At 55.2% G+C, this 69,816-nt stretch overlaps 2 protein-coding genes across 3 annotated transcripts; both read right to left on the bottom strand.

Moving 5' to 3' along the window:
• Positions 1 to 33,484: 33,484 nt before the first annotated feature.
• On the bottom strand, positions 33,485 to 50,484 carry CCDC61 (coiled-coil domain containing 61). 2 transcript variants are annotated; one of them, XM_073321581.1, is made up of 14 exons: positions 50,409 to 50,484; positions 45,658 to 45,846; positions 45,107 to 45,189; positions 44,566 to 44,729; positions 43,573 to 43,725; positions 42,865 to 43,081; positions 41,768 to 41,850; positions 39,357 to 39,604; positions 38,562 to 38,640; positions 37,913 to 38,037; positions 37,545 to 37,623; positions 36,827 to 36,893; positions 35,830 to 35,902; positions 33,485 to 35,014 (listed from the first exon to the last, which is right to left on the bottom strand). In XM_073321581.1, the coding sequence occupies exons 2-14, from the start codon at positions 45,803 to 45,805 to the stop codon at positions 34,917 to 34,919; spliced, it is 1,617 nt and encodes a 538-aa protein (XP_073177682.1). In that variant the 5' UTR covers positions 45,806 to 45,846; positions 50,409 to 50,484; the 3' UTR covers positions 33,485 to 34,916. The 2 variants fall into 2 exon arrangements, with proteins under 2 accessions (XP_073177682.1, XP_073177683.1); XM_073321582.1 differs by having other exon boundaries at positions 50,361 to 50,446.
• Positions 50,485 to 53,810: 3,326 nt separating this feature from the next.
• On the bottom strand, positions 53,811 to 55,528 carry NANOS2 (nanos C2HC-type zinc finger 2). The gene has a single exon (XM_073321872.1). It carries the CDS (start codon positions 54,977 to 54,979, stop codon positions 54,431 to 54,433), a length of 549 nt encoding a protein of 182 aa, XP_073177973.1. The 5' UTR covers positions 54,980 to 55,528; the 3' UTR covers positions 53,811 to 54,430.
• Between the last annotated feature and the right edge of the window lie 14,288 nt (positions 55,529 to 69,816).

Genomic DNA, 69,816 nt, shown 5'->3' with positions numbered 1-69,816 from the left:
CCCGGGGAACTACAGACTGGTCAGCCTTACTTCAGACCCCAGCAAAATAATGGAGAAGGTCCTCAAGGAATCCATTTTGAAGCATTTGGAGGAGAGGAAGGTGATCAGGAACAGTCAACATGCATTCACCCAGGGCAAGTCATGCCTCACCAACCTGATTGCCTTCTATGATGAGATAACTGGCTCTGTGGATATGGGGAAAGTGGTGGTCGTGATATATCTTGACTTTAGCAAAGCTTTTGATACGGTCTCCCACAGTATTCTTGCCAGCAAGTTAAAAAAGTATGGACTGGATGAATGGACTATAAAGTGGATAGAAAGCTGTCTAGATTGTCAGGCTCATCGGGTAGTGATCAACGACTTGATGTCTAGTTGGCAGCCGGTATCAAGCGGAGTCCCCCAGGGGTCAGTCCTGGGGCCGGTTTTGTTCAACATCTTTATCAATGATCTGGATGATGGGATTAATAGCACCTTCAGCAAATTCTCAGCTGACACTAAGCTGGGGAAAGAGGTAGATATGCTGGAGGGTAGGGATAGGGTCCAGAGTGACCTAGACAAATTGGAGGATTGGGCCAGAAGAAATCTGATGAGGTTCAACAAGGACAAGTGCAGAGTCCTGCACTTAGGACAGAAGAATCCCATGCACCGCTACAGGCTGGGGACCGACTGGCTAAGCAGCAGTTCTGCAGAAAAGTACCTGGGGATTACAGTGGACAAGAAGCTGGATTTAAGTCAGCAGTGTGCCCTCGTTGCCAAGAAGGCCAATGGCATATTGGGCTGTATTAGTAGGAGCATTGCCAGCAGCTCGAGGGAAGTGATTATTCCCCTCTATTTGGCACTGGTGAGGCCACAGCTGGAGTATTGTGTTCAGTTTCAGTCCCCCCACTACAGAAGGGTTGTGGACAAATTGGAGAGAGTCCAGCAGAGGGCAACGAAAATGATTAGGGGGCTGGGGCACAAGATTTACCAGGAGAGGCTGAGGGAAGTGGGCTTATTTAGTCTGCAGAAGAGAAGAATGAGGGGGGATTTGATAGCAGCCTTCAACTACCTGAAGTGGGATTCCAAAGAGGATGGAGCTCGGCTGTTCTCAGTGGTGGCAGATGACAGAACAAGGAGCAATGGTCTCAAGTTGCAGTGGGGAGGTCTAGGTTGGATATCAGGAAACACTATTTCACTAGGAGGGTGGTGAAGCACTGGAATGGGTTATCTAGGGAGGTGGTGGAATCTCCATCCTTAGAGGTTTTTAAGATCAGGCTTGACAAAGCCCTAGCTGGGATGACTTAGTGGGTGTTGGTGGGATTGAACTAGATGACCTCCTGAGATCTCTTCCAACCCTAATATTCATTATTCTATTCTATGATTCTATGGTAGAGGGGCATTGCTGGCACATGATGGCCTATAACACGTTAGTAGATGTGCAGGTGAATGAGCCCCTGATGGTGTGGCTGATGGGGTTCGGTCCTATGATGGTGTCGCTAGAGTAAATATGGGGACGGAGAAGGCAATGGGGTTTGTTGCAGGGATTGGTACCTGGATTAGTCTTTCTGTGGTGTGGTGTGTAGTTGCTGGTGAGTATTTGCTTCAGGTTGGGGGGCTGTCTGTAAGCAAGGATTGGCCTACCTCCTAAGGCCTTTGAGAGTGCGGGATCATTTTCCAGGATAGGTTGTAGATCGCTGATGATGTGCGGGAGAGGTTTTAGCTGGGGGCTGTACATGACAGCCAGTGGTGTTCTGTTATTTTCCTTGTTGGACCTGTCCTGTAGTAGGTGACTTCCGGATACCTGTCTCGCTCTGACAATCTCTTTTCTCACTTCTCCAAGTGGGTATTGTAGTTTTAAGAATGTTTGATAAAGATCTTATAGGTGTTTGTCTCTGTCTGAGGGATTGGAGCAAATGCAGTTGTATCTTAAGGCTTGGCTGTAGACAATGGATCGTGTGGTGTGGTCTGGATGAAAGCTGGAGGCATGTAGGTAAGTATAGCGGTCAGTAGGTTTCTGGTATAGGGTGGTGTTTATGTGACCATCACTTATTTGCACTGTAGTGTCCAGGAAGTGGATCTCTTGTGTGGACTGGTCCAGGCTGAGGTTGATGGTGGGGTGGAAATTGTTGAAATCCAGGTGGAATTCTTCAAAGGCCTCCTTCCCATGGGTCCATATGATGAAGATGTCATCAGTGTAGCACAAGTAGAGGAGGGGCGCTAGGGGATGAGAGCTGAGGAAGTGTTGCTCTAAGTCAGCGATAAAAATGTTGGCATACTGTGGGGCCATGCGGGTACCCATAGCAGTGCCGCTGACTTGAAGGTATAAGTTGTCCCCAAATCTGAAACGGTTGTGGGTGAGGACAAAGTCACAAAGCTCAGCCATCAGGTGTGCCGTGGCCTCCTCAGGGATTGGCCTACCTCCCAAGGCCTGTGAGAGTGGGGGATCGTTTTCCAGGATAGGTTCCTAACAGCTTGTAGTCCATCCTCATGTGGAATGTTAGTGTAGAGGGCTTCTACATCCATGGTGGCCAGGATGGTGTTTTCAGGAAGATCACCGATGCATTGTAGTTTCCTCAGGAAGTTGGTGGTGTCTCAAAGATAGCTAGGAGTGCTGGCCACGTAGGGCCCGAGGAGAGAGTACAAATAACCAGATAATCCTTCTGTAAGAGTGCCAATGCCTGAGATGATGGGGCATCCAGGATTCCCAGGTTTGTGGATCTTGGGTAGCAGATAGAATACCCCCGGTTGGGGCTCCGGGGGTGTGCCTGTGTAGATTTGTTCCCGTGCTCTAGCAGGGATTTTCTTGAGCAGATGGTGTAGTTTCTTTTGGTACTCAGTGGGATCGGAGGATAGTAGCCAGTAGAATGTGGTGTTGGAGAGTTGTCCGGCAACCTCCTATTCATAATCCGACCTGTTCATGATGACTACAGCACCTCCTTTGTCAGCCCCCTTGATTATAATGTCAGAGTTGTTTCTGAGGCTGTGGATGGCGTTGCATTCTGTACGGCTGAGGTTACGGGGCAAGTGATGCTGTTTGTTCACAATTTCAGCCTATGCACGACTGTGGACGCACTCTATGTAGAAGTCCAGTCTGTCATTTCGACTGTCAGGAGCAGTCCATGCAGAATTCTTCTTCTTGTAGTGTTGGTAGGAGGGTTCCTGTGGGTGAGTTTGCTGTTCAGTGGTGTGTTGAAATATTCCTTGAGTCGGAGACAGCAAAAGTAGGCTTCCAGATCACCACAGAAATGCTTCATGTGCATGGGGGTGGTGGGGCAGAAAGAGAGTCCCCGAGATAGGACAGACTCTTCTGCTGGGCTAAGGGTGTGGTTGGATAGATTAACAATATTGTTGGGTGAGATAAGGATACCACTGTTGTAGCCCCCTGTGGCATGTAGGAGTTTAGATGGTTTACTGTCCTTTTCCCTCTGGAGAGAAGTAACGTGTGCATTGTAAATGGCTTGTCTTGTTTTTGTAAAGTCCAGCCACATGGAAGTTTGTGTAGAAGGTTGATTTTGCTTACTCTGTCCCCATGTCTACTCTAGTAACACCATCATAGGACCCATCCACATGAGCCACACCATCAGGGGCTCATTCACCTGCAGATCTATCTACTAATGTGATATATCCATTGTATGCAGGCAATGCCCCCGGCCATGTACAATGGCCAAACCGGACAGTCTCTACGTAAAAGGATAAATGGACACAAATCAGACATCAGGAATGGTAACATACAAAAGCCAGTAGGAGACCACTTCAATCCCCCTGGGCATTCTAGAACAGATTTAAAAGTAGCCATCCTTCAACAAAAAAACTTCAAAACCACAGAAAGAGAAACCGCCGCGTGACAATTCATTCCCAGACTTAACCCCATTAATTTGGGCTTGAATAGGACGTGGGAGTGGCTGGCTCACCACAAAAGCAATTTTCCCTTTCTTGGAATCGACATCTCCTCATCAATTATTGGCAGTGGACCACATTCACCCTGACTGAACTGGCCTTGTCAGCACTGGTTCTCCCCTGGTAGGGTAACTCCCTTCTCTTCATGTGCCAGCATATTTATGCCTGTATCTGTAATTTTCTGATATATAAAGAAAGAAAATTAAATAAATAGACCCATTCAGCCTGAATACTAACATGTTCTGATACCTTGTGTCAAGTCACTTAAGGGACCCTGGTTAGGTTTAACATTGGAAAGTCTATTCTTACTCTTCAATACAACAATTGAAATCGGGGCTCCAGTTTCTGGCGTATTCTGAACAGGGCTGAGCACACAAATGATGCCCAGTGAACAATCCAAATGGAAGAGTGTGTTGGCATGCTGGCTCTACGTTCAGACAGATTAGGGGCAAAGGGGGCACAGGAGGCGGGCAGGAACACAGTGCAGGGGTTCGGGAATCCATGGGGGCCAGGGGGGTGCCAAAATACAAATTTGCCCAGATGCCATTTTCCATAAGGCCGGCCCTGATTTCAGCTGGCCATGCGGGAGCCTCCCTGCTAGCGTGGGCTGGGCAGGCTCTGTCACCAGAAACACTGTCCCACGGCCGCTGTAACGCTTCGACCCGGTGACCAGCGATCTCAGCTCTACTGAGCTGCAGCAAAAGCCTCTGGACGGAGGCTAATCAGCTTAGTCATCACACACTGGAGAAAGAGGGTTCCGAAGTTGTCTAGGACCCTTAGGCAGAACCCACAGCCCCAAACACCTGCCAACCTCTCTGGCTCTCCCTCCTCTGGGCCTGCCAGGCATCACTCCCTCATCCCAGGGAGTAGCTGTGGCCTACTTGCCTCCAGGCCTAGATTGTTGCCAGCCTCCTGGTTATATAAGACCCTCCAGCTGAGCCTCCTACCAGTCAATTCCCTACTCCCTGTCTCCTTCTCCAGGTGCAGCCGGTGCAGTTAACAGGGCCTCATTTATCCTCTCAGGGCCAGGTTAGCCCCCACAAACTTCTTTTCCTCGCCTGCAGATGAAAGTGAGCTCAGCCCAAGCAGCCCGGGAATGCGATTCCTTCCAAGGACATGCTCAGCTGAGACGTCATGACATTGACTTGGTGGGCAACAGACTGCTGTAAGAAGAGCATGGCATGGATTTTATTAACACTACTGAGCTGCTTGTCAATGATTTCATGACTATAGATACTGGTGACTTCTTTCTCTAATTGTCACTGTAATTGGCAGTGGAAGTCACTAGATTTGTCACTGGAGACTTTGACACTTATTTTCTCACTAGCCAAACCAAAACGTCAGTCAATCTAGTGACAAAGTAGCTAAACTAGAAACACCCAGTGAGATGGGAGAAGCTGGGGCAGACAGAGTTTGTCAGGCCCATCTAGCAGGGAGGCTCCCCCACGACCAGCCGAAATCAGGACCAGCCTTATGGAAAATGGGCACATTTGTATTTTGGCGCCCCCTGGCCCCTTGGGTCCCTAACCCCTGCCCCACTCCTGGGCCCCCTTTGCCCCCAATCTTAGAGACAGCATGCCGACACACTCTTTCCCAACACACACTTTCTCTCTGTCGCTCCCCCCCACACACACACTTCAGCTGAAAAGCGACTGGCAATCTAGTAGGATGCCCATGGAACGATGGGCTCAGGAAACCTGCAGCATGTGACGCTCTGCCTGCCCCATGAGGCATTGCAAACCCTTCTCAAAGCAGCTGCAGCCAGTTGCCCAGTGGGATAGCTACCCACCGTGCACTGCTCTCTGTGTCGAACGATGCAAGAGCTGCTAGTGTGGACGGGCTCTGCCGACACAAGGGGCACAGTGTGGGCATGTGACAGTGCTTTAATTACAGCACTTTCATTACACAACGTGACTTTTGGTGACAAAACTCTGCCATGTAGACATAGCCCAAGAGAATAATGGAAGGAAAAGCCAGGGGCCCATTTACGGGGCACCTCCTAGCCCCAGGTGGGGTCTTCGCTGGGTGTGAAATGTGAGCACTGCAGAGGACAGGGGCTGCTCCCAGCCTGTGCCAGGGAGTCAGGATTTTGTTTGCACACAGAGGCCGGGTGATGAAGATAAGAGAGGGCTGGTGATTATATTAAGGATCTGGAAGCTTTATATGAGGCTGTGACACAGGAATCCCTGGGCGGGAAGGGGAGGGGTTTGGAGACAGATCGCAGGGGACTCAGAAGACCTACAGCCAAGGCTACGATGAGAAAAGGGGGAGATTTGGGGGCAAAGGTGAAAAGAAGGGGCCAAAGCCCAGGGAAGGGTGTCCCGTGTATAGAGAAGTTCCCACTCTGCCTGTTGTACTTATGTGGCCCCTTCACAGTAGTATCTGAGCCTCGCAAGGTCTAACCAATTTCTCCTCCCAGCCCCGGTGAGGTCGAGCCGGGCTGCTCTCCCCATTGTACAGATGGGGCACTGAGGCACACACAGACTAAAGGCCAGATCTTCAAAGGTATTTTGGCACCTAGTGGGATTTTCAAAAGCACTTAGAAGGTTTTGGTGCTTTGTAAACCCCACTAGATACCGAGCTGCATCTTTGGTGCCTAAAAGCCTTTGAAACTCTGCCCTTAAAGCCCTGGCCTGAGCTTAGACAGGAAGCCTATTGGAGAATTAGAACCAGGTCTCTCCACGCTAGCTCCCTATGCACTGGGCAAGCCTCTCTCTGCTGCATGCTGCAAAACAAGGACTCGGATAGATGGGAGCGAACCCAAGGTGGCCAGGTCTCTGAGCCTGCAGCAATCAGCGTGGGGCGATTGGGAAGGATGTCGTGGTTTACAGCGTGAAAAGCAGCCCAGATGTCAGAAAGGATGAAGAAAGAGAGAGAATGATAGTAGATCACTGAGCCCCCCACGGGTGGCAGGTTCTGCCTCAGGCCTGGCTGCAGAGCAATGGCTGTTGTGCAATTTTCCATTTACCTGAAAACCATTGTGTTTTTTCATTCTGTGTTGTGAGTGTGAGAGATGGAAGGAATGAGAAGGTGCCAGATGAGGATCAGAGGTGATTATGCCTCAAATTCTCAGGGTTTCTGCTGTATTCAGGCCAGTTCCAGAACAAAGACCAGAAATTGCATCCACAGAGTCCACAAAGTCAATGATTATTGTCATGATTTGTGTTATTCACTGGGCACCATCTGTGTGCTCAGCCCTGTTCAGAATACGCCAGAAACTGGAGCCCCGATTTCAATTGTTGTATTGAAGAGTAAGAATAGACATTCCAATGTTAAACCTAACCAAGGTCCCTTAAGTGGCTTGACACAAGGTATCAGAACATGTTAGTATTCGGGCTGAATGGGTCTATTTATTTAATTTTCTTTCTATCTATAGGAATTAGATATAGTGCTCCTTTCAGCTCATTTCTAAGTTATTCTCTGCAAAAATACCAGAGTTTTCAGGTTCCTAAGTAGCCCTGGAATCAGAGTTAAAGTTGCCCCCCAGATCCCCACCTACCAAAATCTGAAATGGCGACCCTGGGAAAAGTGCCTCGAATAGACGGAGGAGCTCAGTAGAAGTATGGGGGGAGCGTCACCTGCCCAGGAAATCCCAGCGAGCAGAGAGGCAATTGTGGGTGGCTGCCGTGAAGGAGACGCTGTGACGTTATTGACAGAATCTGTAACCGTATAGATCACTGTTGCAACCACTGTTATATATTTGCAGCGAATATTGTACAAAGGTTGTCGTGTGAGGTGTCTATGGGAAGGTTATGATTTGCTGGGTATAATTATGCTATCTGTATGTGTGTATCATTTTTGTAGTTGAAGTTATGAATATTGGTTCTATACTGTCTGTATTTCAAACTTATGCTATGCTTCTGGGTGACACCCCAGACAAGTTGGTGTCAGCTCTGCCTAGCCTGCTTGATGGCCCATTAAGGACCATCAGCTACACAACTGACCCACTGAGAGAAGGCAGACATGCCTTGGGACTCAGGAAGGCCTGCAGGGACCTGCCTATGGACAGAAATCTAAGGTTTTTTCTTGCTATGTGCCCGAATGCTTGTCCTTGGAACAAAGAAAGCAGAGGCCACATGACAAGAGACTATAAAAAGCTACTGCAGCTCCTCCATCTTGTCTTCAATCCTGCTTCATTGCTCTGGAGGGACTTTGCTACAAACGGAAGCTCTGTACAAAGGACCGAATGACCCATCCCAGCTGTGGATGTTCTCCAGAGACTTGATTTGAACCTGCCGTTTATTCCATCACTGCTACAAGCCTGAACCAAGAACTTTGCCATGACCGTATGTCATTGATTCCATTTAACCAGTTTTAGCTCTCATCTGTATCATTTTCCTTTTATGTGTAACCCTTCTGCCCGTCAGAGTTGGCAGCAACAAGGGCCGGGTTCAATATCTAGGGGATCCATTCCAATAACACAATGCAAACCGGCTCGAGCCCCCACCCAGTGACCTGGGACAAATATATACCACCCCCGCTGGGCGCCTCCAAGAGGCAATACTTCCCCTCTCGCAAGCACCTAGTCTGAGTGTAGCAAAAAGCCTTTTAATAACAGAGAGAAACAATGTGGCATTATGTTGGGGAAACACCATGAACAGGATTCATAACACAACCCATGAGCAAAAAACCCACCCCAAGCAAATTGGGGCACGCCCCTTTCCCTTTGGTTCTTGAGTCCAGCAACCCCAAATCACCCAAAGTCCCAAAAGTCTCTGTCCCTGGTCAGGGCAGCCCCAGAGTTCGAAAGTTTATCTGTGGAGCTTTACCTCCCAACCTGGGTGGAGATGGGACGGGGGTAAGAGGCACCTTACATGATCTGAAGCTGACCACCCCACAGCTCCATAGGCCTTCGCTTCGCTCCACTCCGCTCTGCCAGATGAACTCCTTCGCTCAGCTCCGCGGCCCACAAGCAGCTCCCGCCGTCCCACGAACTGCTCCACCAGCCGGTCCACAAGGCACTCCAGCCATCCCGCAAACTGCTCCACAATATATCTTCAGGCTCCCCCACTACTTAACACAACACTCAGTGATTTCAGCTCTCAGTCAGTTCAGCTCTTTGGTGAATTCAGCTTGCAGTAGGGGAGCCTCAGTGCTGGTGCACCATTAGCCCAAAGTGAGCTCAGCAGCCTGTAACTAGACTCCTAATAGAATCAAAATTAGCTCTGATATTCCACAGTGGAGAGAGGAGGAAGTGCAATTAGCATGTAAGGCCCTCACCAAGGGGCCCATGCCACAAAGTATTAATACTTGTCCCCAGCCTCTCTCCATTCACAGAGTTTTAAAACCCATGACCCTTGCCTAGCGAGTGCTACTTAGTTGATGGTGAGTCCCTCCATCATAACAAAAGGCCCAGTACAGTTCCAAGCACAGTTCCCATAATCAGGGTAATAACAATTTATTCTTCCTGCCCCAATAACAGAGACACTGGGGATCCCACAGCAGCCAAAGTGATCATTTGGGCAGCTATGGCCTAATTCTAGGCAGGGTGGGTGTGCCTATGCAAATGAGATCGGCCCCTCAAGTTCTTTTCCACAACTTGCCACACCTCACCACCAGATGTCAGGGTGGAGCTCATCCTGACACTGCTTACATCTGAATAAAACTTTAGATTTTAGATTCTAAAGGATTGGCAACGGCATGATTTGTGGGTAAGATCTGATTTGTATATTGACCTAGGTCTGGGGCTTGGTCCTTTGGGATCGGGAGAAGCATTTTTCTTTTACTGGGGCATTGGTTTTCATAACCATTCACCCCCATAACGAGTGGCACTGGTGGTGATACTGGGAAACCGGAGTGTCTAAGGGAATTGCTTGTGTGACTTATGGTTAGCCAGTGAGGTAAAACCAAAGTCTTCTCTGTTTGGCTGGTTTGGTTTGCCTTAAAGATGGAGAAACCCCAGCCTTGGGCTGTAACTGCCCTGCTTTAAGCCGTTTGTCCTGAATTGGCACTCTCAGAAGTGTCCCACCAAGGGCAGCATCGTTACAGACATCGAAGAGGAGAAGTAAAATGAAAGATTCTCTGGAGAAACTTGGAATAAAACCCAAGCCAGCCCGATGGGAGATCCAGAGACAGCTCCAAGAAGGAAGCTGTAATATTAACCCTCTCCTAATGAAAACCATTAGTGTGACACTTCTATAAACTCTTCCCAGGCAACCTGAAATCAGGGTTAACAGTCAAAACTCCCCGAAATGTAACCACTGCTGGGAAACAGGCAGAAACAACGTGCAGATAGTCAGTCAGGGTTTGATAGAAAACCTAACAGGGCTGGAATGGGAGCAGAGGACAGGGATCGGGTCCAAGCGGAGACCCACCCCTGGGAGGGGGGACACCACCTCTGAGAAGCTCTGGGGTGGGCAGAGCAATGTGCCATAAGTGGCCCCTGGGCTCGCTTTGCCTGGGGTTGCCCCAGAGTCCTGACGCAGTGCTGGGAAGGCTGGCTGCCCCCTGTTCCCACAGCGTTCCCCATGTGACTGAGCCTCCGGAGTGAGGGGTCACCCAGCCAGCTTGACAGTGGTGTAGGTTTCCGAAGCTGAGCTTTCACACCCCAACCCCCAACCCCCGCATGTCACGATGCACCCTACGGGGGGCAGCCCCATCAGCTCCAAGGGGGAGCGGCAGGTGGGAGTTCAGGGGAGACGCTCACTGGATGGAGAGATCCTGGCACTGCTGAGAACATCGTTAACCCCATGTCGCAATGCCCCATCAAATGCCCCCCGGGAGTGAAATGTGGGCTGACGTTCCCGGTGCAGAATCCTTCCCTCTGCGACAGCCCAGATCTCACAGCCCCGGGAAGGGTCAGGGCTGGGTGTGGGTATTGCCAGGTAACCCCTCTTCTGTGCTTTTGGGGGGGGATATTAGGGCTCCGAAAGAAAATGGGGGAATTGGACTCCTCAGTTAGCTCCAGGCTGCATGGGACTGGATGAGAGACTTGCCCATCGAACAGCTGGCCAGGAGAAGGGCGGGTCCCGGAAAGCTCATTAGCAGGTGGGTGGGTTCGCTGATTGGTTTAATGCCTGTTCTTGGCAGTGCTGTCACCGTAAGCACCAAGGTGCTGCTTGGGGGGAACTGGTTGCTGGTGGGTGCAGAGCACCCACTAATTTTTCCCCATGGGTGCTCCAGCCCCAGAGCACCCACGGAGTTGGCGCCCATGCTCCAGTCCCAGACACAACCCCAGGAACCTCCATCTTGCAGTGTCCAGTTATGCCCACTGGACACTGCAAGCTTATATGAGTTAGTCAATTTAACAAACAAATTGAAATGCACCAGGCTTGTTATCCCAAGGGGACTCTCTGACATGCCTCACACTAAATGCACTGCTTCAGATAGAATAAACAAACAAATTTATTAACTACAAAGACAGATTTTTAAGTGATTATACATCACAGCATAACAAGTCAGATTTGGTCAAATGAAATAAAAGCAAAATACATTCTAAACTGATCTTAATACTTTCAATGCCCTTACAAACTTAGATGCTTCTCACCACAAGCTGGCTGGTTGCCCTTCAGCCAGGCTCTCCCCTTTGATCAGCACTTCAGTTGCTTGGTATGGTGTCTGTAGATGTAGGTGGAAGAGAGAGGAAGAGAATGGCAAACATCTCTCCCTTTTATCATGTTCTTTCTTCCCTCTTGGCTTTGCCCCACCCCCATCCCCTTCAGAGTCAGGTGAGCATTACCTAATTGCAGTCCCAAACTGACCAAAGGAAGGGGAGTGACTTACTCGAGAGTCCAACAAATCCTTTGTTGTTGCCTAGGCCAGTGTCCTTTGTTCCTGTGAGGCTGGGCTGGGTTTGTCCCATCCATGCCCTGATGAGATGTGAACTGCCTCTCTGCTCTTGGGGAGTTTTTTCCTGGGCTTGCTTTAAGCCATGAGGAGACATTTTTCAGCCTCATAACTATATATATGAAATTACAACCTATCACGTTACTATAACATCATTATAACAACAATGCTCAGTGCACCATGAGCCTTCCGAAGACACCCAACATGACAAACTTTGCATCGGATACTACACAATCATTTTACAAGGATGAACATGGGGGTGCTGGCTGTTCCCCCAAGTACAGAGCGTCACACTCAGACACTGTGTGTCTGGGCAGCGCCCGGCCTGACGGGCCCTGATCTCGGTCACTGTGTGTCTATGCAGCGCCTGGCGCGAGAGGACCCTGATCTCAGTTGTGATACTACTCCCCATATTCTTCATAGAAATATTGTTATGATATGAATATGGCATAACTGAGATGTGTTTTATGCAAGATGGGTCATGTGAGATATCCTTGGAAAGGTTATGATTTACAGAATATGATTATCCTATTTGTATGCATGTATCCTTATTATATGTAAAGTTAGGAATATGGACTATGTATCAATTACAAAAGCGTTTGCTCCTGGAGAATGCGCTCCAGATAAAATGCGATCAGTCTGGCTGGTTAGTCAATGGGCCATTAGGGAAAACAATAGGACTCTGAAGATGCTAATCTCCCACCTTGCTGAGAAGCTTCCTGAGAAGCTGCTTTGACACTGCAGGGTTATGTGATCATGTCACCTGGTACTGGACCCCATCTTGGCCTACTAGTATTTTTCCACTAATAGGGGGTCAGGGTCAAACTGGGAAACAAACGATTCCCGCTATGTGTAAACGCAATTTAAGGTAGGGACGTGAGTAAACCCTGACCAAGATGACTGCTGGAAACATCTGAGAAACAAAGACAACAGGGGAAAGAAGTGCTGAGCCAGGGATGGAAAAGGTGTCTGGACGGTGAAAGAAATACCTGGAGTTCTAAGCTGCAAGCAAGAGCAGTTTGTCATCATGAAACTCTGCAAAACTCCTTAAAACAACATTTTAGGGTGAGAAATTACTACTTGTAGCCAGTTTCTTTAGTGTATTAAGCTTAGTTTCCGTGTTTGCTTTATTTGCTCAGTGATCTGCTTGCTATCCCATATCAGCCCTTTAAATCTACCTGTTTTAGTGAATAAACATGTTTTTGTTTATTATAAAACCCAGTTTGTGGAATTCATAGCTGGGGGGAGGGGCAATGAGCTGTGCATATCTTCCTCCACATTGAGGGAGGGAGCAAATTTCATGAGCTTACACTGTACAGTTCTCTGTGCAGCCCAAGACAAAACAATTTTGGGTTTGCACCCCAGAGGGGGTGTGTACTTGAGTGCTGGGCAATTCTCGAGCTGAGTCTTCCCTCGCAGAGCTGATTTCAGGGTCTGTGTCTTTCTGCAGCTGTGTGTATCCCTACTTGTGTGTATGTGCTGGAGGAGGTTGAGGGCCTGGCTCAGCAGGACAGTGTAAGGGAGCCCAGGCTGGTGCAACAGGTAGGCTCAGTGGTACATCAGTTGGCACCCCGGGGGGAAGCGGGCAACCTATCACATAGGTCACTGTGTATCTTGGCAGCGCCCGGCGTGACGGGGCCCTGTGATGGGCGCACGAACTGTCCCCGGAGAGGGCGGGGTTAGGGAACTACCCTGAGCCCAGTGGTAGGGTTGCCAACAGTCCCTTATTACAAGAGACGTCCTTTATCTTTTCATCTCTGTCCAATTAGATTGGGAGCTGCTGAATGATGCAAAAACCAGCAAGAAAGATGCCTGGAGAAGGTAGATGAGTCCTTCTTATTGATGATGCTGATGATAATCTCAGGAGGTGGGGCAGGGCAGAGGTGCTAAGAAAACATCCCCTTGTTGGGAAATACAATGTAGGCATGAGCCACCCTTCCGGGCAGCTCTGCCCTGCCACACCTGCAGGGCCTTGCCCGGCCGGAGGAGGAGCTTGGCAGGGAGCTGAGAGCAGCTCCCTTGAAAGGCGCCAGCGGAGGTGAGCAGGGCTGGGATTGGCAGCTCTGCAGAAGGAGACCGGAGGCAGGCCCAGCGGATGCTCTACCTGAGCTGGTGAGAGGGAAGGACTCTGGGCATTTGCAAGGTCGGAGACATTGCCTCAGGTTTGTTCAGGTCTGTGCTTTTCCCTCTGGCTTGGGGAGGCCGGCAGGAAGTGACCCAGGAGGGTGACGAGGGGCGGGGGATGACACAGAGCTCTCTGGGGGCAGGGTTCAGCTGCCTGCCTTGGGGCCCTGCTGGAGCCCGGGGGACAGGATGGCCCAGGGCTCCCCAGCCAGGCTGGAGGCACACGGGCCGTCCCTGACGCTAGCGACTCGGGACTAGGGAGATCCCCCATCCCAGAGAGTCCTGACTCTGGGGCTTTGGCCGGGCGATGCCTGAAGCCCTTTGCTGGACAGTGGAACTAGGATTTGTTGGACCCTTTACGTACCCCGGAGGGGCTGAACCCGGCCTGTGACCCAGCCGGAAGGCGAGACAGGAGGGGACAAACAGCCGCAGGGAGGGAGTGGCTACCTACAGGGGGCACCTGGTCAGAGAGCGTCTGTCATGCCCTCACCTGACCACTAGGTGGGAGCTGTGGGCGCAGATCCCTTCCCTGGCCCCGATCTCGGTCACTGTGCATCTGGGCAGCGCCCGGGGTAGTACGGAGAGCCGGGAGCCCTGGGCCTGGGGCAAGATGTGAGTGAGTCAGGCCATGGGTTAAAGCAAATGCTGACAAGTTTGCTGTGCAGTTCAGGTACTTGGCAAACTTGTCGCTCGTGTCCTAGGCACTAGAGAGTTACATAAAAGTAGCTTAGCTGGGACAAATACAGTCAATTTAGTGCCAGATAAAATGGCTGGACAAAATAATGAAGAGGAAGGTTTTGCCCATGGTCTCAGGACCCAGGGGAGGTAACAGACGAATATTGTGACACAGGGAAGGGGGGACGTAAGCTGTTTGTCTCAGGCTGTTACTCTCGGGGAACCTCGCCGTCAGCCTTTGCGTGGCCTAGGGGACAGCGGTGACTCCCGCTGCTGACTGAGCCGCTCCTTGCCACGGGGCACTCGCGTCAGTGAACCGGTAACCACGGAGCCAGGGCGCTAGGACTGTGCCTCCAGGGCAGTGAACCTGGCCGAGGGCCTTTCTCACCAGACAGACCGTGCTGTGGGCTTTCTTTGTGAGTACCATTGAGGTCTGCTGGATTCACATCCTGCCTTGTCTGCTGTTCGTGTTGGTAACATTTGAGCTCCAAGAACAGAAACTCCAGGCAGCCTAAACAGTGTTATTGAGGCAATGACATTCCAGCCTTCAGCACTTAACAATACCTGGCTTGACGGGGCCCCAATCCCGGTCACTGTGTGTCTGGGCAACGCTAGGTTGGGATCTCCAGGTGCTGCCTTAGTGACCTGCAGCTGGAGTTCAGGGGAGCTGGGGCAGGTGGCATGTTGGATCATTTGGAGCAGGAAATGGCAGCCCGGACAGTGGCTGATGTGCTGTCCCCCCGGTGTGGCGTTCCCCAGCTCCCCAGGCCGGGTTGTGCTCTGTGCCCAGCCTTGCCCACGTTGGGATGAAGGTTCTGCCCCTGGGGTCGTGCTGCCAGGCCAGAATCGCTCCCTCCCCTCGGCGCGCAGTCTGTCGGCCCTGGTGCTGCAGGAGCCCAGTTTGGTCTTTAGCAACTGCAGCCCCCTGGTGAAATCCCTCCCCCACTTCCTCCTTGGTGGCTGGGCTCCCGCCAGCATCGGCACGATGGTTTATTGACCAACTACCTGGCCCCAGCCCCCGTCGCCCTAACAGGCGCTTATAGAGAGAAGCAGGTACCAGCGTCCGGAGCTCACTCTGCTCCCAGCTCTGCAGGAACCCAGGTGGGCACATGCCAGCCCCTCTCTGCACCCCACGGGGCGCCGGTCTCCATGGACCAGCTCTGCCCCCCAGCACGGCTCTTCTCCCCGCAGCCCCAGCTGGGCAGGGGGCTGTTAGTACAGCTGGGCCACCACCAAGCCTGCTGCTCAAGGGGCTCTCATGGGGACCGGGGAGCCCAGAAGGAAGGGGGGGGGTCTGGGCGGGGATGGGACGCTGCCCTCAGGTGACAGGCCAGGCTTGGAGCCCAGGACAACCTGAGCGCAGGGGGATCTGCTACCCAAGGGCTCTGGGGGTGTTTGGCTCCAGCCCAGCAGCGCCCCCTCCTGTGACGGCTGTGACAAACACGTGTCCCCACAGGGCCGAGCGAGAGGAAGATGCTGCTGCTGACGCGGGTTGTGTGGCTCTTAGCGCTCTGTGCCGTGGCGCTCGGTGAGTTCGGATCCCCAGGGCTGGGGGTGCGGGGCAGGGCTGGGAATCCCTGATGCAGCTAAGAACCCAGGGGGCGGAAACGCAGGCGTGGAAAATTAACGATGGAGGTGCCCAACTAACTCACCCCCTGGCCTGGTGCCCAGGGTTGGCCTGCCCCTACAGATCCGGAGACGCCCCTCGGCTCCAGTCCAGCCCATCCCTCCGCAAGGCAGGGCTGGGTCGGGTCATTCCCTGCCACCTGTTCCCCAGAGCCCTAGTGTTCATCGGCCAAAGGGGCGAGGCCCCTGGCTCTGCCCACGGGGAGCCGATCCCAGAGTGCCCCCCCCACAGCCCAGGCCGTGTCCCCTGCCAGCCCAGCTCCATCCGAACTGCCCTGGGGCACCCAAGAGCCAGAAAGTGCCAGCTCCCAGCATGCAGAGGGGCAGCGAGCTGAGGCAGTGTGGGGAGGGCAGGGGAAAGGGGGCTGGGGAGGGGGGAGCAGGCGCAGAAAGAGGGTGGGGGAAAGCAGGGGCAGAGGGGTGGGGTGGGGGAAACAGTAACAACACTAGCTGGTCCCCAGCTCCCACCAAGGCCCTGTTAGGAGGATTCGTGCTGGGAATGTCCCTGTGGCCTAGACGTCGCCCCCGGGATCGGAGCAGGGCCCATCTACCCCGGTGTCCCGGCTCCAGCAGCGGCCAGTGCCAGATGCTCCAGAGGGAGGTGCCAGACACCCCCTAGTGGCCCATGATGGAATAACCCAGCCACAGCAGAATTTCCTTTCTGTTCCCCCCAGGTAGTGGCCCCAAGCCCCAGGGCAGGAACCCATCCAGTCCCACCCATTGTGACGCTGGCTGTCCTCGTTCTCTGATCCGTTGCTGGATCCTGCTCTTTGCCCAGTGACAGCCAGTGGCAGGGAGTTCCCCAGGTTGATTGTGCCCAATGAGCTCTTTCTCAGGGTCAGATGTTCTGACCTTCCAGTTTCTGGGGCGCTGGACTCCAGGCTGGTCACTCTGTCTCTGAAAGGATCTGGGAGGAGGTGCAGGGGGCTGAGCAGTGGGAGGCCCGAAGGATCAGGGGCCTCCCAGATGCAGAGAGAGCAGAAAGGATGCAGAGCGGAGGGGACAGGCTGGAGGGATGCAAATGACCGGAGGGGGAAGAGGAGACAGACAGGATTAGAGCTGCACACCCTGGCTGGGAGCTTCCCCAACCTGGGCTGAGTTCGGAGCACCAGCCCCACCTGCCATCTCCAGCCTAGCCCTTGCTTGGCCTCCCTCCAGCCTCACCTGGCTCCCCGTTCAGCCCTTTGCTGCCAGCAGCGGGTGCCGCTACGGGGCGACCAGGCTCCCGGCCAGGCCTCTCTCCAGCCCCGTCACATTTAATGCAGGGCTGCGCATCCCCCCTGCACCGTGCCCCGCCTTTGCTGGCCCCTACCCCACCCCATTGCTGCGGCCCCGACCTCACTCAGCGCACCAGCCCTGGGCCCGATCCTGCTGCGTGGGCTGGGGCAGGTGGGGGCACCCACATTAATCGTAGCCCTTTCTCCCCTCCCCCGCATGGCACAGGCTGCCCCCGCATTGTCTCACGCCGACAGTGGGGGGCCCGGCCCCCGAAAAGCAGGGTCCCGCTGAGGACCCCAGTGCCCTACGTCATCCTCCACCACACGGAACGGAATCGCTGCTACTCAGAGACCACCTGCAGCCGGCAGGTCAGAGCCATCCAGGACAACCACATGGACAAGAGGGGCTTGGCCGACATCAGCTACAAGTGAGAGGGGCAGGATGGGGTGGGGGCCTCCCCACAGCTGGGGGCAGACTTGATGCCACTGCCCCAGGCAGCCACAGGGGGGCAGCAGAAACCACACTCAAGGGAGAGCTGGGGCTGGTGGGCATTTAATAGTTTTGACCAAAAAGAGGGAATGGGGGAGGGGTGCACCCAGAGCCCCAGCTGTGGGGGAGGGGTGATGGGGGGCACAGAGCACCCCTGGCGGGGGGGAAGGTGAAATGGGGTTTATACTGAGCCCCTTCCATGGCGGGGGCGGGGAAGCACCCTGTGAAGTGGGGGAGGGAGCCAGGCAAGGTGCTGAGACTTGGGGGGTGGGAACCAGGTTCAGGCTCGGAAGGACCAACTCAGTAGCTCCTATCGCTGTTTCTCAGGCAGTTCCTCGTGGGACCCCGTGGGACCCCCCTCCCACATCCTGCCCAAGTGCTGGTGCAATATCCCATCCCCTGCCCCACCCCAGCAGCTGCCGCACGTGCTACGGCCCCTCCCCCAGGCCGGGACCAGCAGGGGCTGGTAGACGGGACCAGGCTGGGCTGTGGGCCTGTTTCCCAGTGGCCAGCCCAGACCCAAACACTGCCGTGGCTGCTCCAGCCCCTCCCCCAAGTCCTGCCCCGCCATGAGACACTGGGGGTCGGGGGCAGGTGGAAAACATGGCCGGTGCAGAGATGTGTTTGCACCCGCAGCTCTCCCAGTTCTGCCAACCCTGCCCGCTATGAAGCACGATGGGGGGTAGAGAGCCCCTGGCAGGGGGAGACGGGGGGAGGGGGGGCTGAAGGAGTCCCTGAAGAGCGGCAGATGGGAAGGGGGCAGTCATGGAGCTGGTTGGGGGATGCAGGGCTGCAGGGAGCTCCTGGGTTGTGCCACGAGTTTGGCCGACAGACACCGCACGGCCTGCGCCCTCCTCATCTGTGACACCGCCCCGTGCCGGTGTCCTCAACGCCTTTCACTGGGGCCGGCCTGACGCCCCGCCACAAAAACCTGGCTGGAGATTTTGCTCCGTGAAACATTTTGAGATGGTGACGTCGGAGGATGGAAACCCAGCTGGGAATTTCCCGGGGGGCAGCAGGTCCCAGTGCTGTCCTGCCCCAGATCTGGGCCGGCTACCGCCCTCGCTCGGCCCCCAACTGTGTCCTGGAGAGGCCCAGGGCTGCTTCTATAAGGGGAGTTACACACAGCGCCACCAAATGGCCAAACAGTGCAATACAGGTTAGAGCCCCCACACACATTCCAGTCCCTTTCCTCAGTTTTTTGGGTTTTTTCCTCCATGGCAGAGGATTGAGCTTCTAGTTCCAAGGGTCCCAGGTTCAAACCCGGGCAGGGTCAGCGACGACCTTGGAGGAGCTGCCGAGAGTGACGGGGAGGGGAGGGTGAGGCCGACGTGCCTGTGTGGGTCTCACACTGCGCTCTGCCTGCAGCTTCCTGATCGGCGAGGACGGCAGAGTCTATGAGGGCAGAGGCTGGAGAACGAAGGGGGCCCACACGAAAGTCTTCAACTCTAGGTCCCTGGGACTTGCCTTCCTGGGCACCTTTTCCAGTAAGTGGGTCTCTTCTATAGGGATTTCCCCAGCTAGGCCACGAGGTGAGCTGGCAATCTCTCCTGCCGGGCTCCCGCCCACAGCGGCTCTCCCCTGCTGACCTAACGCCCAGGGCCGGGGGTTCTGCCGCAGGGACCATCTCCGGGTGACCTAGGAATTGGTAACTAATGACGAGGGGTCACTGCTGTAGAGCGACCTGGCTGGCTGCGAGCAAACAAGGTGGGGTTGTAATCCAGCCAAGCAGAAGGGCCGGGATCGGGTCCAAGGAACGCAGGCCAGACCTACAGCCTGGAGCCTGGAAACCAGTGACCCAGAAAGGATCTAGGGCCACGGAAAGCACCTGAGCAGGAGCAGCCCGTAGGACCCTGGAGCTGTAGCAACCTTTGGCGGTACAGGGAGGGGAAGAGTGAGTAGGAGCGGTGGGGGGGGTCACCTGTGTACCCCATCATGGGGCCCATCGCTGGACCCTTGGCTGGCTCTGGTGGCCATGAGGAGTTTGCTCACTGGCTAATGGCCCTCCCTGTTTGACATTTGGGCTGGGGACCATGTCTGGCTTCAGCTCCCGGCCCCTGGCCCCTCTTCTGCCTTTCTCTGCGTGGCTAACTCGCCCGCCAGGTCCTGTATTTCCTCCCCGGGTGATCACCTGGATGGGCTGAGCTCTGCCCGTCCTGCCCTGGCAGCCATTTCTCCAGCCCAGGGATTGTGTTTGTGGCTCTTTTGTGGGCCCCAGAGCCGGGCACAGGATAGAGCATCTGTCTCTCCACGGCCAGACACAGGAGGAAAATCCCCTCCCTCCGATTTCCCTGATCTCATGAGCCCTGCGTGTCCCCACATCACCCTGGGAGCTAGGCTGTTGCTTGTCCATTGTGACCCCTAGATCCAGAGCCCAGCTGTCCAGGTTGCAGTCCCTGGGCTGGAGCTGGGGCCTGTGTCCCTCGAGCTGTAACTGTCCATGGGGCTGGATAAAATGCATTTGGTTTGCCTGGGCTCAGCGTGCGCTGTAGGACGGCCCTGGCCTTGCCAGGCAGAGAGAGCCTGAGCTGGGCACTCACAGAGTGGCTGCAGCTGGGTGCCCCCTCCCAGCTGAGAGCTTGGGGCAGGGGATGGGATTCAGCGAGAGATCTGCCCCTGGGCTAACCCAGCTGGCCTCACCGCCATCCCGCTGGGTTCTTCCACGGTCGAGCTCCCCGTGCGAGGGGCACCAGGAGATGCAGCAGGTGGGTGGGGGGGAGTGACATTGACGTGGCCCGTCGAGACCGGGAGTATGGGGCGGGTTATTTATTCAGGCCACAGTCTGAGCAGCAGACATGGGACAGAGGTCAGGGTGAGATTAACAGGGGGATGCTCTATCCAGCAGAGACAAAGCCCAGCGTCGCCACCCTGAACCTCACCAAGAGACTGATCCAATGCGCCATCTCCAAGGGCATCCTGAGCCCCAACTACACCCTGATACGCGGTTAAAACTGACTATCCCGGCACTGACCTCTCCAGGAGCATCAGCAGGGGGCCCAGGTTCAAAGCCTGAGTCCCTGCAGCCTGGGGGCATCCCTGCGCCCATCGCTGACCCCGCCCGCGGCTTCTGCCTGCTCGAGCAGCACCTCCACCCCCCAGCAGGGGGCGGCCTCCCGCTTCTCGCCCACCTGCTGCCTCCTGGGGCCTGGAGAGCAGGGATCTGAGAGTTGGGGTTACGCTCCCGTCTCCCCTGGGCTCTGCTGCCCTCCCCCAGGGCTCAGATTTCTAATAGCACCTGGGAGCCACCTGCCTCCCACACACTGCTTCCTTCGGCAGACGCCAGGCCGAGCCCCTCACTCCCGCCCGCAACGGGCATGTCAGCTTAGCCCGGGTCCACACACAGCCAGGCCCAGGGTCTTACAGCGTCCAGGGGGGTGGGGCCAAGCCTCAGCTGAGCTCTGTGGCAACGGACCTGCCAATCCCTGGGCAGCTCAGGAAACATCGCCTCCATTCCCGTGTGAAACGACCGAGCAATTCTCAATCCCAGAGTCAAATCCGCCTCTGCCCCCAGCCCCCCCGAGCTCTGCAGCGAAGATTTCATCTGGAATCCCCCAGAAACCAGTCGCTAGTTAACCCCCCACAAAGGGAACCCAAGTGTCCCCGAGCCCTGACACTCGGCTCTGCCTGGCCCCCGCAGGGTCTGGCTCTCAAAGCTTTCAGCCCTCGCCCCTTTCGCCCCGACAGTCCGTTCCCACGAGCCTCTCGCACTGAGGGGGGCAAAGTGTTGGATCTTCACACAGCAGGTGCCGGGGAAGGACCCGTCGGGTGGGTCGCAGAGCCCCACAAAGGGGATTTTAGTTCAAGTGCAATTTGCCTTTACCTCAGCGCCCCGCGGCTTAGTGCTTGCTTTGCTTGGGAGCTACTGAGCAGTGACAATAAACCAGCTTCTAGCACATGAAAAGTTGAAGCGCCGGGAATCATTTCATCTCCTGTTAAACCATCACCACCACCACCCTGCCGCTGGGCTGGGCTGGGCGAGCTCAGAGGGTGTGATTATGGTCTGTCAGATTAGCACTAAGAGGCCCCCTTGGGCTAGGTGCTATACACACAGAACATGAGACAGACAGTCCCTGCCCTAAAGAGCTCACAGTCTAATTAGACAAAGGATGGGAGGGGAAACTGAGGCACAGGGAGGGGAAAAGGGTTTTACCCAAACTCACAGAGCCAGTTAGTGGCAGAGCGTGGAACAGATCCCATGGGTGCAGTCAAGTGCTCTGCCCACTAGGCTGTGCTGCCTCTCAATCCAGAGGGAGGAGGTGGAGAGGAACCAAGGGGGTGCTGGTTCCGCATGGGTCACACACGTCAGGCTGGCAGCCCTAAGCTGAAGGAAGGGGAGGGGAGCTGGGGTTTGCGCCTGCTGATGGGAGCTGGGGCTGCGGCTGGAGACTGGCAGGAGGGGCCGGAGCGGAGGGAACAGCCATGCCAGGAGCAGTGTCCCAGCCCCACAGTGCCCAGGGCTGCCCAGCATGTGGGAAGGGGGCAGCAGCACTGAGGGGTCAGCTCTTTGTTACGAGAGTCGCTGTGGAGCAGCCCCCGAGCGAGGCTGGGAGCCCGGCACCCCAGGGCTGGATGGGCCCCGTAAACAGGAGCAACCCCTGGTGGGCCGGCAGCTGGAGGCCGCGCTGCCGAGAGCGCAAGTCTGGCTCCCCCGCAGCCCCCGGTGTCCTGTCCCTGGCACAGTCCGGGTTCAGCCCAGTTATTCCGGCTTCTGAGCCGTGGGCCCCGGGGGACGCGACCAGCTGGGATCCAGCCCCCTGCTGGGGCAGCTGGAGCTGCAGAGAATGTGTGAAAGCCCCCAGGAAGGGAAGGCCCAGCCCACTGGGCATCGGCCTCTTCAGAGAATGAGACCTCCAGGGGCTCAAGAAAGAGGTTTCATTCTGGGCCAGCCCCAGTCCGGCTGCAGCCACCGACCCTGGCCAAGGCAGGGTCTCTACACAAGCTCCCTTCCCGTCCTCCTCCGGCCCCTGCAGGGCTGCCACAGCCCAGGGCCCGCAAGCCACAAGTTGCCTTGCCTGGTCCCTTGGGTGTTTTGGCCACTGGCTCCATGGAGCTCAGCCCAGGAAGGGCGAAGGATCCTGTAAGGCCCAGGGAGGGGTTGGTCCCCTTGCCAGGGGAGGCTCTGGGCAGTCACAGCCACAGGTACTCAGCCAGGAAGGCAGCCAGGATCTTGCAGAGGTTCTCCACGGTCAGGGGGTGCAGGTTCTTCTCCGTGTCCTCCATCGTGTGCCAGACCCACGGGAAGGGAGTTGTGATGAGGTGCAGCACGGGCACTCCTGCGGCCAGACAGATACACGGACGGTCAGCGGGGATCCAACCTGGGACCTGCAGTGCTAGAAGTGCATCTCCAATAGCTGCCAGCAGTAGTAGGCTGTTAGCCCCATGTGGCCCAGCCACTAGAGGGCGACATGTGCCACATTCTAAACCCACACACGGCCTCAGCAGAAGTAGCCAGGCCCTCAGGCACCAGGGCACGACCTGACCTTACATCCAGGAGCCGCCTGCTCCCCTGGCCTCGCATGGAACAGATAGCCAGGTGCATTATGGGACAGGGTGGCCAGGTCCAGAGACTAGATAGCAATAATGTAACTATAAAGTGTTTTGCCTCCCAGGAGCCCAGAGCCCATATTAATAACACCACCACCTACCTCTTTTCAATAGTGGATCCCAAAGCCCTTTAGAAAGGAGGGCGGTCTCATTATCCCCATATTACTTGTGGGGAAACTGAGGCACGGTGAAGGGAAGGGTTTTGGTCAAGGTCATCCAGCAGATCAGTGTCAGTGCTGGGACTAGGACCCAGATTTCCTGGGTCCCAGACCATTGCTCCATCCAGTAGGCCACCCTGTCAGCATTCACACACAGCCACCTCTGGGGTGGTGTGTGCCAGACAGGCCCACAGCAACGCTTAGCAATCGCACCGCACTTGTCCCCAGTGGGTCCCAAAGCCAGCTCAGCCTTGGGCTCAGCGGGCGAGCTGAGCTGCAGGGACTGATGGGGTCAAGAGGGCTGCGGAGTGGGATTGGAAAGCGCCAGGTCAGTGCCTAGAGCTACATGGGACTTTTCAGCCATAACTTTTCTCACACATTTTTAAAATGAAAGGTTCTTCCCCCCCCCCTCCCCCCCTCCCCAGCTCCCATTCCTCCCAATGGCAAATTTCACCCTGCCCTTGGTCTCTCATTCACAGCAGCTACCCCCAAGAGGCCCTAGGCAGGTCAACGGAGAAATTCTTTCATCAGCCTAGCGCTGTCTACACTAGGGCACAGAGCAGTTTAACTACCATGCTCAGGGGTATGAATTTTTCACACCCCTGAACGATGCAGCTGGGCCAACCTACCTTTCTAGCGTAGAGCAGCCCTCAGGCCCTCTGCAGACTCAGGCAGTTTTGCTGTGTCGGTCACACCCGGGGCAGCTTCCCAGCAACGGGCTCAGGCTGGCTGCAGACTCAGGCAGTGTCCGTCACACCAGGCCAGGGTTGGAAGGTTTTCTTTGCAACTGTGAGGGTTGGAAACTTCCTCTTTGAAGTGAAAGCCCAGATTCTGATGACATCACACCAGCCACATAAAAGGGTCCCTGCGGCCGGATCCAGACGGCACCCCCTACAGACACCTGGCTGCTAAGCCAGGCAGTGCCTTCTGGTTATCCCTCCGCCCGGCATGCTGCGGTGTGACTCCTGGGAGTCAGGAGAAGCCTTGCTCCTTTACTGGGGGAGCAATGGCTGGCAACTCCCGGAGACACCAGACATCCACTCTCTGTAACTGAATATACACACAGCAATGCCTTATCCATACCAACCGTTCGCTCAGGCACCCGATGGTGCTTTCTTCCAAGCAATCATATGCAGCCACCATCAATATCCCACCACATTTTTTAAGACAAAGAAAAACGCAGCGAGTGCTACCCCATGCAACGTACTTCAACGCTTAGCCGAGCGGTCGGCCACAGGGATTGTTCGCCATTTGGTCTGTTCCTGTGCGGCCACAAGGGCTCGATGGCCTACATGGGCACCAGGTGAACCAGGCTTGGGGAGGCTAGCCCCTAGTCCAGCCCATTCCTTCTGCCCAAGGCCCTGCCCCTCCCGCTGAACCCCAGCCCCAGGCCACCTGGCTCCCCCCACAGCCCACTGAGTGGACGGCACAGCCCCCCTCCCGCAGCCCTGGAGCACCCAGTGGGTGGGTGGTGCACTCTCACCCCACCCCCCCACGCGCCAGTCGGGCGGTACTGTACTGCTCCTCCAGCCCCAGAGTGCCAGGCAGTTGGCGCACGCTCTCCCCCGCCTGCACACTAGGCGAGCGAAGCGGCCCCCTTCCCCAGCCCCAGAGCACCGGGTGGGCGGGAGGCACAGCCCACCCCCAAGCCCCGGAGCGCAGGCCAGCCCTCATTAGCCCCAGCCATGGGGGAAGAGCCCCTGCACTGCACAGTGCTGGGAAGCAGAAAGGAGCCTGGGGGCAGGGCAAGGGTGGGGCCACGCAAGGCTGTTTGGGGAGGCTCAGCCTTCCCCGCCTTCAATACCCACCATCCATGACGGCCTGAGAGTCCAACATCGGAACAGAGTTGATGCAGCCATGTACTAGGGGGCCTGCCTCTGGGCCACCTCCACCCCTTGCTTGGTGGAATTTTATCCCGGATGTTACAAGCCACCCAGAGACCGGCGTTCGCTGGAATGTCTTGTGGCATTCTCATGACAGGGGCAAAAAGCATAAGACACCGACTCTCTGCAGACCGGAGTGACCATAAACATCTGCGTTACGAATGAAGTCGTTCAACTTTATGCCCAGCATATAATGTTGGCATTTTGTGCCCAGTCTGAGGGTACAGCAGAAGGGGGAGGTGGATCCTCTGCTTGTCTGTCATGCTGAGATGATGCTGATTCATTGCAGATGACCCTTGGCAGACGCTGCGCTGCCAATCCAATGGAGACCCTCCAGCAGAGAGTTGGAGGAATTAGCGAGTATCAAACCCAAAGCCGGAGACGGCATCGCCAGTTCTGTTATTCGAAGAGCTCGTAGTCACAGATGGACCCGATCCTAGATTTGGCAGCTTTGTCTTTGGCACACTCAGCCCAGCTCCAGCTCTTTCGAAAAGCAGGAGAACCAGTGGCTTTTCCTCACTCCTTAAACCACCACACACCAACCAGAGAAACGGTCTTCGCTCACTTACCAACAATGTGTTATCTCTGCCTGGCTTCCCGGCCCTGCCCCAGGACCCCCGACCCCACCCTGGCAAACATTATGTCCCATCAGGGTGAGCACCCAGTCCATCAGTCTCCAGCAGAGGTTCTCAAACTGGGGGGTCAGGACCCCTCAGGGGGTCACGAGGTTATTACATAGGGGGTCGTGAGCTGTCAGCCTCCATCCCAAACCCCACTTTGCCTCCAGCATTAATAATGGTGTTAAATACGTTAAAAAGTGGTTTTAATGTATAAGGGGGGGTCGCACTCAGAGGCTTGCTACGTTAAAGGGCTCACCACTGCAAAAGTTTGAGAAACACGTCTCCAGGCTTCGCTGAAAGATCAACGCTGCTCTCTGCCTCCCCCTGCTGGAGAGTGAGGGGAGGCGTCTGAGTGACGTTCTAGCTCATTGAAAAAGATCAGCGCCACTCTCTGCCGCCCTCTGCTGGAGAGTGAGGGGAGGCGTCTGAGTGACGTTCTAGCTCATTGAAAAAGATCAGCGCCGCTCTCTGCCGCCCTCTGCTGGAGAGTGAGGGGAGGCGGCTCAGTGACGTTCTAGCTCATTGAAAAAGATCAGCGCCGCTCTCTGCCGCCCTCTGCTGGAGAGTGAGGGGAGGCGCCTGAGTGACGTACTAGCCCATTGAAAAATATCAGCGCCCCTCTCTGCCGGCCTCTGCTGGAGAGCGGGGGAGGCGGCGGAGAGCGGCAGCAGCTGACTTGCGGCTACCAAGCCAAGAATGTTTTCTGGGGGGCTTGATGGGCGAGCCCCTGGTTTCCTCTTCTCCTCTGACAGCTAATCCCAGCCAGCTCCCCAGCACTGCGGGGCGCAGTGGGACCCCCCCCCTTGAACCCTCCCTGCCCTGTGTCCCAGAGACCCCCCTGGCTGTGTGTGTGTGGAGGGGGAGGGGGATTCTGGATGAGATTTCCCCCGGGGGGGGCAGCCCCTCCGCTGGGTGGACTGGGGTGCAATTAGCCCCCACGCCAGCTGGGTCCCACTTTGCTGCATGTTGGACCCCCACTGTTGTGAGGAAAGGGCTTAACCCCTGCCCAAGGCTCGATTCCCCTCCCCCGGGCGTCCCGATCCTTCTCCCCACTCTCCAGGGGGCCTAATCCTGGCCTTCCTCCTGTCCCCCAAAAAGCCAGATAAATCCTGTCCCCCATTAACCCTGGTACAGTGACTAGGTATATGGCTGCTGCTGGGCTGGCTACCAGGGTGGCTGGGCCAGGAGACTACCCAGGGGGCTGGAGCAGCTGCAGGTTGGAGAAGGGGAGGCAGAGCCTCCTGCCATCTATGTCCTGTGCTCAATGCGAGCACCGGTTACCCAGCTGCAGGAGAAGCAGCGCGGCTAGAGTCCCCGCCCCATCTGTATAGGCCCCGCCCCAAATATGCATAAACCCCGCCCACATCCCAATAAATCCTTCCCCGGAGAGCCATAGGCTGCTCCCACCTATGTCACTCCCCCTCATTTTCAGGCTTCTCCCCTTCATGCAAAGGCCCCTCCCCTCCCCCAAGAAACCCCGCCCTATCGTCTTCAGTCCCCTACCTATCTCGCTCAAAGCCCCGCCCCTTTTCTTCCTAGCGAGACCACGCCCCCAGTCCCGGCCCCGCCCTATCGCATGCCGGCCCCGCCTCTGAGTGCGTTTCTGCTGCGTGCTGAGCCTCGATAGCAGCGATCATGGAGAGGCCGAACGGGGCCGCCCAGAGCGCGGGGTGAGGGGCGGGGTGCTGCCCTCCATCCCATAGACCTCCCCGGCCTCCCATGGAACAGCCAGGGAGCCCCCACCTCCACCCTATAGACTCCCAAGCCCCGCATGGGATCCCCCTCCACTCTATAAATCCCAGTCACCCATGGGACCCCCCTGCACCCATTAAACCCGCAGTCCTCCATGGGAACCCCCAGCCAGGGACCTCCAGTCCCTCATGGGTCCCTCCTCCACCCCATAGACCCCCAAGCCCCCAAGCCCTCAACCCCATAAATCCCACAGTCCCCCCCTGGGACCCCCCCTGCACCCAATAAACCTTCAGTACTTCATGGGACCCCCCTCCACCCCATAGACCCCCCAGTCCCCAACAGGATCTCCTCCTCCACCACATAGACCCCCCCCAACCATAGACCACCTGACCCCCATGAGAACCTGCTTCCAGCTTTATAGACCTCCCAATGGTATCCCACTCTCCAGCCCCATAGACCCCCAGCCAGGGACTCCCTGCCCTGCATGGGACCCCTCTCCTCCACCCCATAGACCCCCTTTCGCCCCTAGGACTCCCCCTTCTCCACCCCATAGACCCCCCAACCATGGACTACCTGCCTCCCATGGGAACCCACTTCCAGCCCCGATAGACCCCCCCCATAGGACCCTCCCCTCCCCTCCATCCCCAGAGGCCTACCTGCCCCCCATCGGAACTCTCATCCTGCCCCATAGATCCCCAACCCCCTGCCCCACATGGGAACCCCCCACTTCCAGCTTCCTAGACTCCCCTCCTCCAGCCCCACCCAGCCAGGCCACCTCCTCCCACAACCACCCTTTGGTTATGGTGTTTGATGATTTTTTTTTTTTAAAGCATTGGGATTGTGCGTGTGGTTTGCCTCAAGAAACAGCCTCAGATCTTTGGAGCAAAAGCCCAAGAGTTGAATTGAGTGTTTTGTCTTGAAAGGGGACCAGTGTCGGATCCCTCAGGATGGGAGATGGGGACCACAATGGGACCCCCTGAGTGTGAACATCGGCTGGGTGCCTATGTGCTGAGGAGGCTCCATAATTACTTTTATTTAATGTAACTGAGGGCTGGCTGGCGTCTGCTGAGTTCTTTCCTTTTGGGAATAAAGGTTTTGTTCGTACTTCGGCTGCGTTGGGGATTGAGGGATTATATTTTACTTAGTTAGAGGATTAAAGAATGGGACATGGGGCCTTTCCCCTCTAGGGGGCTCTGGCTCTGATCCAGCCCCACGATGGGGGCCTGGCTGGCTCAGGGGTGCCAGGACTGAGATGAAAATCTGCCCATATTTTCCACGGGCCAGTTCCTAGAGAAGAAGCAAAGGACTTTCTTGTAGCACTGTCTCCTACGCAGCCCCCGTCACTCAGCTGGGGTCTCTCTAGAGCAAAGAGAAGAACAAGCATTTGGGATCAAATTAGCACAGTACAGAGAAAATTGAAGGGTATCAGGAGGGGCTCTGCGGGTGAGGGATCCCAGTATAAACCGCCTCCACCCCAGAAGCGGCTGCATCTCAGCACCTGGTGAGGGGTCCCTGTATGAAACCTGGACAGCAACTCCTTTCTCCACCACACTGTCCAGGGGTGGCTCTGGCCACACGAGGCTCTCAATGGAACAGACCGAGTCCCCATCCCCACCCTGGTCCCCTGGTGGCATTATTAAGTCCATGTAGCGGGCTACATCGGTGGGAGCTTCATTTTAGTGCAGATGCTTACGGAATTAGGTCTATGGAAGGCAGCATATGTCAACCTAACTGTAGTGTAGACCAGGCCTGTGTGTCTATGCAGCGCGTCCGTCACACCAGGCGATGGGTTGGAAGGTTTTCTTTGGAACTGTGAGGGTTGGAAACTTCCTCTTTGAAGTGAAAGCCGAGATTCTGATGACGTCACACTAGCTACATAAAAGGGTCCCCGCGGCCAGATCCAGACGGCACCCCCTACAGACACCTGGCTGCTAAGCCAGGCAGTGCCTTCTGGTTATCCCTCCGCCCGGCATGCTGCGGTGTGACTCCTGGGAGCCAGGAGAAGCCTTGCTCCTTTACTGGGGGAGCAATGGCTGGCAACTCCCGGAGACACCAGACATCTACTCTCTGTAACTGAACATACACACAGCAATGCCTTATCCATACTAACTGCTCACCCAGGCACCCGATGGTGCTTTCTTCCAAGCAATCATATGCAGCCACCATCAATATCCCACCACATTTTTTAAAACAAAGAAAAATGCAGCGAGTGCTACTCCATGCAACGTACTTCAACGCTTAGCCGAGCGGTCGGCCACTGGGATTGTTCGCCATTTGGTCTGTTCCTGTGCAGCCCCCGGTCTTGGTCACTGTGTTTCTGGACAATGCCCGGCGTGATGGGGCTCTAAACTTGGTTACTGTGTCTGGACAGCGCCCGGTGTGACAGGACCCCGATCTCACTCACTGTGTGTCTGTCCAGTGCCCAGCACGACAGGCCCCTGGTCTCGGTCACTGCGTGTCTGGGCAGCGCCCGGCCCAATGGGGCCATATGTCAGCTGGGGCCTCCAGGTGCTACTATAATTAATGAGATTTATGCACCTGTGGAGTAGCCTCGAGCTAGTCCTTTCCCCCTCCGTGCCTCAGCCCCCTTATCTGTAAAATGGAGACAGCGACACCGGCCATCGCTGAGAAGTGCGAGGTCCTCAGCAGGGCCAGTTGTTTTGGCATCAGTGATGTCTGGCCCTTGCACCGATACCTCTGTCCCAAGGCTCATTTCTGACCACGCAAGGTGTTCTTCCACCACTGGACTAAATCCACCGCTCCCAGAGGCACTAGCTGGGTTAACAGAAGAATTCTTCATCATCCTAGCACTGTCTACACCGGGGCTTAGAGCAGTTTAACTACAGCAATCAAGGGTATGAATTTTTCACACCCCTGACCGACGCAGCTGGGTCGACCTACCTTTCTAGTGTAAATCAGCCCTCAGGCCCCATGCAGACTCAGTCACTGTTGCTGTGTCGATCACACCCAGGGCAGCTTCCCCTTCTCAGAGTGATGGGCTCAGGCTGGCGGCAGACTCAGACAGCATCGCTGTGTCGCTCACACCAGGCCAGGGTTGGAAGGCTTTCTTTGCAACTCTTGAGGGTAGGAAACTTCCTCTTTGCAATGCAAGCCGAGATTCTATGTCACTCCAGCCTCATAAAGGCATCCCAGGGGCCGAATCCAGACTGCACACCATACTGACAACTCTGTGCCAGAGGGATGGTGGAAGATCATCCTGGGACTTGAACGCCCCTGTCGGTTTCTCTGCGTGTATTCTCAGCAGCACCATGGAGAGATTCAGTGAAGGCGGGTGGCTCTCAAACTGTTAGAAACGGGGCTTGGCAGAATTCCCTTTTTTAAGTAACTTGACCGGATCAGACATATGTTTATTTTTAAGCATTTTAAAAGATTTGGAACAACTGAACTGTCCAGTTGCAGGACGTTATGGGGGGACCGTCGGACAATAATTATTGAATGACGGTAGATGTTGAGATTCAAGAAGTTAAATCAATCCAAATGGCATCCCTGGGCCAGCTCTGCTAACACGGGCATTGCAATGTGTTTTAGCACTTTAAGGTGGGACTCGAGTTCTCAAGCAGAATTTGTCCTGAGTTGCCTTTAAACTTCAATTTTCATCTGCCCAAATGGTTTTTCGGGGGTTTGCGTGTGCACGCGGAAATTGACGCTTCCTGACATTTATGGATAAAAATCTAACCTTTCCAAGCCCAGGCATAAGCCAGGTTTAGGCTTTAAAACTCATCAGATCTCGCAGCCCCGACACTCCGTTCCCACAGCCCCTTCACTTCATTGGAAAAGGCTTTGCAAAATCTTCTGCCTGTACTGCCTTCAATAACCAGGAGTCACTGTGACCCACCACCAAAATGCAGCCAACTCTAAGGTGGGACAAGGCAGCTATATAACAAGCCCATGACACAGCAGTTTAGGACAGGAAGTGAAGAATACCAGATCTGAAGCCTCAAGGGGAGTTTAAAGAGGTAGGATGGAATCACCCTGGTTGGTAATTTGCTGGCGACAGGGGCTGACACCCTGCATTGTACAAGGAGACAGAGATCTTTAACCTTAAAGAGTGAACGCCTCCAATCTCGGTGTCTCTGGGTTTGACTAATTTTGTTTCAAAACTTTTTTTGAAAAATACTTCAAAATTCTCAGAGCATCCCACAGCAGGGATGAAAGGTGAAAAGTTCTTTTTTGGTTCAAACTGACTTCATTTAAGTTAACTTATAGACAAAAATCTAAACCAGGGACATCCTTGCCTCCCCATCTGTAAAGCGCCTCCCCAACACACCGGTCGTGAGGATTAACCAGTGTCTGGGAAGCGTTTTGTAAACGTAGAGTCCTGTACTATGGGTAAGTACAAATAACTTTCAAAGTAATTAAATGATCAACATGTCGCTTGACCCGACTGCAATTTTCCCCCTGATTTTTGTTGGGCAACATTTTTCAAAATTTCAGCTTCTCTTCCCGATTTGGGACAGGGAAACGTTTTTGAAACCTCACAAATTTTCCCAGCCCAGACCTGTCTCCCACCCAGTGCTGAGAGGATGGTCTGTGGGATTGTTCTCTCCGGATTCTAACCACACCTGTTCCTACTCTCTAGCAACAAAGCCAAACTTTAGCAGCTGCTGGCGGCAGCTAACACAAGGCCGCTGATCCGGAGGGAATCCCTGCAGATGCTAAAGAAGTGGCAGCTCCAGGGATGTGCTGGGCAGACAGGGTGAAGCCCACCCTGAGGGAAGAGCCTAGAGGGCAAAGTACTAAAGCCAGCTTCTGCAAGCGCCTCAGGAGCGGCTCTCCCACACTCCTCTGGCGGCCCAGGAGGGGTCCCTGGGATGGGTCACGCTGCGTGTGTATAGCCGGCAGTGCGTTGTGAATGCACCCAGGGAAGGATGGGGCTATCCTACATTCACCCAGTGAGGCTGCAGCCCCCTCACGCTCGTTAGCCACACCCTGCTGTCCTCTCAGGCCCAGCCCAGCTCGGCCATCGCTAGCCACTGCTGCTCTGCGGTATCTGAAATAAAGGAGGGCACAGACCATGGCCAGAAAGACACCCAGTGATCACCCAGACCGGAGAACCCCAACCCAGCCGTTCCAGCAGCCAGCCCCTAGCTGGGGGTCGAGCTAGGGCTGAATGTTGAGATGTGTTCAGTCTTGATGGAGAGAATCCAAGTGATGGAGAAATCCCCCCTCCCCCCAGAGGAATTGCTCCAATGGTTATTCACCCTCATTATTAAAAATTTGCACCTTATTTCCACTCTGCATTTGTCTTATGTCAGCTCCCATCATTGATCCCATTTTACCTTTGTCTGCTGGGTTGAGGAGCCTTCTACTCTCAGAACTCTCCTCCCCATGGAGTGCAGACAAACTGGGAAACCAAGTCACCCCCAACCTGTCCCTTGGCTAAACTAAATCAATTGAGCTTCTTTGGTGTCTCGCTAGGCGGCAGGTTTCTCAGTAACACGGAGCCATGCTAGAGGATGGTGGTTCAAAGCCTGCATTCCTATCACAAAACCACAGCCCTAGAGACTGACTTACACCCCCACAAGACAGGCTGAAGGCTCACTGCGCTTTGGGCTCCAGGCCTTTAACCTTCACTAGCCCTCACATTCTCTGCAGATGTGTAAGTGGAACGAAAACTAGCCTGTTGTGTGTCAAATCCCCTCTACTGTTCCCAGCTGATGGCAATTCTCCTTTGGCTCAAGGGACGGGGCTTCGGTGGCATGAGCCAAATTCCATCCCCACCATCGCTGGCGCAGGGTGGAGCAGAGGCACGGGAGGGGATCAGCAGCCGGCGGGAAGTTAGAAAGGTTTATTTACAACAGGGATCATCACACAACACAGCAGAGCAACATCATGTAAGGGGATGGGGCGCACACAGGATCACAACACAAACACCTGCCGCCCACTGGGGCGCTGAGAGGAACCAGATACCACTCAGGGGCCAGCACTGCCAGATTAACCGTGGATGCCGCTACTGTCTTGTTCGTGGAGTGAACCGGAGAAGTGGGGGGACCAGATCCCATAGCAGACAGGGCTGCTGAGGCATGGGGCTTTTAGCTCTAACAGCTGAATGCCCAGTGCTGAGCTGGTCCAAGGCTCCTCCAGGCCCATCAACCAGGCAGGAGGCTTAGAGCAGCTGAGGGACCAATGGCCAAAGGTCTCCTGAAGCCCCGTGTGCTGCCATGAAACCAGATGAGGGGGAGCACAGAGGACGCTCCCCCAGCCACTCAGACACGGGAGATTTCACGCACCAACGTTAAAAGCAGTTCAAGCCGCTGGAACAGCCAGAGACTGAACACTAGCTCGCTCGTTTCACTGTCTCCAGGCACGACCAGCTCAAGGAGCCAGAGGCTGGTGCCTCTCCCTGCTCACTCTCTCCCGGGTGCTCAGATCAGGGGATTGAGCGCAGGGCAGCCTGCTCGCCTAGGCAGGCAAACTGGCCGCAAGGCATCCTACCCTCTCGGCTGCTGTGGTGGGACGTGGTTAGCTAGGAGCAGCTGGTGCAGGGAGAGGGCTTGGCAAGATCAGACCGTGCCACAGAAGCAGGTAAGTGCCGTCCCTGTCTGGAGCTTGCTTGGCCTGTGTGTTAAGAAGCTGCCCCCCTTCCCTCACCGATTGCAGGCTTCCAGCTTCCCCACATCAGGCTGCTAAATCTGAGCTAAACAGGAGAGAGAAGGTGGAGTTGTGGGGGCTAGAAGAGGGTCCCATCAGCCTGTTGAAATCTCCATAGGACCCTCCACTCCGCAGTGGCCTTCCCCTTCCCAGAGGGGGTCAGAAATCCACAAGCCACAGTGGGGCAGGCGCCTCCTAGCTGCCACCAATGTGAAGGGAGTCACTCCCAGGAGGAAATGTCCCATGATCCTTTGCTCCTGGGCTACTTGGGTACAACTACAAAGCCACCTGCCTTCTGTCCAGCCCGTGGGGGTGGGGATTTCTGATGGGAACAAGCTATGGGGGAACTAAGATCCTGAGCCCCCACTCCCAAATATCCACCTTGCTAATCTTCTATTGTCCAGCCTGGAGTAGAGCCCTGTCCTGCCCAGAGACAGCAGGGCAAAGGGTCCCTGTGGGAGAGAGACGTCTTGGCTTGGTCCATGGGAGCACCAAGGGAGGGAGGGCTCCAAGGCCTGGTTGCTTGGCCCACCTCTCCAGGCCCCCCTGCAAGCAGTGTGGAGGGCTCCGAGCCTGGGCCGCGTGCCTGCCCTCCCCCTCTCAGACTCCACTGGCTACGTCCTGGTGTCCAGGTTGTTCATGTACTCCTGCAGGGCCTGCAGCCGGGCGTCGATCTCAGACAGGTCGGCCGACGGCTCATCATACAGGTTCTCTGTCATAGGAGACGAGCATTCGTTGGCTGGGCCCTGCGATCACCGGGCCAGCCCCACACTCTAGTCCCCAGTCCCCTGGTGAGCCGGGACCATGAACGCCATAGCCTCAGGAGTGAGGAACTGCTCAACAGGGAACCTCTCTCCGGCCCTGTGAGCAATATCAGAGGGCTCAAGGCCAGGCAGAGGGAAGCTGGGTATGAGAGGGAACTTTTGAGGGAGGAAAGGTTTGGGGGAAGCCAGGGCATGTGTGCAGGGATCGAAGAAACCGTATCACAGAATATCAGGGTTGGAAGGGACCTCACGAGGTCATCTAAGTCCAACCCCCTGCTCAAAGGGGGACCAATCCCCAATTTTTGCCCCAGATCCCTAAATGGCCCCCTCAAGGATTGAACTCATAACCCTGGGTTTAGCAGGCCAATGCTCAAACCACTGAGCTATCCCTCCCCCATAGTCTGCAGAGAACCGTGGGCTGCTCCAGAAGGATTTGCCTCTGCTGAAATGCAGCCACCTCTGGGGTGGAGTGTGGCAGCTGTTTATATCGGGGCTGGGAGTGAAAGTAGCTTGTCCAGTTGAAGCTCCAAGGCACATGGAATTTGGCAGCACTCTAGGGCTAGGAGTCCTGCTCATGGGAAAAGGGCCAGAGGCCTCCGTAACTGTGGTGGGGACAAACTGAGTGAAACAAGGCATCCAGATGACAGGAAGTCTAAGCAGCAGGGCAACTGCTCGTGCCATGACGGGGCCCTGGGGTCAGCCCAGACTGCGAGGGGAGAGCACCCCCTGCTGAGCCCACACTCTGCAGCCCAGCCCAGCTCACCTTTATCCACTCGCTTGCTCGCAGTGGGGGTGCTGGCCAGGCGTTTCCTGCGGCCGGCATCCGTTCGAGGAGCCTGCAGGGAGAGGAGAAAGCTGCAGGGTCGTCTCCCAGCTGATCCCCCACTCCCACTCCCACCCCGTCCCCGCCAGCGCCCCACTTCATCCAGGAATTACCAGGGCTGTCCGAGACAAAACCAAGCTGACTGGGGCAGAGTCCCGTTCCCTGCTGACACATTTATTCCCAGGGTGCAGGGAAAACGGGACACCTGGGATCTGGACCGCAGCCAGTCAGCGGCAGAGGTGGGAACAGCCTCCAGGTGTCCTGGCTCCCAGCCCCCCTGCTCAAACCACGAGACCCCACTCCCCTCCCAGTGCCAGGGATAGAACCCAGGAGTCCTGGTCCCCTGATCTAATCATGAGACCCCGCTCCCCTCCTATAGCTGAGGCTAGACCCCAGGAGACCAGGCACCCAACCCCCACTTTAACCACTCAGCCCCTCCCTCATCACAGCCCCTCCCCCTCCCAGATTCGCCCGATGCTCTCTGACCTACTCCAGGTCATTTAGCACTGAAGGCAGAGGGACTGCCTTGTAGCAGCTGGGTGGGGAGGGAGACCCCAGCACCCCCTGACTGGCGGCGACTTGGAGCCCTGAGCTGGCTTCCTGCAGGAGGGAAAGGGAACCCGTTGTCTCCACGTCGCCCCCCTCTGGCTGGAGCATGCATGGAGCTGTGAGGAATCATGTCCTCAGCCAGAAGCTCTCAGCATGGGCTCCAGCATGGGCTTTGCCCCCACAGAGAACAGGCCACACCAGCCCCGGGGGCCCCCACCTTTGTCTCATGCACACAGGGATCTGGAGCAAGATGCCTGCTGCCCGGAGGGCCTGTGGGCTGCGGCACAGCCAGGGCGGCACAATGGGGCCCGTGTCCCACCAGGCCCTGGCTTACCTCCCACCCAGGCTAGTTGAGAGGCGCCCTGACAGGGGACAAAGAAACACTTACCCCGGTGGGGCCGTTCCAGGAGGAGGAACTCAATGGCTTCCTACCTCTGGGTGCCCGCCGCCTGCCCCTGCCGGAGAGAGAAGGAAGAAGGCCGCGGTGATGGGGCAGCGCTCCACCAGTTAGCAGCCTGCAGCACCAGGCAGCAGCTGGCTCGGATCCCTGCTCCCGTGGCTAGCAGGGGTGTGCTGTGATGGAGAGGCCAGGTACTTGTCCCTGGGGGGAGTCGTGCCACTCAGACACCTCCCTATGCGGCACCAGGGCCCCACCGTGGCAGCTCCAGGGTAAGCCAGCTCCCGTACCCCCAGGCATCAATCTCTAGTCTCTGGCATCTCAGGAGTCCCCACAGCCACCAGCTCCCACCCGCCGGGAGGGCCTGGCCCAGCTTCCAAGAGAGGCCTCCAACTGTGGGTGCCCACCCCTGGCGCCCCTGAGCGTGGCGTGCTGAAGTGCTGAGTGGCCTGCGTGCTAGACGGAGGCAATGGGAGCTGCTGCTGCTCAACCCTCCAATAATCAGGCCCCAAAACAGAGATCACGTCTCAAAAGTTGGGTCAAAATGACTTGCCAAAGCAAGTAAGTGGCAGAGCTAGGATAGAACCCAGGGGTCCTGGCTTCCAGCCCCCCTGCTCTAACCACGAGATCCCACTCCCCTCCCAGAGCCAGGGAGAGAACCCAGCCCCCCTGCTCTCCCTGTCCCAGTAGCAGATTGTGATTTCGTTACCTTAGGGGTACCGGCTCGGAGTAATCATCCGCTTCGCTGCCCGAGCTTGCTGAAGAGCGCTGGCTGCGGAAGCTCTCCACTGTGAGAGTGAGAGACAGTAAAGGGGAACTCAGTCCTGGCAGGGGGATCTCCAGAGCCCAGCGTCCCTGCCCCCCAAACCCTCCCACACACACGCACTGCTACAACGCACCTCACTGGGGAAGTTCACGTCTAGCATGGGCTTTCCCAATACCTGCTCCAGCCTTTATCAGCTGGTCCCCGGAGAAGGGACACCCCAGGGGCTGGGAGATGTGGCCATGGGGCTCCCAGGCAGTGGCAAGCCCAGTGCAGTATCCCACCCCGGAGACATTCCTGGTCCCAGGACGTACCCGACGAGCTGCGACCGCGACTCCTGCCCAGGCTGTCTCTGCTGAAGGCTGCCAGGCCCCGGGAGTGGGAGCGGCCCCAGCTGCCGGGCGGTGCATCACCCGCGCCCCGCCGGATCCGTCGCTGGCTGCGCCCAAGGGAAGAGGGTTATGTGCAGAAGCCGGCATCTCGCGACCTGAAGCTTCCTTGCCAAAACGGGCTGCCTGCCCCTGAAATGCAGCCACCTTTGGGGTGCGGCAGGCATGCAGCTCGTGGCAGGAAGGGAAGGGGACCGCAGGGAAACAGAGGACTGGGACCCCGAAGCTGCCACCACGGCCCTTGCTAAACCAGCCAAAATCCTTAAATGGGCCCTGGGGCTCCAAGATCTCGGTGGGTTTCAGATGTCACATGGCGTTCCTGCCATTGGAGCCGTGTCAATGCCTCCTGATTAACCCTTGTGGCTCCCACACTCCTGATTAACCCTCCCTCCCTGAGGACGGCGGAAGGGCTCAGATTCGGGGGGGCAACGCCCATCAGAGCACTGGCAAGAGTCCACTTCCCAGGCAGCACAGGGGCCACTGAACGCGGCAGCTAGAGGTGGAAACCCGTGGCCCCGAACACCCCCCACCTCCACCCAGAAGATCAGGGTGTCCCTGGGGGGCAGGGACTTACTTTTTCAGTTCAGCCTCCTTCTGCTTCCGCTCTTTGGCCTTCACAAAGGCCGTGGGGTCGAAGCGTGGCGGCCGGGTGCCTGGGAAAGGGGAGACCGGCAGCGGGGTCAAGGGCGGGGGCTGCTGCTGCCACACCTGGGATCTGAGACGGGGAGGGAGGGGCTGCTGCCGCCTTGCCTGGGATCCAAGATGGGGGTGGGGTAGGGGTGCCAAGGGCAGGGGGTGTTGCTGCCACCCTTGAGATCTGATCACCCTGCAGTGCAGGGTGAGTAAACGAGAGCCCTGGGATGGTCTCCCTTCCCAGAATGGGCACAGCACGGGCAACAGCAGCCCTGCCCAACACAGTCCCCTCCCCACCTTGATGGGGCAAGACGGGTGTTTGGTCCCCCTGGTCTATTCAGCTCTCGGCTGAGGCTGCTGACTGGGGCTGCCTGAGGTGGACCCCACGCCGGTTGGCTAGGAACTGGGCTGAGGCCCCAGGCCCCCAAATCTCATGTCACACTGGGGACCAAGGCCCAGCACGCTGGTCATCACAGTGAGAAGTGGCTCGGAACCAGCCACCTGGAGGAGAAAGGCTGGGTAGACCCTTCCCCACCCCTCCAAACTGTTCAGCATTCAGCTGCAGGAACTGGGGCGGGAGGGGGATTGCTACCTCCCCCGCATCACTGCATGTGACCAAGGTTCTCACCTTGCTTGGAGACATCTCTGTCGGAGCGTGGGAAGGACAACCTAGGGTCCCCAGGCCCTGTGATCTGGGCAGGGGACCCGCCCAATGGCTCCTCTCCTACCCCCTCACCTGTGGGTGATGGTGACTGGCGAGGGAGTCGGGTCTGGCTCCCGCCACGCCCTTCTCTGGACGTGGAGCGTGGCCGGTTCACTGGCCAGGCCCCGCCACACTCCCGGGAGTTGGAGCGCTCCCTGGAGGTGGAGCGTCGCTCCTCTCGGGCCATGGCTGCAGCGCTGCTCCGGCCCGGGGCAGCGTGACTGAAGCCACGGGAGGACGCCGATCGGTTCTGAGGGGATGGGCCGGTGGGGGTTAAGCGCCTGGAAAAACAGGAGGGAGCAGTCAAAGTCCTAGATGTGAAGGACAGACGGGCCTGTTCGGGTCATCCAATCTGGCCTCCTGCCTCACACTGGCCACAGAATCCCCCTAGGTATCCCTGCATCCAGCCCAGATCTGACAGTCGCCACAGCAGAGATATCCAATGTCAGTGAAAGTCTCCAAGCCCTGGAGCACTCCCTATCCCCATCACTGGGTCAGTGGTTCCAATGGTCAATTCCCCTCCCCGTTAAACACTGGCGCCTTATTCCAAGCCTGAATCTGCCTAGCTTCAGCTCCAGCCACTGATCTTGTTCTGCCTTTGTCTGCTGGACTGAAGAGCCTCCCCTCTCAGAAATCCCCCCCGTGCCACAGGTTCACTGCTCTGTGCCGGCAGCTCTCGCCAGCCCTGACAAACTCACTGCACAGACCAGATGATCTGTGTCTAAATGGTGCCATGGGAGGTATCACGCACAAACGGTAACACGCTGGTCCTGAAAACCAGGGCGTAGTGGGGGCACGAAGGGTTATCAAAGTGCATTAGATTTCCGAAAATGCGTTCGGCAAGCAACACATAAACCTAATCTGCCCTAGACAAAGGAACGTGTATTTGCTTGTCTGACCAGCCTGGTGGCCAGGCAAAGGCAACACACGGTCATTTACATATAAGGTAAACAAAGCTAACGAGCAGGAAGAAGACAGCCTGACACCTAGGCTCCAGCAGAGAAAGGGGTCTGGGCTTACTCGCGAACAGCACGTTTCCAAGGTTTACTGGGCTCTAACACGTGGGGGAGGGAACTCAGGAAGCCAGGCTGAAGGAAGACGGGTGAGAAAACGTCTTTGAACAAACATGTTGAAACATCTTTGAACAAGTCTCTCATGACTTAAGTTAGACTGAAGCCTTAGAATTGTATTCTTCTGTTTGGTTGTAACCATTTGTGTCTTTATGCCTTAGACTTGGTATCCCTTAAACTGGTGTCCTTTTCTTAATACACCTGTTTTATTTTTCCCATAACCCAGCTCAGAGCTTGGATTGAAACAGAGGATTTGTTAACCCCACTAAGGTAACAAGCGGCTGTGGACGGGCTCTTTAAAGGAGCAGCGAGCTTGGTACGGTTCTGTGAGCATGACAGTAAGGAGGAAGGGGGCACTGCAGAGAGACATCTCTGGGGGACTTGGGAATGGGGATCACTGGCAGGGCCCGGGTGAGTTTGCCGGCGGGGCAGACATGCCAGCGTGCCCGGGAGCTAATACAGTTTAGCAGCAGCAAAGCTCCCACTTGCTGAGGCCGAGAGGGGTAACACAGTAACTTACAGCTCTGGGAACCCCAGAGGCTTGTCACACCTGCCCAAGGAGGTGCTGACAAACTGGGATTGCGTCACCTCTGAACCATCTCGGGGATAAACTAAACAGATCCAGCACACAGCTCTCATGTTCACAGGCAGGTTTTCCAGCCCTCGGCTCGTCCTCATGGCTCCTTCTGAATCCTGTTTAATCCTTTCGGATGTGTGGACACCAGAACGCGACCCACGCTCCAGTGATGGGCTCGCTAATGCTGGATACAGACATGGCCCTGCCACCCCACTCCTCCTCAATATCGCCCCCCCTTAGACCACCAAGGGTCATGCTCCCCGCTTAGCCCCAGCATCGCCCTGGGAGCTCCTGGTTAGCTGGTTCCCACCATGGCCCCTTGATGCTTTTCAGAGTGACTGCTTTCCAGGACACAATCCCCCAGCTCACAAACATGATCTACATTCTGTGTCCCTAGGTGCCATCAAAAAGATGCAGCCACCAGGGCTGGCTCTGCCCTGCAGAAGCCCCACTGACCCAACAAGACAGCCGTGACTAAGGACTGATGTCCCCCATCCTCCTTACCCTGTCCCCTAGCAGGAGATCTCATGCGTCAGAACATATTACAATCCCTGCAGAGTACGGGAAGGAATCTTCCAGCATCACACAACTGGCCAGACGCATTATGGGGGTTTGATCCTTCCTCTGTAGCATCAGCGATCCGCTAATACCAGGGGACCAGTATTTAAAGCCAGTGGGCAAAACCTGGGCTCGAGTATCAACAGAGGGGCCAGGATCCTTAGACAGGTGAATGAAAAGCATCTCCTTCAACCCCGCCTAGGGTCCTGATCCAGCCTAGAGCAGCTGGCATCACTCACCCTTTCTTGTATAAGGCCAGCTCATTGGTCAGACTCTTCACTCGGACCCGGAGGCTCCTCTCCGATGCTTTCACCTCCGCCAGCTGCAAGGAAGGGGAAGAAATCTCATTTCTTCAGCTGCTGGACATGCTCTGGAACGGGCCCACGAAATCGACCCAAAAGACAGTCTTGCAGCGCAGACAGACAATGGAATCTGGGCAGGGCTACATGACTGCCAGCAACATTCCCCTTCACTTCCTGCCCTGAACTGGGGTGCCATGGTGTTGTGTTAAACAGCTGCCATGGTCCACCCCAGAGGTGGCTGCATTTCAGTGGTGGGCAAGTGAGCCCTGTATAGAGTCAAGGGCTTTGGAATCGTCGGGTATACGGTGCTATGTAAGATCTCAGGGTAATAATTATTACTAGGGCTGTCAAACAATTTTAAAAAAATTAATCAAAGTTTTAATCCCACTGTTAAACAATAACAGAATACCATTTATTTAAATATTTGTGGATGTTTTCTACATTTTCAAATATATTGATGTCAGTTACAGCACAGAATACAAATACTTGATACTATTTTTTATTACAAATGTTTGAACTGTAAAAAAGATAACCGAGGCATGGAGAGTGGTAGCAACTTGCCTAAGGTCACACAATGAGTCAGTGGCAGAGTCAGGTTTAGAACCCAGGAGCCCTAGCTCCCAGCCCCCCTGCTCCAACCCCACTTCCCTCCCAGAGCTGGAGCTAGGACCCAGGAGTCCTAATTCCCAGCCCCCTGCTCTGACGACTAGACCCCACTCCCCTCCCATGCTGCTTCCACTAAGGGTCGTCTCTCCTTCAGATCTTCGCCTTTAGGAAGCTCTACCTCCACAGCTGAGGAATTTGGAGTCCTGACTTCTCGTCTATGGGGGCGATGTCACACCAGCATTGGGGGAAGGGCTGGAGGAAGAGAAAAGGGGCTGTCGCACCAGGAGGCGTGTGGGGAGGCCGTCATACCAGTGCCAGGTTGGGTGCGGGGCCCTACCTGGGCAATGCTGTTACACCATCACCTAAATGGGGACGGAGGGGGGGGTTGCCCTGGTGCCAGGGCCCAGCCGAGGGGTTCACTACCCCACCTCGTCAGCCAGCTGCCGGTTCTCCTGCAGGCGCTTGCTGGCCGCTCGCTGGTGCTTGGTTCGCTCCTTCAGCAGCTCCTCCTCCAGGCTCTGGACAATCTTCTTCAGGATCTTCACCTCCTTCCCGGCGCTGCTCTTGCTGGAGAGCTTCAGATCCTCCTGCAGCCCGAGCAGGGCCGACTCCACCTCCTGCTTCTCCTCCAGCACCCGGCCCAGCCTGAGGAGGCAGAGACACGCACAGGCAGGGCTCAGGGGGCGCAGCGGGCAGAGAAGGAGGCAGGGGATCAGCACTGCCAGTAGGAGGCGCTGTGACACATGACGCTTACTGTACATAGCGAATCCCCTCATGGCAGCAGACCTCAGAGCACTGGACAAACATTAATTCACACTTAGGTCCCGTTTTACAGAGGGGAAACTGAGTCACGGAGAGACGTGGTTTACTCCAGGTCACCCAGTGAGTCAGTGGCAGAGCCCAGAACAGAACCCAGGAGTCCTGGCTCCCAGGCCCTCTGTAGTAATACCCAGACCTCTCTCCTCCCTTAGTGTCAGTCTGAAGCACGGAGCTGGTATTCTCATTTGCATAGTGGATCGGCTGGGACAGCTGACTGTGCCCCAAGTCGTCCACAGGGGCAGCTGCTCGAGACAGCCTGGGGGGAGGAATCAGCTCAACGCCGAGGCTCCCGTCACCCTGTCCCTCCCCTCACTCACTCATCCCGCAGCCGGCGGATCTCCGCATCCCGGAAATCCCTGCCTGGTTTGGCCTTCAGCACAGCCAGCTCCTCCTTCAGCTCCCTGATGACCTTCTGCAGCGCTACAGGGTCTGGCTTGCCCACATAGGGCAACGGGAGGGGGTAGTGGATCCTGTGGAAAAGCAAGAGGCAGGGGCAGCTGGGATCAGCACGTGCCCTGAGGTTGCTACAGTCACATGGCTACACATCCCCCTCTATCACCCCTCCCCTCCAGTTAGATTAATAGCTAGAATTAATTAGACTAGAAGATCACAGTGGTCCCTTCTGCTATTAATCTGACCCCCTAGTTAACCCAGCCAGAGACCTGCCCTGAACTAATTCCACTTTGAGCTAGAGCAGATCTCTCTGACAAATATCCGACTGTGATTGAAAATTGCCAGGGATGGAGACTCCACCATGACCCTTGCCAAGCTGTTCCAATGGCTAATTACGGTTAACAGTTTGAGCCTGATTTCCAGCCTGAATTTGTCTAGCTTCAGCTTCCAGCCATTGGATCCTGTAAGACCTCTGTCTGCTACCTTGAAGAGTCCTGAACAAATATTTGTTCCCCAGGTAGGTACCGATAAGACTGGGATCAAGTCACCATTAACCTTCTCTTTGTTAAGCTAAACAGATGGAGCTCCTGGAGTCTCTCACTATAAGGCAGGGTTTCTAAGCCTTCAGTCATTCTTGTGGCTCTTCTCTGACCTCTCTCGATTTATCAACATCCTTCTCGAGTTGCGGACACCAGAGAGGGACATGGGATCCCAGCAGTGATCGCATCAGAGCTAAATCCAGAGGGAAAATACCCTCTCTGCTCCTACGTGAGATCCCCCTGGTGATGCAGCCCAGGACTGCGGCAGCCGTTTTGGCCAAGGTGTTGCACTGAGAGAGGCCTTCACCTGATGATCCACCACTAAGCCCAAGCTGCTGCTGTCTTCCTAGTCCACCCACCGCTCCGAGCTGCCCTTACCTGTCAAACTCGACGGAGTAGATGAGGATGAGATAGCGCTTGGAGCTCAGCAGCGAGGACTTGGAAGCAGAGGGCGCGTGCCTCGGGCCCACCCCAATCTTCCGGCTCCTCAGCGCCTCCAGGTCAGTGTAGGTGAGGAGGTCCAAGGTGACCGACTCGCTGCTCTGCGGGGGGGAGGGGGCAGGAGACGCGCTGACTCAGAGGGACGCACCAGCCCAGTCCTTCGTGCTGCACTCACAGTGAGGGAGGTGGTGGTGGGGATAGAGTGTGGCTGGCCATGGGGCTGCCCCGAAAGAGGACAGCTCCCACCATGCCACTCTGCACTAGAGCGAGTGACAGCAGTCCAGCGGGATGGGGTGGGCATGCGAGGCAGCTGGCTGTTACAGCCAGCTCCATTTTTCCACAGAACAGGAGGGACCCTTGGGCTCCTAGTGAGCTGTCCAGTGAGACCCATGGCAGCCCAGATCCCCTTCTCCCATTGCCTTTGGGCCAGGTGCATGTGCCCCAGGGGAATGTTAGCCATGAGCTCTGCAGGCCTCACCTGGCTCAGGGCAGACTCCAGCATGCTGCAGAAGATCCCAAACTGCTTGAAGTTCCCGGTCTTGTGAGTTAAATCTTCAATGACTGGGAGCAAATGAAACAGGGAGAGACCGTTGTCAGGCAAGGTCAGGCTCAGCTCCCCCCAGGAGTCTGGGACTCCCAGCCCTCTGAGCGTATCACTGGACTGCACTTCTTCTGGGAACTGGAAGGAAACCCAAGAGTCCTAGACACTCCCCTGCTCTATCCACTAGACCCCACTCCCTCTCAGAGCTGGGGATAGAACCCAGGAGTCCTGGACTCCCAGCCCCCTGCTCTAACCACGACACCCCTCCCGCGGCTGGGGATAGAATCCAGGAGTCATAGAATCATAGAATATCAGGGTTGGAAGGGACCTCAGGAGGTCATCTAGTCCAACCCCCTGCTCAAAGCAGGACCAATCCCCAATTTTTGCCCCAGATCCCTAAATGTCCCCTGGCCCTTGTTGCTCCCTCCCCCAGCTGATACAGCCCTCACAGGGGGTGACCCATGTAATGGGCTTGGCAGGACACTCACAGGCAGCATCAAACTCTCCTCTCCACTGATCAGTGGTGAGCCGGTCCTCCACTTCCACCTCCAGGACGCTCCCGTTCACAGTCATCCTCACAACGTGCTCCGTGCCACGGAAGACGTAGTCAGCCTGAAGCCCCTGCAGCTTGGCCATGGTGAGCCCTCAGTGCTCTGGCCCTGCGTTCCCAGGCAACCCTGCGGCCAGAGAGGGAGTTCACAGGAATTGAGATTGACACTCAGGAGCCCGGGACTAGGATGGCAGGGGGCTGTGGGGTGGGAATGAGAAGCATGAGGAGAGTGGGGGGCGAAGCCCAAGGCTGCGGGTCAGCATTGTGGGGCATGGCAATGAAGGGAGCCCAGGGCTGGGATGCTAGGGGGAATGTGGGTCAGGATTGAAGGGCATGGAAGAGCTGTGTGTGGAGGGAGCCCAGGGTTTGGGCACAGGTGGCTGCAGATTGGGCCTGAGGGGCGCTGGCAGAGCTCCGGGGGGAGGGGGGGAGGAGGGGGGAGCCCAAGGCTGGGACAGCAGCAATTGAGTGAGGGAACAGGGTCGGGACTGAGGGGCAGCAGCCCGTACAGCACCACGCTGCAAGTTACACTATCCCGTGGGAACGGATCAGATGTCAGGCCTAGCTGGGCCTGTGTGTCTGTCTCCTTCCTCTGTTAGTTCAGGACTTGCTCCAGCCACCCATGGCAGAGTACCCCATGCTGGGGAATTCCATCCCTCAGATCCAGAGCGCTTTCCGCAAAGACTCGGCCTGTTCAGATAACACACACGAGCCCCGGACTGTCCTGTCACTGGGCGTGTACAGCCTACTCCACTAACAAGGTGACCGTGATCCTTGGAAGTGTAAGCAGGGGAATAGCAAGGTGTAGAGTCTCTAGGTGATGTCTTTGGCTTTAGTGAAACCAAAAGGATGCTCACAAATTGGAGAGGGTTCAGAAGAGAGCTGCTGGACTGTTTCCAGATCTGGGGAACCTGCCTCATAGCAAAAGATTAAGGGCTTCTCTATGCAGGGACACTCACCGAAATAGCTCTTCTGGTGTAGTTATTTGAATATAAGTCTCCCCATCAACACTTTTGTTTCCAAAATACAAATGCCTTATTCCAATATATCTTAATCCACTCTTATTCCAGAATACGAGTGTCCACATGGGGATTTACACCAAAGTCACTACTCCAGAATCAGTATTTCAGTAAGTGCAGACAAGCCCGAAGGAAGCTCAATCTGTTTAATCCAAGATTAAGCGGTGACTTGACCCTGGTGGTCGGCACCTCCAAGGGGAGGAGATCTCTGAGAGTAGGCAGCTCTTTATACCAGTTGACAAAGGCAGCCCGAGATCCAGTGGCTGAAGCTGGACAAATTCAGGCTAGAAATAAGGCACAATCTTTTAACAAGGAAGTTAACTACTCACTGGGACAACACACCCAGAGACAAGAGAGATTCTCCATCACTTGGGGTCCTTTAATCAAGCGTGGGTATCTTCTTGAAAGATCTGCCATAGCGCACACCAAAATGGTGGACTTGATACAGAGATTACTGGGGGTGTGATGCTCCCGCTGGGGCTCGGCAGGAAGTCACACTGGATGAACAGAATGGTCCTTTCTGGCCACAAAATCTACAATTCTGTTCACCAGCAGGAAGCACAGGCCAAGCCCATGAGCCGGCGCAGCGGCAACGTAGATTAGAACCACTGCGCACATGCGCCGGGGAGCGGAGTTCCCCGGCAGCGAGGGCTGTAGCCCAGGCAGGCTCAGGTGTTTTTCAAACTGCGTTGTCTGACTGTACTACAGGTCCCACCGCTGGTCCTGGGAAGTGACAGCAAAGGCAATGTTTGTCCAACCTGCTCTTACAAAGCTCTAATGATGGAGATTCCACAATCTCCCCAGGCAATTTATTCCAGTGCTTCACCACCCTGCAACACAGCCTGGTACAACTGCACTGACCCAATGCTCTAGGACAGAGGTTCTCAAACTGTGGTCTGCAAGCTCCATTCAGGTGGTTCATGGATAGTTCCCTCTCAGGTGCATGCCTGGGTGACCGCAGACAAGAGAATGAAGGGTGGGGGAGAGAGGGAGAGACTTCTCTCCTTCCCAGCCCCAGCTCAAGCTCAGGGGCTGCTGTGGTGGGGGAGAGAGGGCACAGCCATCGCATTAGAAAGGTAAGACTACTGAGATTAAAATACGAGTTGGGAGCTTTTATTTGTAGAACCACTTTTATCCAAAGCGCTTTACAATAATTAGCTAACGGTACAAACAACATTTGGGAAGACCCTTAAGTGCTCCACTGAGACCCGCAGCAATTTTCAAGTGGTCTGCGAAAAAAAAAGTTTGAGAACCACTGCTCTAGGGCCGAGCGAGTGGTTGGGTGCTTGCCGGGGCTGCTGTCCAGCTGGGAAAGCAGCAGACCTGACAGGGCTATGCCAGAGGTTCCCAACTCTTTCCATACCAGAGTCCACCCTCCCAGTACAGCAAGGGCCAGAGCTCCCCACCCCCTGCCGCCTCTGCTCCCAGGAGAACAACCCTTGGAGGAAGCTGGCTGCAGCTTCTCCCAGCTGAGAACAGGCTGGCTGCATCCGAGCTGTAGCCGTGATGGCTCCACTCACTCTCAAAGCCAGGTACAGAGGCGGCAAGCAGGGCTGCTGCTGCCCCACCACTAGGTGTAGAGGGAGGCAAATGCCACCACGGAAAGGGCAGAGCTGCTGCTCTGGGGCTGCCTCCTGGCTCCCACCAGCCCAGAGGGGATCCGCCACGCAGCACTGTCCCCCACCTGTCACACAGCTCCATCCTGACCCACACGGCTCATTTCTTAGTGGACGTGACTAGGAAGGTGCATGGAAGGCCAGAGTATAAACAGGGGCTTAACAAGCAGCGTGCTGGGGTCAGGATGTCTGTCATAGCTACGATACGCAGGAGCACGCTGGTGCTACGGCCCATGGAAGAGATGAACCGGGAACGTTATACCTGGACAGAGCAGGCTGTACGGGGACCGGCTCCCCAAAAGTGACCGTGCTCATCCCGAAGCCGGTGACGCCGTGTACCGCTCTGAACGCAGGTGTTATTAGAGTTAGTAAAAACGTCGCAAAAAGAAAAGGAGGACTTGTGGCACCTTAGAGACTAACCAATTTATTTGAGCATAAGCTTTCGTGAGCTACAGCTCACTTCATCAGATGCATACTGTAGAAAATACAGAAAATACTGGTAATAGGGGTGGGGGGAGAGAAAACCTTTTGTAGTGGTAAACACCCATTTTTTCATGCTTTGTGTGTATAAAAAGATCTTCTACACTTTCCACAGTATGCATCCGATGAAGTGAGCTGTAGCTCACGAAAGCTTATGCTCTAATAAATTGGTTAGTCTCTAAGGTGCCACAAGTCCTCCTGTTCTTTTTGCCAATACAGACTAACACGGCCGCTCCTCTGAAACCAGTAAAAATGCCGTAGTAGGTGTAACTTTGGTGCGCCCTCTACCCGCCCCCTTCATTTGCGTCTGATAAGCTCAGCATAGCTTCGCAGCAGGCCAAATAAAGGCACCTGAGTCGGACCCAGTTCTTGGGGAACCCCAACAATGGCAAATGTGGGGGCAGGTGGTCAACCCCCCCCCCAAAAAAAACCCAACCCCTCACCCCTGGCTGCCCCAAACCCTGGTACCGTGGGGTGCGGAGAGGTGCTGGGTGAAGAACAGGGACTCGGGGGGGGGGGATACCGGGCAGGGGAGCCCCATGGCAGGGAGGTGCACGGGGGGGAGCAGCAATGGGGGACCCCATGGGAAGGGGTTTAGGGAAAGGGAAGCTAGGGGACAGGAAATAGCAATGCCCTCCCCGGGCATGGAGGGAAACTCGGGGGGAGGGGGGGATCCGGAGGTCACAAACCAGGAGGGAGGTCACGTGCCAGGGAGTCCCCATGGGGGGGAGGGAGTTCCGGGGGGGGGGACGCTATGGGGGAGGGGGCACCAGGGGATCACGTGCCAGGGGATCCCCACGGGGGGAGGGGGTTCCGGGGGGCTCCCCCACGGGGGGAGGGGATGCAGGGGGATCACGTGCCAGGGGATCCCCACGGGGGGAGGGGGTTCCGGGGCTCCCCCACGGGGGGAGGGGATGCAGGGGGATCACGTGCCAGGGGATCCCCACGGGGGGAGGGGGTTCCGGGGGGCTCCCCCACGGGGGGAGAGGGTGCAGGGGGATCACGTGCCAGGGGATCCCCACGGGGGGAGGGGGTTCCGGGGGGCTCCCCCACGGGGGGAGGGGGTGCAGGGGGATCACGTGCCAGGGGATCCCCACGGGGGGAGGGGGTTCCGGGGGGCTCCCCCACGGGGGGAGGGGATGCAGGGGGATCACGTGCCAGGGGATCCCCACGGGGGGAGGGGGTTCCGGGGGGCTCCCCCACGGGGGGAGGGGATGCAGGGGGATCACGTGCCAGGGGATCCCCACGGGGGGAGGGGGTTCCGGGGCTCCCCCACGGGGGGAGGGGATGCAGGGGGATCTCGTGCCAGGGGGTCCCCACGGGGGGAGGGGGTTCCGGGGGGCTCCCCCACGGGGGGAGGGGGTGCAGGGGGATCACGTGCCAGGGGATCCCCACGGGGGGAGGGGGTTCCGGGGCTCCCCCACGGGGGGAGGGGATGCAGGGGGATCTCGTGCCAGGGGGTCCCCACGGGGGGGGAGGGGTGCTGAGGGGGCACTATAGGGGAGGGGGCTCGGGGGATCACGTGCCTGGGGGAGTCTCCACGGAGGGGGCCGATACAGGCCCGGGTCACTCACCGCCTCGGCCGCCGGCTCAGCCCAACCGCCGCCTCCCCTGACAGGACCCTGCCCCGCAGCGCCCCGCTCCGCTCCCATTGGCTGCCGACAAACCGCCGCCGGCGGGCCATTGGCTCGAAGCCTCTGTCTGTCACATGCAAGGCCCGCCTCCTCCGCCAAGCCTGCGCGGCCACTGGTTTTCAGCGGCCGTCCATCAACCGCAGAACCCTCCCACCCCTCGCCGACTAACACTCAGAGTTTCCATTGGGTCCCCACTGGCTGCCAATCCCCCTCACAGTCCCGCCCACTCAGAACCCGCCTCTTTCATCCAGCCCAGCCCGATCATTGGCTGTTCTTCGCCGTCAGTCCCAATGTACTTCTCGGGAGCCGGGAGCCGCAGGGCGAGGGCCTCTAGTGGCTGCTCGGCGCATTGCACCCGGCCTGGCCCCTGGAGCTCCAGGCGGGCGCTTTGGAGCGCGGGGTTGTGAGTTCGAGCTCACCGAGGGGCCGCTCCTCTAAATCCCTGTCCTGGCTGTCTGGGCTGGGAACCAAAGCGGGATCAGAGCATCAGCCTCGGCGGAGCGACTGGGGACAGGATAAGAGATAGTGCAGATGACACTGAAGTGGGAGGAGTGGTAGATACGCCGGAGGGCACCACCAGGCTGCTCCCCAGCTAGCAAACCCCTGGGAGAAGGGGTTTCCCACTGGGAATTCTCATGGCCAGGGCAGCCCTGTCACCCCATCACAGGCCCATTGTATGCTCAGAGATCTGAGTTCTCTTTAGTAACAAGCCTCTCACCTTCCTGGCTACCGAAGACAACTTCAAAGTGTATAACGGCTCCAGTGACCTCTGCCTGAGTCTGCAGCCAGCCTGAAACAGGAGCTCCAGCTCTTTTGTGTGAGTTGTTAACAACTGAGGCTTAAAAAGGTCACAGTTCTCAACTATTTTGCTGCTGATTAAACCTGCACACTATGCACATCAGCGAGTGACTGGGCAAAACTGAAGCTTATAGATGGAGCTTGGGTTGTGGGGGCAGAGCACCACTTTCCTCCCCCACCATCCCATTCCCTGCATCTCTGTCACACGCAAGGATGTCCTGGCTTTGCGGTGGCCAGCACAGTATCTAGGCAATTTGCTAGGGAAATATCTCAGGTTTTAGGGTGATTCCCTTGGGAGATGCTGCTTTGGATTTGGCCCCATTGTGATCTGATCTAGCATCCTTGCAGGGACCCCTGTCACCCCTCAACCCCCCCACCCCCCTCAGAAAATTAGAACAGCCATACTGAGTCAGATCAAAGGTCCATCTAGCCCAGTGTCCTGTCTTCCGACAATGGCCAATGCCAGGTGCCCCAGAGGGAAGAAACAGAACAGGTCATCATCAAGTGATCCATCCCCCATTCCCAGCTTTGGGCAAACAGAGGCTAGGGGCACCATCCCTGCCCATACTGGCTGATAGCCATTGATGGAGCTATCCTCCATGAACTTATCTAGTTCCTTTTTGAACCCTGTTATAATGTTGGCCTTCACAACATCCTTTGGCAAAGAGTTCCACAGGTTGACTATGCATTGACTTCCTTTTGTTTGTTTTAAATCTGCCTATTTATTTCACTGAGTGACCCCTAGTTCTTGTGTTACAAGAAGGAGTAAATAACACTTACTTATTAACTTTCTCCACACCAGTCATGATTTTATAGACCTCTATCTCATCTCCCCTTAGTTGTCTCTTTTCCAAGCTGAAAAGTTCCAGTCTTATTAATCTCTCCTCATGCGGAAGCTGTTCCATCCCTCTAATCATTTTTGTTGCCCTTTTCTGAACCTTTCCCAATTCCAATATATCTTTTTTGAGATGGGGTGACCACATCTGCATGCAGTATTCAAGATGTGGGCGTACCATGGATTTATACAGAGGCAATATGATATTTTCTGTCTTATTATCTCTCCCTTTAGTGGTTCCCAACATTCTGTTGGCTTTTTTGACGGCCGCTGCATGCTGAGTGGATGTTTTCAGGGAACTATCCACAATGACCCCAAGATCTCTTTCTTGAGTGGCGACAGCTAATTTAGACCCCATCATTTTGTATGAATAGTTGGGATTATGTTTTCCAGTGTGCATTACTTTGCATTTATCACCACTGAATTTCATCTGCCATTTTGTTGCCCAGTCACCCGGCTTTGTGAGCTCCCTTTTTTGTAACTCTTCAAAGTCTGCTTTGGACTTAACTGTCTAGAGCAGTTTTGTATCATCCGCAAATTTTGCCACCTCACTGTTTACCCCTTTTCCCAGATCATCTATGACTATGTTGAATAGGGCTGGTCCCAGTACAGACCCCTGGGGGACACCACTAGTTACCTCTCTCCATTCTGAAAACTGGCCATTTATTCTTACCCCTTGTTCCCTATCTTTTAACCAGTTACTGATCCGTGAGAGGATCTTCCCTCTTATTCCATGACTGCCTACTTTGTTTAAGAGCCTTTGGTGAGAGACCTTGCCTGAGAACTCACCCGTCCTTACATCTCTCTTGCTATTGGGGCAGCCGAGCCCCCCAGCGCCCGTTAATCTTTACCTCCAATGCATGCAGCCACCCCTAATATGGCTCTCTGTGGCAGGACACATTCAGCTCCTCTGCTGGGGCATGTTTTCTACATCACAATATGGGGTGCACAGGCTCCAGGGACCATGCTCCCTAGCAGAGCTCCCCACTCTACCTTCCCCCTCCTCCTTGGTCTCCCCGCCCTCAGCAGCCATCCTCTCAGCATCTGCCCAGCCCCAGAGCAGCCCTGCTCCTCCGAGCCCCTTGGAAAACAGTAGCCAGTTTGGGGCAGCGGGGTCACACCAGGGCAGAGGGGGCAGGGCCGGGACATGTAGGGATGGGAGAGGCAAAGCCAGGGCTCCTGTTGGGGTCTTCTGGGCATATCGGGCTTCATAGCCAAGCAGCTGGGGGGCCCCCTCATTGTAGCTGGTAGAGGAGACTGAAGAGGGTCCCGCTGAGGGAGAGGAAAGTGGGCCCACAGCAGGCCAGGGCACTGAGTGTGTGGACGCTGGGATGCTGCTTCTGGCCCAAGTTCCTTCACTTGCTTGCGGGGGAAAGTTAGTGAGTCAGGCTGGTTTCTAGCAGGACGGGAGTCAAGATCCCCCCAGATCTCCAGGGAGTGCGAGAGGGAGTGGGGCCATGGAAACAGAAATCCCTTCCCACCAAGGAGGTCCCCAGCAGTGCAGGGCTGAGAAAGCTTCGCAGGGGGCCGTGCACATGCATCTCCCTCCCAGCCGCCGCCCAGAATAAAAGCGGGGAGACAAGGGGCTCACCCTCGATTGCTAGCCGGAAAGGAGATCTCTCCCAGAGCCACGCAGAGGAAAAGCCGATCAAACACACAACCGGCTGCTAGAGCAACAGTGCTGTTTATTAAACAGAAGGGAAAGGGGATAAGGGAGTGTTTCATTTTTTAATGAAAAATAACTCTCATAAACAAACCCTCAAATCTCATAACACCGAGAGAACAATCCCTCCCCCCCCGCAACATGTTGTAATAACAAAATCAGTTAAAACATGACGTAGCTGCGTATTTTAGAATTCAGTTCTTTTTCTGACATGATTTTAAAGTAAACCTCACATTTAAAAGTCCTCGTGATTCCTGTGATGCGTAAAACAAAACGAATAACACTTGGTCGGGAAAAGAAGTTTCAAACAAAACAAATCTACCAAAGACAAAAGCCTTGCACCCATCTACCCCGACGGATGCTGCCTCGTCTGCAAATGCTGAAAATTAAATCTCCGCATGAGTTAGCAGGCCAAGGGCAAAACTACGAAACTTCCGGTTCGTTGGCACTGGTTCTCTTCCGCCCGAAGTCAGGGAAACGGAAACCAGGCTGCTGTGGGGATTTAAAGAAACCAGGGCGACTTTCTGCGTGGCTGAGTCAAATCCACCCTGGACTTGAAACGCAAACTCGGAAACAAATGGTAGAAAATAGACTTCAGTTCCAAGCCCCTTCTGGTGGCTCCCTGGTGAAAGGTCCCAGGGTGGAGGTGGTTTCTTCCCCTGCCGTTCACCGTCTCACTATGAAGCCAGCCGAGTTGCGCCCGCCTTTGCAGTAGAGGGACTGCTTCTCTTGATTGTGCGGGCAGTATTTCAGCGTGTGGGCCCCATCGCCCGTGGCACCACACACCGGGCACACGTAGTTGCGCAGGATGGGACACAGCACGATGCCATCGGCTTGCTTCAGCAAGTGGGAGGAGTAGACCCTCTTGGACTCCCCGTTGTGTCTGCAGAAGTTGCATAGGAGTCTGCCGGGCGTCTGAGGGGTGGCCGCCCTGTTCTGCCCACTTTGCGGACAGCTGCTGCCATTGCTCCTGTTCCAGCCCGATGACTTCAGGCTCGAGGCATCCCCCGGAGGCATTTGAAGGGGGGTCCCTGGCAGGCAGAGATCTGCAGTCTCACAGGTTAGGAGGCTCCTGGACCCCCTTCTGTGCTCCTCAATGATTTCGCCAAGAACCTTTGACAGGTTCAGGTAGTCCCGCCACATGTTGAAGTCATGCGCGATCGTGACAGGTGGAGAAGCTGTCCCGGAAAGCCAGTCGGGAAGCATGGTGCTCATCAGAGAAGCCCCCTACTCTGCAAAAAGCTCCTCGACCCCTGCTCCTTTAATAGGCGTGGCCTGCAGTAGGCAGCATTGCCAGCAGGCTGCACTGTGCCCATCCAGTGCAAGGAGGTGGAGTCTCCAATTTAAAGGGCCGGAAATCAAAACAGAAAAGCATCCCACACCGGAGATTAATGAGCTAAATATCAAGCTTCAGCTATAGCAAATCTACTGGGCATCAGACGCACCCCTCTTCTAGAAAACTGAATTCCAGTTTCCCTCCCTTCTGCTCCAGAAGCTCACGTCCCACCCAGGGGCAGTCCGTTATTTTTTGCCAAGGTCCAAATTTCTTGGTCCAGGTATAGTCAAGATCCAGACTCCAGAGAAAATAATAAAAATAAACCAACAATAATAACTACCTGAAAGGGGGTTCCAAAGAGGATGGCTCTAGACTGTTCTCAATGGTAGCAGATGACAGAACGAGGAGTAATGGTCTCAAGTTGCAGTGGGGAAGGTTTAGATTGGATATTAGGAAAAACTTTTTCACTAAGAGGGTGGTGAAACACTGGAATGCGTTACCTAGGGAGGTGGTAGAATCTCCTTCCTTAGAGGTTTTTAAGGTCAGGCTTGACAAAGCCCTGGCTGGGATGATTTAACTGGGAATTGGTCCTGCTTTGAGCAGGGGGTTGGACTAGATGACCTTCTGGGGTCCCTTCCAACCCTGATAGTCTATGATTCTATGATTCTATGATCATCATAAGTAAATAAAAAGATCTCGAGGTCCATTCAAAAGTGTCTGCTGGTCCGGAGTTGACCTGGGGTTTGCCTATTGACTGCCCCTGGCCTCGGGTAACGCTGTCAGCGGCTACGATCGAATGTGGGATCCCTTGACCTTGATGTGGGAGCCTCTACTGCCTGAGCTAAAAGCCACCCCTCTCTTAGCGGCGGTTGAAGCAAGCTCATCCCTAGAGCCCTGCAAATCTGCGGATCGCCGCTTTATAGCCACAAGACTATGTCTGCGGGCTCCTGGCTTGGATGCAGAGCTACTCAGGGATCTACTCATCAATCTGTAGCTGGCCTAGCCACCACTTGAAGGGGGCGGAGTGCCACACTGAGCAGGCATGGCTTACGCTGGTGTCACGAAAACATCCACAAAAGTCTCAGATGTGGCTGCTTTTTATCTCACTCAGATTTAACCATCAAACCGAGTCTGAACAGCATTAGTTGAAAGCTTTTTAAAGACTTTTAAAAATGTTTAAAGAGGCCTTTTCTGCTCCAGCCTGTTAACACTTTTCTGTTTTCTTTTTAAAAAAAAAACCCAAACCCCACACACATATCTGCTAAAACCTGCCCTCATCAGTTGCAAAGATTGACAGAGATGCTAAAGGGAGGAGGGCCGTAAAAAGTAATGGACATGGTCACTTTCCCACCAGTCCCCTCCTTAAGGGAAACTGACCAGCATATCTGTACCAAAGTAGTTATTCCACTCTAGGTATTCCAGCATAACTCCAAGGCAGAGTAAATATTCTGGAATAAAGTCATAAGAACATAAGAAGGGCCATACTGGGTCAGACCAAGGTCCATCTAGTCCAGTATCCTGCCGTCCGACAGCGGCCAATGCCGGGTGCCCCAGAGGTAATGAACAGAACAGGTCATCGTCAAGTGACCCATCCCCTGTTACCCATTCCCAGCTTCTGGCAACCAGAGGCTAGGGACACCCTCCCTGCCAATACTGACTAATAACCATTGATGGGCCTATCCTCTATGAACGTATCTAGTTCTTTATTGAACCCTGTTATAGTCTTGGCCTTCACAACATCCTCTGGCAAGGAGTTCCACAGGTTGACTGTGTATTGTTTAAAGAAATACTTCCTTTTGTTTGTTTTAAACCTGCTGCCTATTAATTTCATTGGGTGACCCCCACTTCTTGTGTTATGAGAAGGAGTAAATAACACTTCTTTATTTACTTTCTCTACACCAGTCATGATTTTGTAGACCTCTGTCATATCCTCCCTTAATCGTCTCTTTTCCAAGCTGAGAAGTCCTAATCTTATTGTGACGAAGCGGGACTGTTCTTAATGTTTCCTCTGAATAGTGTGGGGGTGCCTCAGTTTCCCCTATGCAGTTCTTAAGTCTCTAGGTGGTAGGATAAGGGTGTATGATCATTGCAGAGCCCTAGAGGGCAGGTGTGTGCAGGGATCTGGATACAGAGAATGGCCAACACCCTGTTTCCTGGCAACTGATGGCTTGGCCCTTCCCCCCTGTAAGGTGAGAGCTAAAGGGGTTGGAGAACAAAGGAATCAGGTGACCTCCTGGGCCGGGAAAGGGACAAAGCCCAGGGGAGGAGGGGCTGGAGGGAGTTTCAGTTTGGGGCTGGCTGGGACATGGAGTGAAGTGCACACGTGGTTGTCTGGCTCACTGCCCCCCAAAATGGACCCAGCTGAGGGGTCCTGTTCTCTGCACCTACAAGCTCTGGTTTAGACCATGTTCCTGTGGTCTAATAAACCTCTGTTTTACTGGCTGGCTGAGAGTCACGTCTGACTGCGAAGTTGGGGGGCAGGACCCTCTGGCTTCTCCAGGACCCCGCCTGAGCGGACTCGCTGGGGGAAGCGCACGGAGGGGCAGAGGATGCTGAATGCTCCGAGGTCAGACCCAGGAAGGTGGAAGCTGTGTGAGCTGTGTGTCCTGAAGACAGTCTGCTAACAGAAAGGAGACTTCCCCAGAGTCCTGCCTGGCTTCGTAGGGAGCAGTTCCAGAGCATTGCCCGGGGACTCCGTGACACTTATTAATCTCTTTTCATACAGAATCTTTTCCATACCTCTCATCATTTTTGTTGCCCTTTTCTGAACCTTTCCCAATTCCAGTATATCTTTTTTGAGATGGGGCGACCAGGTCTGCACGCAGTATTCAAGATGTGGGTGTACCATGGATTTACATAGAGGCAATATGATGTTTTCTGTCTTATTATTAGGGCCCGACCAAACTTACAGTCCATTTTGGTCAATTTCATGGTCATAGGATTTTAAAAATGGTAAATTTCCTGATTTCAGCTACTTAAAGCTGAAATCTCAGGATGTTGTAATTGTAGGTGTCTAGACACAAAAAGGAGTCTTGGGGGGTTGCAGGGTTATTTTAGGGGTTGTGCTACTGGTACCCTTACTTCTGCACTGTCTTCAGAGCTGGTCAGCTGTAAAACAGTGGCTGCCGGCCAGGAGCTCAGCTCTGCAGGCAGGGCAGAAGTAAAGGTGGAAATACTCCTAAAGTAAACTTGCGACCCCCCCCCCCCCCCCCGCAACTCTCTTTGGGTCAAGACCCTGACTTTGAGAAACGCTGGATCTCCCCCGTGAAATCTGTACAGTACAGGGTAAAAGCACACAAAAGTCCAGATTTCACGGGGGGAGACCAGATTTCATGGACCGTGACATGTTTTTCATGGCCATGAATTTGGTAGGGCCTTACATATTATCTACCCCTTTCTTAATAATTCCCAACATTCTGTTAACTTTTTTGACTGCCACTGCACAATGACTCCAAGGTCTCTTTCTTGAGCGGTAACAGCTAATTTAGACCCCATCGTTTTGCATGAATAGTTGGGATTATGTTTTCCAATGTGCCTTACTTTGCATTTATCAACATTGAATTTCATCTGCCATTTTGTTACCCAGTTTGGTGAGATTTCTTTGCAGTCTGCTTGGGACTTAACTATTTTGAGAAGTTTTGTATCATCTGCAAATTTTGCCACCTCCCTGTTTCTCAGTTGATTTTGGAATAGAGTATGCATACAAGGAGTTATTCCGGAACGCCTGAGTTATCCTGGAATTTCTATTGAGTGAAATAGTTATTCATAGAATCATAGAATATCAGGGTTGGAAGGGACCTCAGGAGGTCATCTAGTCCAACCCCCTGCTCAAAGCAGGACCAATCCCCAATTTTTGCCCCAGATCCCTAAATGGCCCCCTCAAGGGTTGAACTCACAATCCATAGTTTAGGAGGCCAAAGCTCAAACCACTGAGCTATCTCTCTCTCTCCCCCCCCCACCCCGGGGGGGGGGAATATTTATTTATGTTGGAATAAAGTGATTTTTTGTTGTTGAATAGACTGTTTGGAGGGGGCATATTACAGAATACCTGAGTTATACCAGAATTCCCCATGTGGACAATGCCTAGGAAAAGACAGGGAAATTAAATGCAAAAAAGCTCCAGAACGAATGCAGGTTAAAATATCAAGCAATCAATATTAGGACATTTGAGCAATTAAGGTTAAACCTTAAATTTAGCCAGCTCGCATGATGTGTCGTCTTGTTTTCCTCATTCAAGAGAAACTGTCCTGACCAGCTCATTAAAATGCTAACCTTGCCAAGGAAAACCAGAATAGAAAAAAACACTTTTGCAGACTCACAGCTGGGCCAAGTTAGCCTCTGTCGAGGCACCTCACATTCTGGAATAGTCCAGTTTGGGGCTCAATCCTGCAAACCCACATGTATGCAACATTCTGTCCAGGAGGAGCCCCATTGACTTCAGAGCAAAGTGCGGCACCCGGACCTTGGATTGGTTGGCATTTCAAGGGTGTCTTGCATTTAATTTCCCTGGTGCTGCCCTCTCAGTGCTCCCTCTGCTCTACCCTGGCCTCATCCTGGTCTGCTCTATCTCCAGTGTCAGTTCTTTGGGTCAGAGACCTTTTGTTACCCTGTGCAGATCAAGTGCAATGGGGCCCCCATCTCAGTGGGGGCCTTAGGCACGACCCTAACAAGCCTGATTAATAATAACCTGCTTTCGGCATTGTTTTGGGGCCTCTGGTGTTTTTCTGTTTATGTGTCTATTGCACCTGCCCCCCCCCCCCCCGTGCCGGTGCCGCTCTGTCTGGAACAAGTTGGAAGTTTGTATCTTTCCCTGGCACCTCCCCTCCCACAGAGCTCTAGGGAGGTAAGTTACAGGCCCCTGACTGCTGCGTGAAACTGACCAGAGCAGCTGTTCTCAACCTTTCCAGATGACTATACCCCTTTCAGGCACCTGATTTGTCTGGCGTACCCGCAAGTTTCACCTCACTTAAAAACGACCTGCTTACAAAAGCAGACATCAAAATACAAAAGTGTCCCAGCGCGCTATTCCTGACCTGCTGCTTCCTTTCTCGTTGTGTCCGTATGACGTTTTAGTTTGCACCGACTTCGCTCGTGCTGTTTACGTAGCCTGCCTGTTGTAAAACCAGGCAAATGTCTAGATGAGTTGATGTACCCCCGGAAGACCTCTGCGTATCCCCCTGGTGGAGAACCACTGGACCAGAGCCAGGAGACGCAGACAGTTCAGGGCTGGAGCTGCAGAGTGAGCAAGGGCTGACATGCCTGGTCCGTCTGGGTGGGTGGGGTGAAGCTCAAAGTGTAAACAAGCCAGACAAAAAGCCCCCTGTGACAAAGTGGGGATTTTCTGTGATATGTTTATGACGCCGATGTGTGCCTCAGTTTCCCCCTAAACTTCACATTGTTACCCAGTGGAGGGCAAAGGGCTAAGTCTGCTTTTTGGAGGGCAGGTCAGGACACGAGGTGAGGAGGGGGCACACTCATGGGGTTCCTCCACCAGATCGCTTAAAAGCCACAGATCCCGTGGAGTTGTGACACACACAACCCCCCCCAGTCACTTGATTTTTGACTGTGAGGCTGGATCAGGGCCAGTGAAAACACAGGGCGGGGGCTGAGAGGGGGTGTCTCATGGTTGGATTCTCCCCTGAAAATCCACCGGGAATTCCCCTGCTGCTGGGGTGGGGGGGCAGGAGGGGGATAGAGCACCCCTGTCCTTGGCTTCCCTGCCACAGGCATCTGTAGGGTCCCGCATTTCAGGGCGGGGCCCAGTGGGGCGTTCTAACCCCAGGAGATTGCTTGAGGAGCCCTGAAGGGACTACCCCCTGCCCAGACCCGGCTGGTATGGATGCAGATGGGATCCAAGGGTTGCGTCCGATTATAGGGGACTGGCACCTATGCACTGGGGGGACTGTGCCAGGGCTGGGCCATGCTGGGGGCAGCGTTGCAGCGGGCAAAGCTCTTTAAAGGCCTTTGTGAGGGTCTGAGGCTCGAAGAGAGACAGCAGAAGGCGGATCTTGCAGACTGGGCAGAAAAGGGAGCGAGGCTGAGCCATTTGGGGAAGAGGCGCGACCAGACACGCACGATCGGAGGCAGGCCTTAGAAAGGGTGATGCCGCCACAGGAGACTGACCAGAGGCAGAACCAAGTGCCAGCCCCAAAGCCGTGCCCAGTGGAGCAGCCCTGGCAGGGCAGGTGGGCGTCCCAGCAGACAGAGGCCAGAATGGCCGAGCGAGAGAGTTTGGGGCCCTCTCCCCGGGGAAGAGGGGGACAGGAGAGCACCCACAGCCCCCTGAACCCCAGCCGGACCGAGCTCACTGCTCCCACAGGTGCAGCTTGAGAGAGAAGTGCTGTCCGTGGGCCCAAGCAGCTTGCAGACCCCGGTGCAGGAGCAAGGGCGCAAACTGGAAAGGCGCTAAGCGTTGCTGCCAGAGTTGAACCAGCCCCAAAGTGCGGAGGGGGAGGTTTCCGGGGTGCAGAATAAAGGGGCTCTGAGTCACGCTGCGGTTGCGACCCAAATGAGGGGCTATGTAGGAACATTTGTGGGGGCGGGCTGGGGCATGCCAGCTGTGGCTGAGGTTTCTGAGCCTAGAGCGGCGGGCAGCTGGGAAACGGGCGGACGACAATGCGCGCAGCCGGCCGGGTTCCAAGAGGAAACCCAAGGGGAGCCGTTCCTGGATGGGCCCCTGGAGGGGGCTCCCCAGAGATGGGAAGGGGGAACCCCCAGCAGCAGAGATCTAGATGCTCTGACTGCCAGGGGACACGAAGGGGCAGAATGCCCAGGGCTCAGGGACCAGGGGGCTGGCAATGGCTCACAGCTGTTCAGTTACTGCCAGCCCAGGCAAAGGGGCAGCCGGCACCCCGAATCACTGGAGCTAACAGGGAGGCAGTTCCCCAGGAGGGGCCACGATCTGCAGGATGCTGAGTTCAGTCCTCAGCCGACCGTGACTATCTCCCGCTGCTTGCTATTTCACAGGTTCAGGGAATTTAAGGCCGGAAGGAGTCATCCTGTCCACTAGGCTGACCTCCTGTCTAGCCCAGGCTCGCATCTAGACGTTCACCCGCTCGCTCCCCCGTATGCCGAGCTCAACGACCCTAATTAGACGCCAGCGTTTGGGTCCTCGGCAGGCTAAACTCTTGTGTGCCACGTGCAGGGACCGGAACAGACCCGAGACCTGCCCAGATCCATGCCCCACCCTGCCGGAGAAGGGGAAAAACCCCAAAGTCCCTGCCGATCTGGGGGAAAATTCCCTCCCCACCCCAAACCCAGCAAATCAGTCGGGCCCTGAGAACAAGCTGCAGCAGTCAAGCCGCCAGAGAGGGGGTTCTCTGGACCGCCTGCAAGCAGTGAGGAGTAAAGGGGGTTGGGAGTCATTTCAAGAGTGGAAGGACAGCCTGGAGGTGGGGAAACTGAGGCACAGCTGGGTGTTGCTGTAGCCAGAAGTGGGGAAACTGAGGCAGTTGAGTACTGCCCCACGTGGCTCCTCCCAGAGGGTGAGATGAGCACAAAGTCAGTGTAAGCAGCCAGGAGGCTGCTGCCTATAACAGAGGAACCTTTCCAGAGGGCAACCATGGATCTCATGGGACCCCCTTAGTAAGGGACCCCAAATCACTTCCCACCATGGGTGGGATGGAGAGCGGAATTTGGCCCCAGGGGTGTCAAATATTCACCCTTGGGTGTGAAAACAGATTCCTCAGACACCCTCAGCCCAGGAGTGGGGCCACCTCCCTGGGAAGGATGGGGGCGGGGCCCTGGATCCAGGACCTGACCAGCTCTGCAGCGGGCCAGGCCTCTCCTAACCACCCTGACCAATCCAGGGGGTGCATCCCCATCCCCAAGTGGGGAAGCCCAGTGCCCAGTCGGTGTGGCTGGCGCCCTAAGGCACCAGCCATCGTCGCACTTCATGATCCATAGCAGACGAACACGGGTGGAGGGGTTTGCAGGGTCAGATCACAGTTCAAACCCAGAGGCTTGGGGGTAAAAGGGGCACATGGGTTGCGTGAGAACACCCTATGTGTCACCCATCCAGTGCGAGCCACAGGGGGAAATCACCTACGCTGGAACTGAAAGGATGGTCTGGTGAGTAAGGTACCACCCTGGGACCCGACAAACCAGTGCTCAAGGCCCTGCTCTGCTATAGATGCCCTCTGTGACTGTGAGCAAGTCATTGCCGTGCTGTGCCTCAGTTTCCCCATCAATATGATGGGGATAATGGCCTTGTCTCACAGAGGGTATGTGTGGCTAAGTACCTTAGAGTCTTACAGATTGTGAGCTGCCCAAATACTATGGTGATGGCCAGATAAGCACCCGAGATAGGAAGGAACCTCTCTGTAATGACTGATGGATGTGGTCAGCTGGTTGGGGTGTATGGTATGACGTTTGAAAGAGGTGTTAGGATCTTCTGGGGTATCCCTCAGCTGACCCTCTTCAGAGGGGGAAGAGATGGGGCAGTTTGGGGAATGGATCTGGGTCCAGTTGGGAATTCCTGTTTGCTTTAGGAATCACAGCCCTCCGGGGGACTGGACCCTCTGGGAAGCTGATATCACGCCATCAAGGGGCTATCAAGGCTGATGGGACAACAGGGTTGTGCTGTCTCGGGGCCAGGAAGGAAGGGGTTAAGAAGCCCCTTTGCAAAGCTGGTGTTCCTCACTTTAGCGGCCAGGTGGTCCCCCAGGAGTCACACTGCAAACCGGTCTGAGCCCAGGAGGGGGCCTTCAGAGCCCCAGGTGGCACCACAGCCAGGGCCAGCTAGCAAGGACTTTGGATCTGATGATGCCAGTGACTGGCCACTAGGGTGCTCCACCAGTGATGGTTGTTACTTTGTTAGATGGCTCCGTTTCCTGGCCAGCTGCTTTCAAAGCAAGTCACCTGGCCCTGACCCCAGCCCCGGACCCAGCATCAAGGGGCCAGATTTGGCCTTTGCCCAGTGGCCGACTCTCAGCAAACCCTGATGAGTCGGATCTCACAGGATCATAGAAATCTGGGGCTGGAAAGGAGCTTGAGAGGTCACCTCGTCCAGCCCCCTGCACCGAGGCCAAACCAAGCCCACCTAGACCAGCCCTGACAGGGGTCTGTCCAGCCTGGTCTTAAAAACCTGCAGTGACGGGGATCCACCCTGCCTCCCGTTCCAGAGCTGAACTCCCCTTCTAAAGTGTGTCCTCAGAGCCAGCTTCACTCTTCCTTGCTGCAGAGTAAGCCCATCGCCTCTTGTCCTACCTGCAGTGGACATGGAGAAGAATCAATCTCCGTCCTCTTTGTAGCCGCCCTGAACGTATTTGATGACTGTTCTCAGCCCCCCCCCCCCCCCCCGGCTTCTTTTCTCAAGTTTTCAACCTTTCCTCACTGCTCAGGTTTTCTCTTGGATCATTTGTGTTGCTCTCTCTCCAATTCATCCACATGAAGGGCGGCGCCCAGATTTGGACCCAGCGCCCCCGCTGAGGCCTCACCAGTGGTGAGTAGAGCGGGACAATTATCTCCTGGGCCTGACAATACCACACTCCTGTGAATACACCCAGAATGATGCTCAGCCTTGTTAGCCGCTGCTTCACAGGGTTGATTCGTTCAATTTATGATCTGCTAGAACCCCCCAGGACCCTTTACAGCAGTACGATCGCCTAGCCAGTTAGTCCCCATTTGGTGGCTATGCATTTGATTTTTCCTTCCTAAGTAATTGAAACATGGGCACAAGTGTCTGTTTAGGGTTACCACCTGGCCAATATTTGACTGGTCTGGTTGGGTTTTTTATGGATTTGCCAGTTGCCAGAAAAAATAATTTGATCTGCAGCGTTGTTTTTTTTTAACGTGGGTCTAAAGATTTGCATTATTATCCCAAGACAAGGGGATTAGCTAATCTTAACAGTTGCTGTGTCCAGCTAAAGATGCTAAGACGTTGCCGTTCAAAATAAGACACTGCTGGAAACTACAAAATCAAAGGGCAAATACAAATTCAAGAGATGGACTCAATGCGTTTTCTTTATGTATAAAATTCCAAATAGGACTGGTGATTAATCGCAGTTAACTCAGGTGATTAACTCGAAAAATTAATTGCGATTAAAAAATTTAATCGCAATTAATCACAGTTTTAATCGCACTGTTAAACAACAGAATACCAATTGAAATGTATTAAATTTTTTTGGATGTTTGTCTACATTTTCAAATATATTGATTTCAATTACAACACGGAACACAAAGTGTCCAGTGCTCACGTTATATTATTATTTTGATTACAAATATTTGCACTGTAAAAATTATAAACAAAATAGTATTTTTCAGTTCACCTCATACAAGTACTGAAGTGCAATCTCTGTATCGTGACAGTGCAATTTACAAATGCAGATTTTTTTTGTTACATAACTGCACTCAAAAACAAAACAATGTAAATCTTTAGAGCCTACAAGTCTACTCAGTCCTACTTGTTGTTCAGTCAATTGCTAAGACAAACAAGTTTATTTATGTTTATGGAAGATAATGCTGCCTGCTTCTTCATTACAATGTCACCTGAAAGTGAGAACAGGCGTTCGCGTGGCACTTTTGTAGCCGGCGTTGCAAGGTATTTACATGCCAGATACACTAAAAATTCGTATGCCCTTCATGCTTCGGCCACAATTCCAGAGGACATGCTTCCATGCTGATGACACTCGATAAAAAATAATGCATTAATTAAATTTGTGACTGAACTCCTTGGGAGAGAATTGTATGTCCCCTGCTCTGTTTTACCCGCATTCTGTCATATATTTCATATTATAGCAGTCTTGGATGATGCCTCAACACAATGTTCGTTTGAAGAATACTGTCACTGCAGATTTGACAAAACGCAAAGAAAGTACCAATGTGAGATTTCTAATATACAGCACTCGACCCAAGGTTTAAGAATCTGAAGTGCCTTCCAAAATCTGAGAGGGACAAGGTGTGGAGCGTGCTTTCAGACGTCTTAAAAAAGCAACACTCCAATGCGGAAACTACAGAACCCGAACCACCAAAAAAGAAAATCAACCTTCTGCTGGTGGCATCTGACTCAGATGATGAAAATGAGCAGGCGTCGGTCAGCTCTGCTTTGGATCGTTATCGAGCAGAACCCATCATCAGCATGGACGCATGTCCTCTGGGATGGTGGATGAAGAATGAAGGGACATATGACTCTTTAGTACATCTGGCACATAAATATCTTTATGTGCTGGCTACAACAGTGCCATGAGAACACCTGTTCTCACTTCCAGGTGACATTGTAAACAAGAAGAGGGCAGCATTATCTCCCGTAAATGTAAACAAACTTGTTTGTCTGAGCGACTAGCTGAACAAGAAGTAGGACTGAGTGGACTTGTAGGCTCTAAAGTTTGACACTGTTTTATTTTCGAATGCAGTTATTTTTTTTACATAATTCCACATTTGTCAGTTCAACTGTCATGATAAAGAGATTGCATGACAGGACTTGTATGACGTGAATTGAAAAATACTATTTCTTATGTTTTTTACAGTGCAGATATTTGTAATAAAAAAATAATATCAAGTGAGCACTGTACACTTTGTATTCTGTGTTGTAACTGAAATCAATACATTTGAAAATGTAGAAAACATCCAAAAATCTTTGACTAAATGGTATTCTATTGTTTAACAGCTGCCGTGGGGGGGCAATGGAACCCTGCAGCTTCCAGCCACAGGTCAGGCTCGTGGCCCTGGAGCTCCCAGCCACTTTCCTAAGATTTTGTCATGGATATTTTTAGTAAAAGTCACAGACAGGTCACAGCTTCCCTGAATTTTTGTTTATTACCTGTGACCTGTCCCTGACTTTTACTAAAAATATCCATGACAAAATCTTACCCTTAACTATAAGTGGCTGTTGAAGGGGGATGGGTTGCGGAGTTGCCTTGTGGTTGGGGTTTGAGGTTGTGGCAGGCTGGCCTTGTGGGGGGGGGGTACCTTTTTTTTGCATTTCAAAGGTGGTAATGCTAGCGTAGATCCGAAGCGTCTCCACTTTGGGGATGGGACCACATTCTGATCTGAGCCCATTGGTGTAAATCCAGAGTGATTCCAGATTTATGCCAACATTACTGAGAGCAGGATTTGGCCCTGGTGGGGAATGGGGGGGCAGGAAAGGGGGTGACTGAGACCCAGGAGGATAGTAGGAAATCCCTCGGGAACCTGTAAGGCTATCTCCCTGCTCACCCCGACACTGCTATATGCCTCACCCCCGTGCTGGGGGGGAGGGGGGGCAAGGGGTGGGCTGTGCTGAGGCTGCCAGTGAAGGGGCCAGCTAATGTCCAGTCGGGAGCTGGGCTGAGAACTCACAAACTCGTTTCACCCACAGGCTACCCCCCAGACACCCCGATGGGTGTGGAAGCTTCAGAGCCAGACACAGGCATTCGATAGTGAGCCAGCAGGGGATCCGATTTAATGCCCTGGCGCCGGTGGGCTCTGCGGGGGGGGCGGAAAGAGAGGGCCATGTGCTCCAGCCCCTCTCGGGGAGGAGCACATACAGTGCTGGATTTAGGGCCTTCATTTTCGAGGCCCCCCCCCCAGGACCCAGCCAAGAAAAAGAACATTCTCTCTTGTTTCCCCCCACCCCTGTTTTTCATCCTTTTTTTCTTTATCCTTCTCTTATAAGACAAGTCATGGGAAGTAAATGAAAATAAAGTGAGGTACCTTGATTGGGGCAGGGGTTGGGGTGCAGGAGAGGGTGAGGGGGGCGGGCTCTGGGCTGGGGCAGGGGGTTGGGGTGCGGGACGGGGGTAGGGGGGCGACACTTACTTCGGGCGGCGTGGCTCCCAAAGCGACCGGCACAGCCCTCTGGCAGCGGCTCCTAGGTGGGTGTTCCCGGCCAGCGGGAGCCTGCGGAGTTGGCGCCCGGGGCGGGGGCAGTGCGCAGAGACACCCCCACCCCTCGCCAGGGGGCCGCAGGGACATGCCGGCCGCTTCCGGGAGCGGTGCAGCGCGGTGGGAGGGAGGCAGAGCGGGCAGGGAGCCACCTTAGCCCTGCTGCTGGCATGTCTCTGCGCGCCCCTTGGGGGCAGGTGGGCAGCGGGCAGCACACGGAGCCACTTCCCCCCACCAGGGACGTGCCAGCAGCCGGCCGCTTCCGGGAGCGGTGTGGGGCCACCGGCCACGGCGTGCAGGCAGCCTGCCTGAGCCCTGCTGCACCACCACCCGGGACTCGGGGGCAGGTTGTCAGATGAGATTTGTCCTGCATTTTGGGCGCCCCGGGCCACCGCACGGTTTGTTTCATGGTAAATCCGCTCCTGAGCATATGGCCCCCTGCCCTGTCTCACTTCCTCTTTGGGGTGGGGGGAAGGGCATGGCTAATGCAGACCAGGGCGTCCTATTGGCCAGAGGAGGGACACAAGTGTTGGCTCAGCAGCCCTGGCCCGTCTCATCTCCAGTCATCAAAGGTGCCCTGGCACTTGCTGAACGGCTTGAACTTGTGCACTGCTTGGCCGCCCCTGCCTCACCCCAGAGGTGGCTGCATTTCCAGTGGGTAAAGCCAGATTTCTGCTCCGTTTCTGCTGCTGTGACCTGGGCTGACTCCACTGAGCGGAATGGCTTTGCTCCGGTTTCAGAGCCCCCTTTGCTGGGCCTGTATGCTTGGCCTTGCCTGGTGACAGTTAGCGTGGCCTTGGGGCTGCTTTAATTCATGCTCTGCCTCCTATGGACCCTGGGGGACAGTGAATAGCCACAGGACAGTGTGCTCCAGCCATGCCCTGATTCATTCTCCTAGGGGAGAGGCAGGGCCAGGGAAGCCGAACGGGCTGAGACGAGATATTTGAGCTGGAACTGGCTGGATCAGCACCCATGAAGGACGGCCCCCTGGAAGATCCAACAGAAAAGCCCAGGACGGAGAGGGCCGTTAATGCATAAAGACCGGAAAGCCCCCGCAGCCTGACTGGGTGAACCCAGTGTGGCTGGGGACCACAGGGCCGAGGTGCTGAGCACTGGGCTCCCAGCCACACTGGGTGCATCTAGGCTGGAGCTCGAGGTGCCATTTCCAGCCCTAGGAGACGTCTGGGGATTCTCCCTCCTGGCTGCTGGGCAGACGCACCCCAGAGCCAGAGATGATGGCTGCATGCCAGCACCTGTGCTTGGCTAGCCCCCCAGGGTAAAAGGAGTTTGTCTGCCAGCGGAGGAACCCCCTCTCCCTGAACAACGGGGCCTTGAAAGCAATATCTGGCTGGCAGAGCCAGGCCTGGGTATGTTTTAAGCATAGACCAGCCCCAAAGGGACCAAGGCGTAGGGCAGCCCCCGTAAATCCATGACTGGACAATCCTCCAGGAGCCGTTCCTGCCCCGTTGATGCTGCCGGAGGGGTCTGAGAAACGGCCCCAGAGACGCCAGGGTGCCCCGTAACCAGCCACCCCACAAAACACAGCCTGCACATCGCAACCGTTGGCAGACGGGAGGGGAGTTTATTCCGGGCCAGCGCTCCCGCTGGCTTTGTCCATCGCGGAGGGGGTGTGGCTCCCGGCTCCCCCGGCAGGTGGCTCGCCCCTCATGTGTGGAAAGGCTCTATATTTTCTTCTCTGCAGAGAGACATGGGTGGGAAGGGCATAGGGAGAAGGGGACAAGGGTCAGGAGTTGGCTGGAGACATCCCCATTCTGCTGCGGCAGCCGGTGGGGCTCGTAGGCTAGTAAAGTATGTCCCATTCCCAAGCTGTGATTCAGTATCCAAAAGGGACAGTCGAGGGCACTCTCCCCTCACGGCCAGTGCAGGCCCCAATGCCCCAGTGTGACACTAGGGGGCGCTGTGCTGCAGGGAGCAGGGTGGGGGCTCAGTAGGGGGCGCTCTCCCCTCACAGTCA

This window comes from Lepidochelys kempii, chromosome 23, assembly GCF_965140265.1.
Source record: "Lepidochelys kempii isolate rLepKem1 chromosome 23, rLepKem1.hap2, whole genome shotgun sequence".
Classification (NCBI taxonomy): Eukaryota; Metazoa; Chordata; order Testudines; family Cheloniidae; genus Lepidochelys; species Lepidochelys kempii.
This window is presented reverse-complemented; position numbering and strand designations above follow the sequence as displayed.

Excerpts from the sequence above, each read along its gene's own strand:
- CCDC61 (XM_073321581.1), bottom strand. The coding sequence starts at position 45,805 with ATGGCCAAGCTGCAGGGGCTTCAGGCTGACTACGTCTTCCGTGGCACG. Across the intron at positions 44,730-45,106 it reads TGGAGTCTGCCCTGAGCCAG|AGCAGCGAGTCGGTCACCTT; the intron begins GTGAGGCCTGCA and ends TCCCCCCCGCAG. Across the intron at positions 39,605-41,767 it reads CTGGCCTTATACAAGAAAGG|GCGCTTAACCCCCACCGGCC; the intron begins GTGAGTGATGCC and ends CTGTTTTTCCAG.
- NANOS2 (XM_073321872.1), bottom strand. The coding sequence starts at position 54,979 with ATGAGCACCATGCTTCCCGACTGGCTTTCCGGGACAGCTTCTCCACCT.